General features: G+C 45.4%; 2 protein-coding genes across 2 annotated transcripts in view; one reads left to right on the top strand and one right to left on the bottom strand.

Moving 5' to 3' along the window:
- LOC309408785 (uncharacterized protein C3orf18 homolog) overlaps positions 1 to 4221 on the bottom strand; it is a gene marked incomplete at both ends in the record, with an annotated part of 5975 nt that extends 1754 nt beyond the window's left edge. Inside the window, 3 exons of the mRNA XM_082004732.1 lie at positions 805 to 934; positions 2576 to 2601; positions 3988 to 4221. Of these exons, the coding sequence (XP_081860858.1) occupies positions 805 to 934; positions 2576 to 2601; positions 3988 to 4221 (390 nt within the window). The remainder of the gene's footprint in view (positions 1 to 804; positions 935 to 2575; positions 2602 to 3987) is intronic.
- A 6564-nt stretch (positions 4222 to 10785) lies between these two features.
- Positions 10786 to 37282, top strand: HEMK1 (HemK methyltransferase 1, mitochondrial release factors N(5)-glutamine; the record flags this gene model as incomplete). The annotated part of the gene is made up of 9 exons (XM_082004729.1): positions 10786 to 11046; positions 11518 to 11609; positions 13319 to 13412; positions 27887 to 28039; positions 30132 to 30196; positions 32711 to 32760; positions 34155 to 34260; positions 35274 to 35369; positions 37165 to 37282. 9 exons carry the CDS (start codon positions 10786 to 10788, stop codon positions 37280 to 37282), a joined length of 1035 nt encoding a protein of 344 aa, XP_081860855.1.
- Between the last annotated feature and the right edge of the window lie 33812 nt (positions 37283 to 71094).

Consider the following 71094-nt stretch of genomic DNA (forward strand, 5'->3'; position numbering starts at 1 on the left):
GATAAACTGTAGCAAACTCACCCTTCATTACTGAAGTTGTCCTTTTCTGTCTCGTAGTTGAGTAGAGCCAGCATTTTGCCTCCCCAGGCTCTTTGCCCTAGTTGCCTGACTCTTCATCCTAGGCATTCCAAAATGCTCAAGCCCCCTATCTCTAGGGCTGGCAGAGATGGGGGAAGTCCTCCTGAGGTCTTACAGGGTTTCCTTACCCTACAACCTGTCCTGGTTTTGGCTGGGATAGAGTTAATTTTTTTCCTAGTAGCTGGTACAGTGCTGTGTTTGGATTTAGTATGAGAATAATGCTGATAACACACTGAGGTTTTAGTTGTTGCTAAGTAGTGCTTACACTAGTCAAGGATTTCAGCTTCTCATGCCCTGCCAGCAAGAAGCTGGGAGGGAGGAGGCACAGCCAGGACAGCTGACCCAAACTGGCCAACAGGATATTCCATACCATATTGATGTCATGCTCAATACATAAGCTGGGGGGTGTTGGCCGGGTGCGCTGTGGCTCGGGAACTGGCTGGGCATGTGGGTGGTGAGCAATTGCATCATTGCTTTTGTATATTCTTTTGTCGTTGTTATTAACATTTTCTCTTCCCTTGCTGTCCTGTTAAACTGTCTTTATCTTAACCCACAAGTTTTACCTTTCTTCCCCGATTCTCCTCCCCATCCCCCTGAGGACAAGGAGTGAGCCAACAGCTGCCAGCCGGGGTTAAGCCACGACAAACACTACAAAAGCTCTTTGTAACAAAAGCAGTGCAGGTACTAGTGGTTGTAGTCACAGACTTGCTGGCTCCTGCTGCCTACCTTGCTCTGCAATGCCTGGGAAGATGCTGCATCTCGCCCATGTTCCAGCAGCTCCTGCTCCAGTTCATCCTGTTCCTCGGTGGGATCAAAGTTGTACATGGGCATGAGCTGGTGCCGTAGCTTCTCCAACCTGCCCGTGGGAGGGGAGGGAAAGGGTTGGTTGAGAGGGACAGATGCTCAGGCTGCCCTCCCCACTCCACTGCTGAGGCTTTCTGCAGGCTGTTTCTCCTGTTGCACAGGGATTCAGCTCTTGTTGCTGCTTGCTGGGTCATGTCCCATCCTGCAAGGATGAGGATAAGAACCTACTACCCACAGCTGGCAGGAGTGGAAGATACCCAGAGTGCAGTTACAGGGATTAATTGCCATCACTAATCTATGTTGGCAGGCATTATGCACAGAGGAATCAGGGATTTAAGTTCCTGCAGACCTTAAAAGATTACGCTTTATGTGGTGGACAAAAGAGACAGGGGAACATAGTGGCTGGGCATTTCGCGACTTCTCCCCCCATCCCTCTGCCCACAACGGCCAGTCCTGCCATGTCACACTATGTCTGCTAGCAGAAGTCCACTCCTAAGTCACTTAGGCTCCAGCAGCCTAAAAGTAGTACTTTAACTCTGGGGTTGAAGTACATGAAAATAAATAGAAAATAATAAATAGATTCTTGTAGGAGGCAGCTGCCTGTGGATAGACTGTTCTTCGTCTTGTAGTCTCACTTGCTCCAAGTGACAAAGCTATAAAGTATTACCCCAAGAGGTCTCCCTAAATAGTGGGCAGCTCAGAGCCAGAGGATGGATGGGTGGGTGAGCATGCTCCTGTGAAAACAGCCCTGCCTTAGGCTAGAGCTGAGTTTTGGGGGGTGGGAAGGGAAACACACAAGCAGTTACTGGCAGCGTCACCACAAATAGCTATTTTGGCAAGTGTTTAGGATGACACATTCCCCCCCTGCCTCTATATGGGTTTGCCAACACAACCATTATCTCCAGCAGCACTATGTTCACAGGCTAAGCACTAGCTGCTCCTGTAGCAGTACCTAGATCTGGGCTTCAGGGGCTGGCTTGGAAATTTTACAGCAGGCAGCAGCACTTCTTGGACCCAGAAAGTCCATGGCCAGGCCAGGCCTGCCACAAGGGCTCAGGCAGGGAGGAGGTACAACATCTAATGGATCTTCACCAGTGTCTCTGCTGTCAGAGACAGAAGAATCAAGACGTGTGTCTCCCTGCATGCTGCTCTTCTGTTTTCAGCCAGAAGCTTAACAAAGAAATTAGGACACTAAGTCTTGGGCTAGAAAGCTGCGTTATGCTGCTGCCAGTTGCTGTGACTGCAGCTAAAGAGAACTTCAGCCTTGCAAGGCCAGTGTCATTGGCGTGGACTGTGGAAAACATAGGGATCTGGGAATGGCTGAAATGTGAGATCCGCACCTCTCATGACAGAGTTCCCAGCTTCTTTATACACTCATAACCCCTTTCTCTGTTTTAGTGCATCTAATAGATGAAGCATGAAGAGTTTGTGGGTTCCCTAGCCTTCTCCTGCTTAACCATGCTTTCCTTTCCAAAGCTGCAGTGGAGTCTTCGAAGCTCTGGTGTTAGAAGGTGGGCCAGCAGCAGGAATGCAGTGTCCCTTCCCCTGCCTCATTCACATGCAGCCGACTCCCTGCAGGCTTGTTCTCAGGCAGCCATCCCTTACACCCTTCCCCATCTCCCTGTCTCCTTCCTAGCTCTCTCTGGATTTTGAAGCACCGAGTTCCCTTCAGCCAACAAGAGATACTACTCACCTCTTCCTCTTCCTGATGTATAGAACCTGAAGGAGAAAGGAAACCATCATTACAACAGTCCCAATAGGATGGGGAACAGCTGAGAAGAGAAATTTTGGGCACAGGGCACACAGACAGAGGTAGAGTAGGTCTGGTGTCACTGCGCACCAAAGCAAGGGGAAGGGAGAAGTGACAACCGAAAACGAAATTTCATATGCATCAGTGTAAGCTCGGTAGCACATCACATCTGATACCAAGTACTCGAGTGGCCTGTTACTAGGTGTGTTAGTAGTAGGAGGAGTATTAGGTGTATTATTATTAGGTGTAGCTCAGCACAGTTCTGGTGGCTGCAGGACATATGTTGCACTTTAGGAGTGGATGAAGAACCTTCCCTTTATGGTTTTCATCTGTAGATTTCCTACAGCGTAGAAGTGCTGTTACCCCCTCCCCAGTATAAAGGGAAGAAGCAGAGAGGGCATGCTCAGTGACTTGCCTCGTGTCAGCCAGTAAGCGTGGCTGCGCTGGGAAGAAAGTGAGGCTTTTGGCCTCCAGAGTCTTGTGTTCTGAGAACTATGAACGCTGGATGGTGCTCTTGGGAACTTATGACCATTTCCAGGATAATGTTTCCACGTTCTTTTAGGGGCTTTTGGAAAAACTCCTCGTTGGGCCTGCAATGAAATTTTGCAGTAGTCCCTTTCTGTAGGCTCCTCTGATGGTTGTATTAGCAAAGCTCTTCCTCATACGAGGAATGGGAGCTTGCTCCTACCTTCTGTTCTCTGTTGGCAGGTAAACAATCTGGTTATATATCAAAAGAACTGCAGCACTTGCATTGCCCGTGTCAGGCCCAGAACTATAGTTTCTGAAAGCATCACCTACAGCATTAATGGCAAGGTTCATTATGCAGCAAATCCTCAAGGACTTTGCTGATACCTAGCAAGCAGAACCTTGGAAATGCAGTCCAGAAAGACTCTAGCTAAAATGGATTCGGGCTGCTTTAATTCAAAAAGGCATGTCCATGAGTTAGGTTAACATAGTTTCAACAGTCTGGATGAACTTTCTTGTGGGCGCCCCTGTGTTGACAAGGTTTAAACTGATGCAGCTCTTCTACTTAATAAATCAGAATAGAATCTGCTTTGTGTTTTTTTAACTGAGCTTCCTATTGCTATTAAAAGTAAATACTGATACTACATGTGGCTTCCTCTAGGCCTGCTGAGCATCCCGCTTGGACTAGACCTCAGGGAGACTGCAGAAATATTGGAGCACTGGATAAAGGCCTTAAAAAGAAAGTGATCTCGGGAACTATCAGTTCCTAGCGGTTCTGGGTGAGCCTTCAGTACAATGCAAATAAATTATTCAACCCAAATCAGTCCTAGAGCACCTCTGCCACCCTCCACCCTCAACAGACAGAGAAATATTTAGCAGGGCTATCTTACCATAGCTACAGCCAACCCAATCACAGTAATGATCCCAAAGGACAGCAGCATTGTGCTCATGCCGGGTCCAGTGCTGGCCACATCTGGGATTTTCGTGCTGTTGAAACTGGTAGTCTCAGGGCTTATGGTAGCTGTTTCTGGTACAGTCACATCCAGAGTTGCCCCTGGGTCTGGCTTGGCCACGGTGGTGCTGCTGTGATACAAGTTGTGCACAGAGGGTGAGCTGTAACTCATCCTGCCAGCTCTTGGTAGCTCCTTTTACCAAGCTGTTGTCCTCACCCATCAGCTACAGAAGGTGAGAGCTGCGCTTCATATTGAGAACCCTCACGTGAGACCTATCCTGTAGCATCATCGCTGATGGTTTTTCTTCATAGGAACCACGCCAGTTTCTGCCTAGGAAAGAATGAGAACAAATGAATAGTGCAGAGCTCTTGGAGACAGGCACAACCTTTTCCAAAGCTTCCCAATTCACTAGCACAATTTTTTGAGAGTAGCCCACAGATGCCCACTGTGTACTGAGCCCCCAAAGTCATGCCTGATTCACCTGAAGTCAGCGGTATGCTCTCCCCTTGCTGCTTCAGCTCTGCCTCCTTGCAGGCACTTGGTAGATCTATGTGGGGACAACCTCAGAATCCCTGTCTTTGGTCTGCTCCAGGCTGAGCCAGGTGGCCTCTATCTGCCCTGGGAGATACAGCATTTTAATTTGTGGAAAGATACATGGATCCCCTTAACTTTATCAGTGGAAACACATCCAATAAAACGGCACTCAGCTGTGAGGCATCCATATCTCAGGATGCTTTTTACTGAATCCAAAGTAGAACTTTCCTGTTGTGATAGTCACTGGTGACTGGTCACTGTAGTATCCATCACCCCCCTGTCCCCCATCCCATGCACTCTGGAAAGGCAGCTTCCTTAAAACAGTGGGTTGCACCAGTCCCCAGTCTGTTACTAAGTATTTCTCAAGTGAGTATTTCTCAAGTCCCCCATGAAAACACCCACTCAAGCTTAGTCATGCACTTCTAATTATCAACATTAATTTTAAAATGAGTCCAATTTTGGATTGGAGTTGTGAAATTTGATAGATCTATTCATGCTGAAAACATGAAAGGCTTTAATTGCTTCATGCTTCTATTGTGCAAATGATCAAGAGTTGCAAAACACTATGGGATGATCCTATGAGAAGTATTTGCACAACTTATGTTATATACAGTAGTTTTATATAGTTCAGCAATTGCTTCCATGAAAATGCAGCTACTTTTGGACCAGAGCAGTGCCGACCCTGAGAACTACTGTAGCAGTCCTCTGATGATTTCTCTGCAGTTCAGCAGACGTTACATCTCTGGACTGGAATGTGGCCGGGACATAGGGGTTAACGAGCTCTGAATAGAAAAAGATGTGCCTGCAAAGAGAAATGAGCCATTGTTCTGCTCCACTCTGTTCTATTCTAGGCAAGGTTATTACACAGTTCCCATTACTGTGACGCCTTACTGCTGTCTGTAACTGCATTAAGCAGCGTGATTAACATCTGTCACTAACAACTGAAGCAGAGAAATCACACCAGCCAAACAGCACCAGGCTGCTCTGTGGTCAGTCAGCACCCTGACTAGCCAGCTCGACTTGCACAGCACCCATCCTGCATCTCCCTGAACAGGTAAAGCTCTCGCCACACACGCAGGATGTGTCTCACAGCTCCACGTGAACAACTCTGTGAAGCAGCAGTTGCTGGGGGATTTTGAAGTGCCTGGGAGACTATCGGAGCTGTCAAACTCCTATGTGTTTCTAGAGAAATGTGAAGATAGCACTTCTGGTCTGGTCGCACCTAACATCACGCTGAGACATGAGTTCACTGCAGCTGGAAGGGAGTGTCCTTCACTGACCCACAAAATCATGCACACCTAGTTTAAACCATGTGGCACGTGGATTTCCCCAGCCATTACTGACCACAGTGGAGCTCAGGGGTAGAGGATGCTCGGGCACAAAGATGGCAAATGTGAAATCTGAGTGCCACAACAGCAGCAGCAGCAGCTACGGCCCCAGCAGAGCAAAGGGAGGGAATGTTGAGCAGGTATTGGGCAGACCAAGCAGCTGCTCAGGGAGAATCATCGATTTGTGCTATTCAGGGAAACTCTCTATGATGACAATTCACATTTTAAAAAAAGCTACCACCAAGGAAACAAAAAGTGGAAAAAGAACCTAAGTGAAAGGCGTGAAGCAGGCCCAAGCGCTTTGCAAAGTATGGCTCTAGATCTCAAACAGCTCCTCAGTTTTGGAAACGAGATGGGTTAGGCCTTCATCTCAGTGCGGTGTCAGTTTTGGAAAACCACTGGAATTTGGATGTTGAAGCTAATACCAAGCCTTTGCATAAAACCCCTTTTGCATGGGCCAGACACTGTACTGGTGTGTGCATTGCTCCTCTGAAAAAAGTTAAGCTAGGTTAAAATTAGCTAGCTGAACATCTGGTCAAGTGGGGATGGGGGCTTTTGGTCATGCTCTCAGGGTCCTGTCCGTGCTGAAGGATTCCCAAGCCCTGAGACCTAGCTCTAAAAGCAGTCCTGTATGAAAGGTTCCTGATGGGGCTTAGATGACCAGTTCCAGGGCCAGATGAGGGTATTTCTGTTCCCAAGCCCCTTCTGGTCCAGGTCGCAGAGGGACAGATGGGGAGGCTGAGTGCAAGTATGGCTTAGGGCCCACAGCTTTACAGAGGCAAGAGCTGGGCGTGGATGACATTTGCCACCACCTTCCTTTCCCAGTTGTCATCCTGGTGCTGCAGGCTGGGCACACTCCCAAGTCTCTGACAGCTGCTCTAGGGCCAGGGACAGCTACTACCTATCGCTGGCAGGTTTCAGCAGTCTGTGCACAAATAGAACAGAACAGAAGAGGAACCATGTCCTCAGCTGCTGCGAGCTGGCATTCTTCCCTTGCCTGCACCAACAGAGCTCCTCACACAGCCAGGACCACTCTGTGCTGGGCTCTGCTGAGTCTGGGAATAAGGAGAAGCCGTTTGTTTCTCTCCTAAGCCAGCACTTCCAAACTGGACTCTGGTAGGCGCTGTGGCGGCCAACACCTCTAAGGTGCAGAACATCATGTCAGGCACTAGCTCGAGGCTGCTGGGTTTTCAGTCTTAGTTTTAATCTCTCCGTGCTGCAGTCACGGGTATGACAGGAATAGAGGTTTGTGTCACAGGGGTGAAGATGGGTCACGGGGTCTCTGGATGAAGGCAGCAAATAATAACTAGTATTTTATTCTGCATTGCTTTGCCAGGATGAAGTGCCTCTAGTAATTCAACAGTGCAAGCGGCACTGGGTTGCTGTTGGCTACGGGCTGTGGCTTCCCACTGCATGAACTTGTGGCTTCCTCTCCCCCTGAGCCAGGGCTGACCAGGCTGCAGGGCAGCCCCCAGGGCGGCGGGGAGGCCCCGGCCGCCTGTGCCCCCAGTCCCGGCGCACCTCAGCTGTCCCGCTCCCGCTACCAGAGGGAGGCCACGGTCCCGCCCCAGGCTGGCGCAGCCGCGGGGACCCTCCCCAGCAAGCTCACCCCTCCTCCAAGGCCGCGGCTCCGAAACGCTGCCCAGGCGCGACGGGTCCGCCCCGGGGCTCGCAGCCGGGTCCCCGCCGCAGTGCTGCCTGCGCGCCGCGCTCCGCCTCGCTCGGCCGAGGCTGGGCGGCCCTCGCCGGGGCGGCCGGGACAGAGACGGAGTCGGGCACAGCGCGGAGCGCCGCCGCCCACACCTCCCCGCCGCCGAGAGGCCCCGACAGCCCCGGCGGGACGGGACAGGACGAAACGGAACGGGGCGGTCGGACGCTCCCGCGGTCCGGCCCGGCCCGGCTCCGCCGCGCCCCTCCTCAGAGGCAGCCGCGTTTCGGCGCCGCGCCACCCCCCCCGCGCCGGGGCGGCCGCTGCCCGCCGGGGCCGGCACTTACTGAGCGCTCCCCGCTGAGGCGTCCGCCGCCCCCCGAGCGCCGTTGGCGGTGGGGCCGCCGCGGGGCCGTGCCCTCGGCCGCGGGGCCGCGCTGCCCGCGCGCGGGGCGGGGGGAGCGGGCCGCTCAGCTCCGCGCGCGCGCCGCCACACGGCCGGCGGCCCCGCCTCGCCGTTCCGTACCCCAGGTGATTGGCCGGCGCCCGCAGGCTTCGGCTTGCGGTTGGCCAGCGCGCCTGTCACTCATGCGCGGGGCCGTGAGCAGGCGGTGTGGCGGCACGCGGCGGGAGCGTCTCGGCTGTGGCGCCGTTCTCCCCTCCCCGGGCTTGCTCCAAGCCCCCTACTGTGGGCTGCGGCGCGGGAGGTGGCTGCCCACGGCTCCGGCCTCGGCAGGAGCCGGCTGCGCCTCCAGCCCCGCCGGTGGCGGCCGCTTTGAGGTGAGGCGTTGCTGTCTGGCCGCGCTCGCTCGCTCGCCCGCCCGCCCGCCTCTGAGGGGGCCCCGGGCCCGCCGCCGCCCAGGTAAAGGGACGCCCGGCAGCGGCGCGGTGGCGGCCGGCCGGGCGGGCTGCCTGGCGTTGGTCAGGGGCGTTGCGTGTTCAGGGAAGGCCGGGCGGCTGGAAGGAAAGCCGGGCTCCGATCCCGGCGGTGTTCTGTGGGGGCTCGTTTACCGCCGGAGAGCCGCCCGGTCACTGAAGTGAGGCGTGGGTGGGCAGCTCTCTGGCTGGCAGATGGGGAGTTGCCCCCCCCGCCCCCTTCCCCGGTACGGTCAACGGGGCTGTGCGGGGGCCGGTTCGGCTGACCACTAGCCCAGCAGCAGAAAGGTATCGACTTGTACGGCGCAAGCCCCAGGTCCTGCTCGAGCCTGTCAGTGAGGCAAGTATGTAGGGCAGGGGCCAAGAGTGGGACAGGCCGTGCCTTTCAAAGGCCACCAGTGTAGGTGTTGGACTACAGTGAGTGAGAAGCTGGGGGTTGAATGGACCAAACTACAGAACTGCAGGAAGAAAAATAAATCTGTTCCCTACCTGTGTGCAAACAGGTATTTGCACCAAGTAGTAGTATGCAGGGACCTCACATCAGTAGCTGGTCTCCTTTATTAATAATGACAGTACTGGCAGCATTGTTCCAGCCATGGCCAGTTATAGTCTTATCTTCCTCCCTAACAGCACTAATGGTTATAGTTTATTCCTTTAGTGTTCATCTTGTGGCAGTATCCCCAAAACAGGGCCTTGGGGTGGGGAGCTGCTGAGGTAAAGACTAGCTGTCAGGCTGCTTATGCATAACATAAAGGCAAGATTTCACAGGAACTTCTTTTCTCTCTGCTGGCTATAATGAAGATGATAAGAAAGGGACCCTTGGGCTCCTAGAGCACCTACCCCTTTGCCAGGAGGTAGCAAGTAAGCCAATCTGGAGGTCTTTGCTGCAGGGTATGCCCTCTGTGGCTTCCCTGGGCTCTGTTTGGTTTGATTTTTGCAAAGGAGGGCAGTGGAGGCCTGACTTTTCACACAGTTTCACTGTGCAGCAAGAGCCAGGCAGGCCCCAAGCTGCAGGTGCCCCATGCAGCAGGGCCCAGAGCTGCTGCAGGTGATCAGTGCCAGCATCTTCCCAGGTGGGAGCTGACCCAGCCTCCCCAGATCTCCCTGCAGTAGCACTCCTGCAGAGCAGTGAGCCACCCACCCTGGGGGCTGTCACCTGGTTGGGAGAGGTGTTTAGTTGTTTGTGTGGTGGTTTTCTGGAGGAACTGGAGTAGGGGAGGTTGTGGCCTCTCTGAGACAGTGATGAAAAGCAGCCATCAATAGAGGAATGGGAATGGGCACTCGGGGAAACCCACAGTGGCTCCAGGGACCGTGAGTCAGAAGGGAGGCGTCCCTTATTCCTGATGGATCGCAGCAGGAAAGTGGGGTTGTTGTTCTATTTGTCTCCATTAAAGCACAATTCCAAGTGTGATATGTAGCAGCTGTTTTGTAAAGTTTCATCTCCTTTGTCTCCTGCAATCATCTTGTTTGTTTTTCTTCCCTCTCTGTCTGGCTCTGCCTGTTCTTTTCTTCATGAGACTGACTTCCCTTTGGCAAGGTTTGCCTTTTCTGGCCTTTGCATCTTTCAAGTGTTTCTATTCCCTCTGGTTGTATCTTGGGAGCTTTTCTCCTTCCCCTGCTCCTAGCAGCCTAGCCCTGGCTCTGCACCCCCTTGTCTGCTCTCTGGGGATGGTAGCAGTGTGGAAGACCCTTGACCCATGGAGTCTTCTGTGAGCATGCCGGCTAACCTAGGACTCGTAGTTTATGAACAGAGAGAGGAATAAAAGAATCTAGGAGAGGCTGAAGGTCTTCCTGCAAGGAACCAGGGTTACCTCCCATTGGGTGGAGAGCCAGTGTGACTGTGGCTTTCTGGGACCAAGGACAGGCAGGAGTGCTGTGCCTGTGTATAGGCATGCTTGCTTCTGCCCTGCCGTGGGCGTGGACTGGCTGCCTAGTAGCCTGTGAAGATGGGCAGCTCTGCGAAGAAGTGGATTGCAGTGGCAGAGCTGGTTAGGTGTCACCTGAGTCTTTTCTTGGGATAATCCTTTGTTACTCTCAGGGTGTGAGTAACGGGTTTTGTACCTGTGGGCTGAGATTAGGGCAAGCCACCTGCATTCTGTCAGAGGGGAACCTGTGATTTGCTAGCCCGAGGGATTCAGGCTGTGCTCTTGCTTCCTTTTCTAGACAAGAAGAGCTGCAAACCAGTGCCGTTCTCATGCTGCCCTGAGAAGAATCCACTGACTGTGGTTAGTCAGTGCTTTGCCACAGTGGCTTGTGGTAGCACCAAGTGTACTGTGAGTTTCAGCACTGACCGGATCAGCTGATGGCAACAAGGAACACATGTGGAAGCCAGGAACTGACTTCACAACAATGAGATGCCTCACCCACCCACTGCTCAAGAGGTTGCTGGGTCTCTCGCCTCAGTGTGTGCCAGGGAGATTGAGTCAAACTAAAGGTCCTGTCCTCAGTCCCAAGCGGTCATCTCTGAGGCAGAGCTGCAGTGCAAGACCTGGGCTCGTGACTGCGACAGATGTGGTCAACTACTGGCAGAAGGTGTTTGAGACAAATGGGATCCCTGAAGCACGAGAATCCAGTGAATATATTGTGTCATTTGTCCTGGGAGCAAAAACAGTTAAGTAATAGGAAAGGAACAAGGTCTGTGTGTGCCTTTCACTTTGTCATTTTGGTTGAATCCCTTACCTATCTTTTTATCTCACTTGTGGGAATTAGAACAACTTTCCCTACCTTAGATGGCAGAGTGGGTAAGGCATAGTTTATTATTGCCAGTAGAGCACTTGGGGTCCCTTAAAGGCCTCCTTTTGCAGGGCCTGAAATGTAGCCCATGACACATACACTTACACTGTACCCTGACTTGGTTGGTGGAATGAGTCTTAATTCTGCCTGTTCTTGAGCCCCGAAAAGCAGCAGAACATTTGTACAGGTTTGTTTTTAAACCTGCAGATAGGTTCTGCAGGTGGTTTGCGGTTTCCAGCTGTCCCAGGCATCTGTGTTTGTCAGCATGCTGGGTCTCCCTGGAGGATGCCCTTGGGAGGGTGCAGGGGACACCCAAGTGCGCAGGTTTTAAAGTGACTTTGTCTTCAGTTTCAGAGCTTGAGCTCCAAAAGCCTCCACACTCCACTTACAGCAGTGCAGCAAGAGCAAATCCAGCAGCTGAGCAACAAGCGACTAGAAAGGTAGGAGCATCCTCTTACAGTTGTTCCTTTGTAGGGTTTTCCTTCAGTCCTAATGCAGCCAGAAGAATGGTAGCAGAGAGGAGGCAGAAGACCATTAGCAGCTGACATGTCAAGTAACAGTGCTGTGTCTCATAGTGACTCAAGTGATGGGCATTTGCTGTCAGGTAGCGAATCACCTGCCTGTCCTGTCTGAGAGCAAAGAGAGTTCAAAGGATGTTGCGGAGGAGCAGGAAACTGACAATAATGATTCTGAGTTGGGTACATTTTCATTAAGTCCTTCTGTGCTTACAAAATTTAGCCTTGGCCCCTTCTGTCTGATTCAGCACTCACTTCAGCTGCCAGTCCTATACTGGTCTGCAGTGTTGCTGTGCTTTCCTTTCTAGGCTTTGCCTGCAAGGGGATTTCCATGATGGTTTGAGGTATCCATGGCTGCTGTAGCTTTGGTCTCCATTTGGCCTCCATTTGCTTGCTCTGTGTGTGGGGTTCTCATCGCAAAAATTACATGGGTTTGGTGTGAAAGAGCTACTTGGATTCAGGCTGGGCCTAGGGAGTAGTGTGTGGGGAGAGGAAATATTCAGGAACTTGGATCATTTAAAAGGGTGGGAGATGCCTGGGAGCATGTTTGGAGGTAGCATCCTCCTGCTTGTTTACATGAGTGTGGTTATGATGTGGATCCTCGTTTGCCGTGCGGATTAATCCTGCCATGATTTATGCAGAATGGGATGTGAGTGTTTCCCAGGGAGTCCCCAGCGGTTACTGCTTGTAGGATCTGAGTGTCTCCCCTGACATTGTCCTGCTGCTTTTGAGTCTTGTGTTAGGAACAGAAATGCAAAATCTCAGAGCTAACTTGCATATTGCTCTGTCTTAAATACTGTTAAGGTTACAACGAGTATGTGCTGTTCTACATGAAGAAATGAGGTATGGTGCCTCAGAGCAGCTGAAAACATGTCCTCAAAATTCACAGAATCATGAAAGTTGGCAGGGACCTCTGGAAATCCAGTCTGTTAGCCACTTCTCACAATTTTCTGTCATCTACAGACATGTCAAGGGTGCTCTCTGTCCCTTTTTCCAGATCATTAACGAAGACGTTATGTGAGATTGACCCCTGGGGTGCTCCACTAATGATTGGCCTTCAGCTGGGCTTTGTGCTGCTGAGCACAGCCCTCTGAGCCTGCCAGTTCAGCCAATTTTCAGTCCACCTCATTTATCTAGTCCATACTTAATTAGCTTGTATATGAAGATGTTATGGGAGACATTATTAAAACCTTTAGGAAAGTCTAGATAAACAGTATTGATTACTCTCTTCTCTCTACCAAGCTAGTCATTGTGTCATGGGTGGCTATCAAGTTGGTCAGGAATGATTTCCTCTTTGTACATTCATGCTGACTACTCCCAGTCACCTTCCTGTAACTTAGTATGGTTGCAAACAACCTCCAGGACTATTTGTTCTGTTGCTTGCCCCAGTAGTGAGGTGAGGCTGACTGGCCTGTAGTTCTGTTGGTCCTGTGCTTGATAACAAACTCTGTTGTGGGAATGGAGCTCCCACAGCTCCCTTAGAGTGCACGTTTGATTGAGAGCCTTAGGAGTGTCTAGATGCCCACCCTCAGAAGGGCTATGTGGTTAGTAATGAGGTAAGCATGGTATTGAGGGTTTTTCTGTGTTACAGAGTGTAGTCATGAAGTGTTCACTCTTGCTTTTGCCTACCACAGAATGCCGGTGCAGTATGTGCTTGGTGAGTGGGACTTTCAGGACCTGACTCTGAAGATGAGACCCCCAGTATTTATTCCTCGGCCTGAAACAGAGGTATGAATGTGGGGAACGTGGTGGGGGGCTTGAATCTGTGCACTGCGTTGCTATGAATGCGCCCTGTATATCCTGAGGTTGCAGTGATGAGGAGGTCGGATCACTCCTTTTAGAACAGAGGGGGATTCTAAGCTTGTGATCTGGAGCTGATGCTGGTGAACTTTGCCTCCTGTCTCAGAGCAAGAGATGTTGCAAGCCAGCGTATCACTTAATTACACAGAGATTCATCTCCGCTGATGGAAGGACTTGGCTTTCTTTCCTTATTTCTGCTATAGTAATGACTCCTAGAAGTTCAAAACCTATACTGCTCTATCCTGGTGGCTTAGTAGTTTGATACAAGGACGATAATCTCAAAGTTGTCCAAAAGTTGTTAGCAAAATCATGCAGTAGTAGAAAGCTGCTACTGGAAAATGGTAATGGATTCCGGAGACCTTGTTTGTTGGTGTGCAGACTAAAACAGTGCGGGCTGGTAGGCAATGGCATCTACCACCTGATGGCTCCACAGTGGTTTCTGGACAAACTGGAAGCTGAAGTGTTTCCTGAACGGTAACAAAACAAACACTGGAAACTGAAGGATAAGTTCTGACCTGGGCTGAAATTATATACGAATGGCAGTCACAAGAATGTAAAGAACAGCCATACATGATCAAGTTAAAACTCCATTTTCCTCAGTGTCCCTGCTAGGGAAAAGCCTAAGAACTATGTGGTGACACTTTCGCTGATAGCTTAGCTTTCAGCTTATGGAACCATCCAAGAAAGTGCCCTGGTTTCAGCCAGGATAGAGTTAATTTTCTTCTTAGAAGCTGGTGTGAGGCTATGTTTTGGATTTGGGATGAGAAAATGTTGATAACGTGCTCATGTTTTGTGTTGTTGCTAAGTAGTCAAGGACAGTCCAGTTTCTAGTGCTGGCCTGCTGGCAAGAAGGCTGGGGGGGCGGGGGAAGCTGGGAGGGGACACAGCCAGGACAGCTGACCCAGGCTGGCCAAAGGGATATTCCGTGCCCTATGACCTCATGCTTGGTATATGAAGCTGTGGTGAAGAAGAAAGAAGGGGTGGAGGGATGTTTGGAGTTATGGTGTCTATCTTCCCAAGAAACCATTACATGTGATGGAGCCCGGCTTCCCTGGAGATGGCTGAACACCTGCCTGCCCATGGGGAGTAGTGAATGAATTCCTTGTTTTGCTCTGCTTGCGTGTGCAGCTTTTGCTTTACCTATTAAACTGTCTTTATCCCAAACCATGAGTTTCCTCACTTTTACTCTTCTGATTCTCTTCCCCGTCCCACCGTGGGGGAGTGAGTGAGCGGCTGTGTGGGACTTAGTTGCCGGCTGGGGCTAAACCACAACAAAAGGAAGTCTTTCTGTTTACTGGTCCTCAGGACCTTTCTGTTTAGTAGTGAGTTGGTTTTTTTTGTTTGGGGTTGGTTCTTTTTGTTTGTTTTGTTTGTTTGTTTTGTTTTTTGTTTTCTTAGAATTTGTTTTCTTTTGGAGCCTGTGTCAACTTTTGGAGGTGAAATGGTCTCCATGGCTTGTCCACTTAGGAATCCCAGAAGCTTAAAAATGTTTCAGTCTAATAGTAATTTCTTCAAACATTTGCCTGCTGCTTGGTGACTGTTGTAATGTGCTGGCGGCCCTCTGCTCAGGTATCAGGGGCCCATGCTGTAAAAGGAATGAAAAGGATCATTCAGACAGAATGTCTTCTACTGATAGCGTCAGAAGAGATGTCAAGGACTCAGTGGGCTTTGGAGACAGGAAGACCATCTTTGCTTTTTCTGGGGAAGAGATAGCATTGGGAATGTATGAAGAAAGAGAAGAAATCTCTTAACTCCCCATTAATTCATGGATGCAACGTGAGCATTAAAACCAGGGAGAACTTGCATGTTCTGCAAGTCAAAACATCTGCTGGCAAGGCTTCCTCTGGTACCGTGCTCTAATTCTCTCCATGCAGTGCCAGGCTTCAAACAAAGGCCTATTGTGTGGAGTGGAAACCAGGGCGGCTAATGCCTGAGAACATTGTTAATTGCGCCCACATGCGTGATTTTGGTAAAAGCATCTCCGCTGGCCCAAACTGAAATGCAGTGCTGTGTAACATGCTGTGTAACATGCTGTGTTTGAAAGTGCTTAACAGACCGTTGTGCAAAAATGTAGCATAAACAGCTTAACTCAAACCTGATCTCTCTGGGAAAACTTCATTTGATGTGTCACAGTTCTTACTTATGAAGGCACATTTTTGGCATATTTATGATGATAGCTCAGGAATTGGAGCTCTGTTAGCAACGGAAATTTTTCTTGTGATCTGGTGGTGGGGAAGTTGCTTGGACAGGAAGAGCATGGGGACAAGATCCAGCTTTTTAGCAGCACCTGGCAGGACGTTGCTTTAGGCATGTGCTAGCTACTTCCAGGAACTGTGCTTTTTGTGTAACCTGTTGCACAAAGTGAGCTGGTGTCCAGATCCCTTGCTTCAGCTAGGATGTAAAGGTTGGTCATCTCTGACTCAGAGCTTTATGCAGTGTGTTTGAGCTGGGGTTTGCCTATGTTTTGTTTCATCAGAGTAATTTTTCCAGACTTCACTGGATTTAAAAACTGTAATGAAAATATCTCCTCTCAAAAATATTGAAGTTAGTGGCATCTGTTGCTCTCTTTCTGCTTAGGATTTGTCTGCAGCATTCTTAAAACCAATAGTGCTGAAACTTTTCACCAGATAATACCTGTAAATAATCCTTGTTCTTTGGGAAGCAGTTCATTATCAGCATTGATATCCCAGGTTCAAGCTGGTTATCTGTGACAGCACACATAAGCCACATGGCATGTCTTGTCCTTGCCTGAGTAAATGTGACTCCCTAAATTGACTTGTAGTACAAATACACAAGCAGCTGCAAAATTAGCTTCCTGGTTATATTTATGTAGCTTCTGTAAATGCTCCTGCTTGCTGATTCAAAGACTGAAAGGAAGAGGAGCCATCTTTATTGCACATTTTATTCTATGGTTACAACAGAAGGGTTATGACTCTTACTCCCAGATGCTTTGGTAATGGCGTGAAGGCAAACACAGTATGACATAAACCACCAGCATTGTTTCAGTCCTGGGGACAGAGAGACACATGCAAAGAGGGAAGCTCAGTTGACTGCTTAATTTTGCCCTGTGTGAAATTTGCTCCATTGTAGTCCATTTAGTTCTCTCTGGTAGCTGAGCCCTCTCCCGTTTGCTCCCTCTGGGAATATTTTGTCAGCACATGTGGCTTCGTTCTTCTGTTCCATGGGAATCGGGGTGGGGAGAGGACAAGCAGCCAAAATTAGTAAACTAGCAGGTCCTGCTTAAGCTCTGAGAACGCGATAACAAAGGTGATTGCATTCACTCATAGCTTCTTGGTGTGCAGGACTGAGCACAGACATACAGTGTTAGAGGGGAGTTTTGTTAAGCCGCCCTCAGTCTTGCCTTCCTCCAGTTACCTGGCCCTCTGTAAGCAAAGCTTTAGACCCGCTGCTACAAGCACTGAGTGGGTTTGCAAGGGCTTGCGGAAACCGGTGTCCCTGCGTGCTTTCCTTGTGCGACCATCAGAGCCAGGCTTCTGCACTGGCGAGATGTTTGGGCCAAAGTTTAGGGGTGTGCTCAGTCTCGTGACTTATCTTTGTAATGTGATTATTATTGTAATGTCAAGGAATCCCTGTCTCAACATTGCTCAGGCACTGTATTCATGGAGAATAAAGTCCTTTTCCCAAAGCAAGGCCTTCGGCAGTGTTACCATCACAGCAGCCTTGTGGATCAGAGAAAAAATAGGACAAAGAGAAGAAGTCAGCCAACCATGGGTAAATAATTCTTTTTTTTGTACAGGCAAATACAGGCTAAATGAAGCCTCACCATAACTTTGTTAAGGAAAGGTTTAGTTTGGTCCAGGGCTTTTCCGAAGGAGGTAGTTTGGGGTGTGCAGCTCACCAGGCTTTTACCCCTAGAGGGCACTCCAGGCTTAGGCTCGTGGAGTTCCTGCTGGCTCTATTTCCTATTAATTATCATAGGATTTCTGGTGTTTTCTGATCCCCTTCTCTCTCAGATGCTGCGTTTTAAAGGAAGTGAAGGCTTATTTGTTCAACGGAAACAAAAATGGTCATCATTTATCTCTTGCAGCCACTGTGTGGGTAGAGTCAGGTTCTTGGGCATTGAGTTTTCGTTATTGCTGGAGGAAGGCTGCTGGGAGGAGAGCTCCAGTTCTGCTTGGGAGGACTGTCGCAGTTACACCGTCCCCTCTGACCCTCAGGCCACCCAAGAGTCCCCTGGTGACACCTCCTTGACCTGTTGTGATCTCAGCACGAGCTCAGACCCTACATTGTCTGAGCTTGTCTGTTGTCCTGTAAGGGCTAGGCAGAAGCACACTGTAGGGCAAGGATGTCTGTTTAGCCTGGGAGACATCTTAGAGAAAGAAATTACAAGCCTTTGCCATGCAGAACATTTTTTAATAGTCAAGCAAAAAAGATTGTGGCTGCAATCTCCTGTGAGAACAAGAAAAAAGACTTAGTGGGTCAGACTATATTGGTCTGCCTAGTTCAATATGCTGTGTCTGATTGGGGCTTGTAGCAGATGCGGGGGGCAAAATTACAAGGGAATAGATAGGTATGGAAGGATCCCCCCTTCTTTTGGCAGTCAGCAGTTAAGGGCTGTTCTTAGCCATAGCTGGATTTGGGGCCATCCTGCTTCATAATCACTAATGGATCTGTCCTTCGTTAATTTGTTTAACCCCCTTTTGAGTCTGTCTGTGTCTAGCCTCCATGACATCATCTGACAACAAATCTTTGTAACTTTGTATTGTAAGTGGGAAAAGTATTTTCTTTGCTTCCAGTGCTGCCTGCTCATTTAACAGGAAAGCCCTTACCTTTTTACTGTGTAACACATAAACCATTCATGCTCTCTATAGCGTCTGTAATTTTTAGTCATGTTGCTGTCTAATCAATTCTTTTTCCACTTATGATTTTTAAGGGTTTAACTTGTTTCCCAAGATAGATCGTTTCTTTCCCAGGATGACATGCTCAGTACACCGAAACCATTGCTGTTCACTTGCATCTGTCTGCTGAATGGCAGTCATTGTGCTGGGGTGTTCTCCGAAAGCACTTTTGGCAAAGATTTACTCGGAGAAACCTTTCACAAAGTTTAACTTTACTTCTAGCTAAACATAATCATTAACCTTTCAAGAAGGTCAAGCACACAGAGGAGGGAGGATATTTGCGTACTGACATGTGTATGCACGTATACAGATTGTAAGGTGGAGCCTTTTTCCAGTGCTTTATGTCCAAGCAGTGCACACATTTTCCATTTTAATGTGTGCTAAAAGGAAACTTTTGATGCAGAATGGCTTTTCATTTCCCTAATTTCATTGCCAGAGATGGTTATTTTTTGGGAAGGTCAAAAGGTCCCATGTCTAGTGAGTACAGCCATTGATCATGAGTCAGGAGATTGCCTTTTTTTTTTTTTCATTGTTTTGCCTCCAACCTGTTGTTTCTTCAAAGGAAGGCTGCTTCTCCTTTCTGCATCACTGGCTTCTCAATCTGGGAAATGAAAAGGATAATGGTGCCCTATCTTGTATGTAGCTTAAGATCCTTTCTTGAAATATATAAAGGTTCCTAAGAGGTATATTGAATATAAATGCAGTAGGGCATTATTTAATAGATAAAAAATTAACTGAGATCTGTCAAAATGTAGCTGTAAACAAATGTTCTAAAGTTGGAGCATTGCTGTTGTGGCCTCACGTAGATTGCATTTTGCCCATATGATAGGCAATATTTTATCAGTATGTTGGAGGAAAGCAGTATTTCCTGAAAGTGGGCTGTGGCACAGAGGCTGGGGAATGGAATTAGAGGGAGTCTGTTGCTGCTGCAGAGCAATTGGAATTGTCTTTTGAGCTAGGCACAAGTGCTTAATAGGATCATATATGCAGAAGCAAATATTAGGAAATTAGGACATTATTAGAATATTAGGAAAAAATTCTTCACTGAAAGGGTTGCCAAGCATTGGAACAGGCTGCCCAGGGAAGCGGTTGAGTCACCATCCCTGGAGGTATTTAAAAGACATGCAGATGTGGTGCTTAGGGACATGGTTTAGTGGGGGACTTGGCAGTACTAGGTTGGACTTGATGACCTTAAGGGCCTTTTCCAACCTAGATGATTCCGTGATTCTAAGTAATGTAGTCTGTGCCTTGTGACTGAGGGGCTTCTGCTGCCAGAAGAGCTTGAAGAAAGATTTGGGGCTCTTAACGGATGTTGGCTGACCATGAGCACCCATTTCCAGTGGGCTGCCCAGCAGGCTAGCCTGATCCTTGCGTGTGTTAACAGGGGATTGCCAAGTACAAGTAGCAGGATTAAATAATCTGTGTACTGCAGTAGTGGAATAGTTGCAAAAATATTTTGTCCAGTTATGTTACTGACTGGCTGAGAAAGAAATGGAAAACTAGGTTTGGAGAGGAACCAGTAGGTGGATGAACAGCTGGAAAAATCAGCCTTGTGAAAAACTGCTTAGCTCATCAAAAACAAGCTTAGGGGTTAATTACCTGGCACAGGGAACAGAAATTTGATAACAGAAGTCTCTTTGGTTTCACAGACAAGTGTATAACAAGCACTATAAATGCAGGCCAGAAGAAGAGGTGCAGATCTTTAAGAGAGAGTGTAATTAATTACTGAAACAGCTTAGCAAGGGTCTATTGCTGGCCACTTTAGAATCAGGACAGGATGTTTTCTCAGGACACAATTCTTCTTGTTCAAAAGGAAATAGAGGAAGAAACAGGATTGCTCCTGGCTGACTGTCCAAGATGAACTACAGCAGTAGTTTCTCCTTGTTTCCTATGCAATTAAAAAAGGCTGTGCTAGTGCAGAGGATTACTTCAAAGTTGCTGAATTCCAGGACAGGCTCAAAAATATAAACTTAAAGTTAAAATCTGTGCTGAAGAACATGACTGTTCTTTGAAGTCATGCACAAACCTGTTCCCTGGGTTAACTTATATAGACTTTCCTAATACGTTCTTACAGATCTTTCTGTTGTAAATGTCTTTATTTTTTTGGCCCTAGAAGAACTCTATGAAGTCTTCAGCTTTTTAATCTCCCTTTTCTGACTGAAAGTGTTCTCTATTCCTGTGAGTTTCAGTTGAGTATCTTAGCTCATCAGCAATTAGAGCAAGATTTAGGACTAGAACTGCACAAAAACAAACTATAGAATGTCTGTAACAAGAGGGATGGGACTTGAGGGGATTCCCACATGAACAGGGAAGAAAATCTATTTGCCCCCCACCCCCAGCTTCTCTCAGGCATCCGAGTAACTGGAAGTTCAGAGCTAGGGATTAGTGAGCTGGACCAGCGCATCTGTCTAGATGCTGTATCTGGCAGTGGTCAATACCAGTATCTGCAGAGAAAGAAAATGTCTTGATTCTGGAGACATGTGCCTAGACAGAGGTTTGTGCGGGCAACCCAAGGTACAGCCATTTTATAGGGACCTCAATCCACTCTTCTTGCCCGTCTTGGGCATGGCTAAGTTCAGATGTGATAGCTGTGGTAATTTCTCTTGGGCACTAGAACATATGGGTTGCAAAAATTGCTGCCTTTTGGTAAAGTAATTTCTGGCTGCTTTCACAGCCTCTCCTCCAACAGATGAAAGACCACTTGGCATGTGCCTTGACACATCAGGAGCTTCTGCTGTGTGACAGAGAAGCCAAACCCATTCCTCAGTATTAGGCATGCCTTTACCTGTTTGTCTGTCATTGCTTCTGCTGAAAGCCACCTTTTCTTTCAGGATCAGTGGCTCCTTCTAGAGTTATTCTAGTGTTCTACTTTCTATACATGTATAGGGGGAATTTCATGGGCTTTGTGCAACATTTTCTCTTTCCTACTGCAGTGCCAGGCAGAAGAGTCCAGGACAAAAACCCATAGCCTGCCTGCCCACTAAACACTGGGCTGGCTTGGTGGCTTACTTTTTGAAGGAGGGTACGTGGCAGTGATCTTTATGGCTATTGCCATGGAGTTAGGTTTCCAGCTTGGTTTCCTGGTGTTTTGTCATGTGCTGATTGGCAGCCAAGTGGACAAACAGGAGGGGAGGGGTGATTTGGTTAATATCAGATCAGCCTTTATGGAAAGTCCTGGATTCTGAGAACAGAAGTTTCTGGAAAGCACACAAATAAGTACAACATTCCCAGGAAGTGTGCGAGAGCAGAGAGAAGGCTACCCAGGTTTTCATGTGTCTTTTGCTTTCCTTGTCCTTTTTGCTAATGTGGGAGGTTAGAGCCTCTTGCCACCCTGGCTTGTACCCCTGGAACCTTGTCTCCCCTGCTTTCCCCAGGGCATGCAGGGCACGAGAAAAGGGTGCTTCTAGGGAATGCAGTGTGAATTTGTGACCTCCCACCCTTGCCTTTCCCTGTCCTCCCCTCCTCTCGTTTTTCTTAGCCTTGTACTTTTACTTGCAGAGACATCAGATGGGTCATTCACTGTTGTTGGACTGTGGCATGTGCTTGCCTCAGCTCTGGACTTCCACACAGCTCTGTAGCCGCCATTGAGCAGCGAGAACCTCTCGACTGTCTTGGTGCTGAAAGCTGCCTGACCTTGTGCTGTCTGCTGGTTGGAGCTGTGCAGCTGTGGAGCTTGTGGTTTGGGTGCTGGCAGACGCTGTCCTCGTGCTTTCTTTGTGCAGCTGCGGTTCCAAGAAATACAGTGAACTAGAGACCTGGCCGTGGGGAGGGGGAAGTAATACCAAGAACCTGTCAGAACATGACTCTGTGCCGGGGCGGGGGTGTTGGGGAACAGGAGCTGTGGGTGGAAGGGTGAGGCAGAGGCTCATGGGAAGCTGGAGATGTTCACAAATTTTGGCATTTATTTCACTCAACGGAGAAGATGGGGGGGAAAAACCAAATAAATGACAGCATTAACTTAGGGCGACTCTGGCAGTGAAGCAAGACTTCCTGGAATTGCAAGGTGAGAGCAGGCTGTGAGTGACTTGGCTAAGAGACAAAAGCTTGAGAACATCTGAGTGCTGGAAAAGTAGCATGGGAAGCAAATATTTGTGTCCCCTGTATATGGAATCACAGGTAATAGGTCTAGTCCTTGCAAGCTCTTCCTTTACTAGTCGGGACCAAATGTCCTTCTCCCTCCCAAGGATGTCCTGCATTTTTCCCTGTAGATTTTTAAATTCACTTCTGTCGAAGACATATAGGGCCTACCTATAGAGGATACCTTCTCCACACTCCATTTTGTGCTAAGCAACAGAAAGTAGGTCCCTGAAAACACATCACTTGATGCCTGCATCACATCCAGCCCAGTGCAATGTAAAAACCCTTCCAGATACTTTGCTTTCCACCTAGCTTACCACCCTCATGAATGCACATGTTTCAGAGGTCGCTGGTGCTCTTGACATCCTCTTGAATATTTATTTGCACAAAATCCTGTAAAATGGGGAGAAGGGGAGTTTCATTGATTATTGCTGTGCAAGGGGAGTTTGCAACACGCAGGGAGATTGGGATTTGGTCACACTAGTAATTCTGCAGAGCTGTGAGCTGGCCCTGTTCCTCTAAGCCTAGCTTATTGCTCTGACCGTCGTGCTGTCTGCCTGTAACAGATGACAAAAAGGCCCTGGAGCACACTGGCATTGCTGGTGTGCCCCGGAAAGGCGCATGGCAATCCTGCAAGCTGTGGTGGAAAGGACAGCTGTGGGGCGGTTTTAGCCATACATAAGATTTGCTCCAAGGGACAGCAGTGGCTACTGAGCTCACCTTTCCATGTGACTTCTAGCTCTTCTTGGCTGCTTGAACATCTCTGTACCCCTATCTATTGACTGAAATGTGCGATCTGCCCCCGCACGCAGCAGCTCCGAGTCATGGGGGCTGCCCATGCCGTGTCCAGGAGCCTCCTTCCCCTCCACTTTGATGTCATTGCTAGCAAAAGTGAAGAGAGGATTTTAGTTTCTCTCTGGTTTTGTCCGTTTGCCGTTCGTTCCCTCTACTCCTTCCAAAACTGGATTTTGCTGGGGAAAGGAGCTTCTTGCACAGACTAAGGGAGAAAAGATCTTCAAAATGTTCCATTTCCCCACTCTGACACAAATATCATGCTTACACCCATGTATGCGTACACTGGGTTCCACAATAAAAGTAGTTCTGCCAGTACCTGTAGCACTGGTTAGCAGGATTTTTAGTGCAGGCTGTGTTGTTACTGACAATAATGACGCATACTGTAAGCAATAATTTGAATTTTAATAGCTCCACAGTTGAGCATTCATCCTATCCAATGGTTAGCATGCTGTGGGCAAATACGGAATTGGGTCACATTTCCAAGATACTTTTTTAATTTACAATTTTACTTGTTCCTTAATACAGCATGTTGGGTTTTTTTTTTAATATTTACAGTTTTTTATCTACAGCAGTGAAAACGAAAAGATAATTCAAGAGCAGCCAAGCACTGTTTGTTTAGATGATGTGGGAATCTGGTTCTGATCTTTGTGACTTCTGCTTTTCTGCAGGAGGTCAGTTGCCCTCACATGACTGTAGATCTGCCTGTTCCTAACTGGACTTTGGGCAACCCATTTCCACAATCTAACAAAAATGACTGGAGGGATGGAACACCTCTCCTGTGAGGACAGGCTGAGAGAGCTGGGGTTTTGCTCCAGTTCAGCCTGGAGAAGAGAAGGCTCCAGTGAGACCTTATTGCAGCTGCCAGTACTTAAGAGGGAGCCTATAAAAAAGATGGGGACAGACTTCTTAGCAGGGCCTGTTGCGACAGGACAAAAGGCAATGGTTTTAAACTAAAAGAGGGGAGACTTAGACTAGATATAAGGAAGAAATGTTTCATGATGAGGGTGGTGAAACACTGGCACAGGTTGCCCAGAGAGGTGGTAGATCCCTCATCCCTGGAAACTTTCCAGGTCAGGCTGGACGGGGCTCTGAGCGACCTGATCAAGTTGAAGATATCCCTGCTCGTGGCAGGGTTTTTCTGATTCTTTTGCAGATGTTGGGGAGACGTGGTTTTCACGTGAAAGCTGTAAGTGAAGTAAAGGACCATGGTATCACAGCCACTTAATGCAGAATTACAAAAAGTCTTATTCCAGTGCACTGTTTTGTCTTTAATTCTTGCCGTTAGTACATACATAATTGCCAATGTAATTCAACATCAAATAAACTGTGCTAGTAATTTTTTTCCTGGTTTGCCAGTTAGAATATACCTTCTGTTTTGCTTGCCAATTGAATTTATTTCATAAAATAATTTATTTTCATAATTATTGAATTTTTTTATTGTAGTGAGATACTGATGTCTGGAAAAGGATGTAGTTTCTTTAGGTTGATGTTATTTTTAATATCTTTTAATTTTGAACTACTATGATAAACGTGTATTATGAGAGAACTAGCTTTTGCCTTAGTAAGAAGTATATGAAATAACCAAGACAATAAGGCAAGGGAGTCAGGAAGTAGGATATAAAGCCTAAGTGATACCAACATCCCTTTCTTAATATACATGTGGTAAAAAATGAAATCAGTCATATTTAAATAGGAGTTTTGGCAAGTGCTATAAAAATACTCACTGTGGAATGTGTAAAGTAGAAGCTCCATTAAAAACTGCAAGCTTGAAATTACTAATGATAAACCTTAAGGAAGTTAATAAATGGTGACCATAGTTCTACTGTATGGAAGTTACATTTGGACATTTGTAATTAGTAACTGGTGCTACTCTGTGATCAGCCCTGGAGACAGATGGTTCTTCTGAGTTGCTGTAGAGATTTCCTGGAAATATTTGTAAGTGACCAGAAATGGCTGATATTTAAAAGAGTGATTTAGTGGCTGAGCAGAATTTTTTGGGTGGCTTTTCTTCTGTGGTCTTGGAATCATCAGCACCTGCTTCCCCAAACCAGCTGCGGTTCATTCTCTGACTGTCTCCATTGCAGAAGTGTTTTCAAACTGATTCATCTGGAGCTGTTAGCTGAAAGGCAAAAGTAGGTAGATAAGGCATTCATTTTTCCCATTGTTATCTGAGCGCTGGTAGTCCTCTAATGGTTTCCCACAACCCTGTTGGGAGCCTATAAGAATGTTTTTGTTCATAATTGTCTAGGAAAGGAGTCCCAGAGCAGCAACAAGCAATATGATTTTGGAGGCTGTTAGCAAAACGTCTTTGAGTGCAGTGCCAGTAACGCCATGGTAACCAGGGTAGGGCACTGCAGTGTGGCTCCTCATACCTGGTTGAGGCTAGCTTAGGTATCGGTCACCAAACTTTGCAGTGAAGACGTGCCCCTGAGAGAGGCCTCTCAGAATAGTGCCCTCCAGCCTGTGGGCTGCTCCTCGTTCCCTCTTGGGCTTTTTGAGTATAAGCACAACAGAGCTCATCGCTGAGGAGCCCCGAAAGCCAAAGGGCACAGTCTGGAGAAGCATGAAGGCTGTTGTCATTGAGTATCTGGTGAGCAAAAGCGTGTGCATCTCTGACTCTTTCCAACTCAACAACTGGAGGAGATTTGAGAGAAAACAATGAAAACAGTTGAAGGTACTTGTTGCTGAAAAGCCCCTGAAGTCCCCAAAAGGCTGTGGCTGTGAAAAGGAGCCTACAGAAAGCTGAGGAGCCAGTGGCTCCCAAAAGACTGTTGTGGGCAGACCTGGGCTACTGGAAAAGCAGCAAAGCCTAACACAGCTGAGTTGAAAATGGCAAAGGCTCAGAAGAGCTGACCTGAAGAAGTAGTAATGTTACTAGAGGAAATAGGGAGTGTTTACGTGTTCAAATAAACCAAATCTTTCCTTTTTGCTTATATTTTCAGGCTCTTTCAGCAGGAGGAATCAATAGGCAAAGGGTTCTATTAAAATGGCATGGTTCGAAGCTGCCTGGCTTTGCAAGGTCCGGACAACGTTAAAATATGCCTGTTTCTCCATCCTGGACTGTGAAGCAGTGCAAGCTTTGCTTCTGTTCTCTAAGCACTGGGTGTGTGCTTGCATGCAGGGGCACAGTACTTTAATATGTTTAAAAGCAGTATGTCTTGTGGGCAACCTCAGAAAATACTGTCCGACAAAACAGCCCATGTCTCAGGTGCTCTGCTGCTGGGGATGTTTCGCTGAAGCTCCTCTACCCTAACGATTCGTTTTTTGTACCTGTTGGCATCTTCCCTCCCTACTTACTGCAACACAAATTGACCTAGCATGAAGGATGACCGACAGCAACAAATACCTTCATAAAAACTTCAGCTTTGCACAAGGCATCTATTGCACTGCACCCCAGTTAGGGTGGTATATCCAAAGAAGGGCTTATGCCCTTATGTACAAGCCTGCCCAGTTTAGCCTCCTGAAAAAGACTATTGCTTTACTGAAGAGAAGCTGACCTGCCTGCCAGGATGTGTTGCTTTTCAATATTCCTGCTTATGGCAAGAACATGCAAGATTCCCTGTAAAAATGGAAGGCCGGTAATTTTCCTGGTAATGTCTTTAATTTTTACCTGTTAGCAAAATCAAACCCATTATTCTCTGTAAATTTTGTTGAGCTTTCTGGATTTAGTGGGGAGCTCCAAGAGCAGAGCTCTCAAGTGAAATAACCTAGCCATCGTGGGAGCACCTTGGGCAGTATGGCCTTTTTCTACACTGTTGTGCCATGAAAGCACAGGGATTGCAGGGAACTGTGAGCACCTGCTGAAGCTGCTGATGCCCTTAAGGTGTTTACAAGGTTTCTGTCTTATAGTTTTCTCCAGTGAATAGCAAGGGAAGTTCATGCTGCAGTCTGAGGGAGGCACATGTGTGCTTTCTCTTGTAGCGAGTCATTCATTTTCACAAACCTTAGGATTGTGTATCTTTGAGACCTCTCCTGCTGTGCTGGATTTCATATGAAATTGTGAAGGGATTTAAAAAAGAGGAGATTGATGGGAGGGAGGAGGCGGCGATGGCAGAAACGTGTACAGATCCAGGAGCATGGATGGAAATATTTTCCATGCGAGTTTAATACGAACAAAATGTCGTAGGAGTCCACAACATGGAATCCATGCAGGGAGCTGCTCATTTAGATCACTTAGTAATTCATTGCCTCTGCTTTTTCATCTGCAAGTCGGATTATTGGATTAGATGCTGTTAGGAGCTGTACCTCTGCCTCCAGGTTACACACCATACTGAGACAGTGTAGGAATCTTAAATTTTGAAGCTTACAAATTCTGAAAGCTGGAATTTTGGAGTAAATAAAATGGTGTTGCAGAAGATAATATGCTGCAGTTGTTTGGTTATTGTTTTTCCCAACAGTGCTAGAAGATTTCAGAGGATCTGTGGGAAATTGTATGCTGAGGATTTGGTTACTAATCAAAGCACCGTGTGATGGAGATGGATCTGAAGTGACTTCTGGCATGTCAGAAGTCCATTGCTGCCATCTGTGTTTTAAAAATCAGCAAGAAAAATATACTTCCTTTGGCTACAGAGTCAGGAAATTTCAAGTCCAGTCCTCGGACCATAAAGGTGTGAGTCAAAACAGCTCCCTGACAAATTTTTTGTTTCTTTGGGTTTTTTTTGTTTCTATTAGGATCTCGTCTCGTTAGTTGTGGAGGAAGAATCTCGGAAATGTGAGAAGAATTCAGGCCTGTGCATCCCAGTTCCTGTCCCTCATCCTTTGATCCTAGAGGTTGGCTGTGGCTCTGGAGCAATTGCTCTGAGTCTGTTGTGCAAACTGCCACAGGTGAGCTTTTTTTCAGTGCTCATGGTACAATAGATGCCCATGTTACAGGGCAATTCCACTCCACTAGTCTTCCTTGAGACTTCACAGACAAAATTCTTTGCTTTAGCGGGACTTAGCAGCTAAGGTCTCTGTCAGTCAGGCTCTATAAGTTCATGCTAGGTAGAAGAGGGATATGTAGGAATTGCTCTCCCCAGTTGTCTGCAGGAGTAGCAGAGACATAGTCAGAATGAAAGAAGCAAATGTGCTCATTCTTCAGCTGTCACAGCTCACTGTTAATAACCTTAACCTGAAGCACTGGTGAGTGTTGGTTTAAGCTAATATCCTGGGCTGTGTACAAGAGGGACTGAGGCATGGGCACACACTCTATCAGTTCAATTTAAGGGGCAGTCATCTCTAAAAATCACCTTGCTGTGAATCAAAAGATCCTGTCTCTAGGAGACTGAAGACTAAATGAATACAGGGAAGGGATTACCACAGAAGTGTCAGTGCTTGGTATCAAGATGACACAATATGTCACACTGCAACAACTGCCCAAACACTTTTTTGAAGTCTTTTGTTCCCTAATAACAACTCACACCTTTTGAACAGAGTGAAAAGAGCAGGAAGGGGACTAAGATCTGGGTGACCAAAGCCCTTCTTGCCCCTGATTATTGTGGCGTGTAACATGCTGCTGAGATAGTGTTGGTAAACAGAGAGAAATGAATCCAAGGTCTCATAGCATGTGATTAAGGGGAAAATATTCCCCTTTCCTCAGAATTGCAGACCAGCCAGTTCCTTCTCATGAATGAGAATTGCTGTGGCCAGCCCCTCCTCTTGTAGAAGTATAAGTCTTTGTGTGTAAGAATTAGAAGTTGATTAACATTAGAAGTTGATGCCTGTGTTCTTCCTCCCAGTGAACTAATAAGGTTAATACTTGAGCTTCAGGACTTCAAAGTGTAATTGCTCTGGTTTCCTGAGCTGTACTTCATGCTCTTTTCCTTGCCTTTTAAGTTAAAGAGCTGTGTCAGTGTGTCCCTGTAACTGATAACAGTCCTCACCAAGCTGCCTAACACAAACTGCTGTGCCCAGAGGAGTAAAGAGTTATTTCTAACTGATTAGAGTTAGTGGTAGACACACTGACAGCTAGGTGGAGTTTACACTCTGTGTGATGTCTTTAGTGTTTGAGGCAGAATTTGGCACTATGATACCGAGAAAACAGCAGGGTTTCACTTATGGATTCAGTTGTGTCCTTCACCTTAAGGGTCAGCTTCATGTGTGTGGGTGCTAGTCTCAGGTGTGAAATTAATCCTGCTACGAATGATGGCCAATCACACCATCATTTCCAAATACAAAGTAGTTTCTTTAAGCATGCTTTCTCTATGTAAATACTTACCAACATTTGTGTTTAAAAAAACTTAAGCAAAGCAAAAACAAATCAGGCCTTTGCTTGCACTTTTCCCGAGGTGGAATGGAAGGTCAAACAAATCTCGTAACTGTGTAGACGTATCTCTTAACGTTACGCTGGAGGACTCTCAAATACTTGACACATCGTCAAGTATATGCAGTCAGTACACACAGTGAATGGGGTTTAAGGGCTGCCTAGTGGAGTAACTAGGCAAAAGGTGTCTGCATAACAGATGGAAAACACCAGAACATCTGTCTAAAGCGATGGTGGTAATGCTGGGAGGGATTCTGTCCACACTAGAGAGGAGAAGCCTAGGACATGATCTTCCTTTAACCTGTGTCTACCTGAGACCAGCCAGAGTGTTAAATCTCATACTACTAGGAGCCATGAATGTATCAGGTGATGTGAGCCAGTGTGACTTCATTGTTGTCAGCTGAGTTGGTCTGGTCAGAAGCCTGTATATTTTGGTAGGCTACTGGCAGTGTTGCAGAGTGCCTTCTGTCATGTTAACGGCCTTACTAGAAGTGACTCATGATCCCATCAGTACCCTGAGATGCGTTCTTTATAAGCTATTCCTTTCAAGAGTTGAGAGTGAATAGTCAATTGTCAATTTTTATCTTGCGTGTCCTTTTTGACAGAGCGTATCTGCTCAGCAACCTTGATCCTCTAATACTTGTTTGGTGTTTTGTTTTGCTTTTTCTGTCCTAGAGCCAGGTGATAGCCGTGGATAAAGAGAAGGCTGCTGTGGATCTCACCAGGGAGAATGCACATAGGTACAAGCCCGCATATTACCCATTTTTTTGTAAATTGTGGTTTGAGAAAAAATTGTGGGTTTTGTGTAGCATTGGGGCCACAGAGACAGGATACTTCCGTTTCTGGCTGCACTGAGCTGCATCTCTTCACTTCTTGCAACTTACTCCCAAGCTCTTATGTGAGTCTGAAGTAATGTGTAGGAACAAGCCCCTCTCAAACTTGTCACTTCACTATTACTCTTTATCTCCTGGTCCAGTTATAGGGAATGAGGAGCAGAGATTTCCTTCTGATGTGTCAGTGTCAAACCAAGTTCTGTTGCAATTTTTCATAGATACAATAAAAGCTGGCCAGATCTTTGCCTCTTTGGTAGATTATTGCTCTGGCATCTGGGAAAAATTGTCTTGCTTATTAACATTTTTTTTGGCTCAGGAGTGGATGAGGGAGTGTAAACTCTGTGCCAGAGAACCTCATATTTCTCCATGGATATTTTCATTGCGTCCTTGTGATCTTGTTTGTGGCACGATGCCCTGTAGCTCTTGGGACAGAAGCCCGTAGGATAAGCTGTGTTACTGCTTGACTGAAACCAGCTTGGTTCCTGCCTTCTTTTCAGAGCTCCTTTATCACAGCTATGTTCTCTAGATGCTTAGGCGAGTCGTGCTCTCGCTAAATCAATCCCAGTGCCAGATGGCCCATCTGGGCACACTGCAGACAGATGTAGGGATCCCTCCCTTTCCTTGATACCTGTGTATGCTGACAGGGCAGTACCACAGGCCCTCAGCAAAGGCAAATAGGACTTGGGTATAAGGCCTTTGCTGCAGCATGCTCTATGAACCCTGTTGGGCAGCCCTGAGGTGTTACTCTGCAGAGCTGGGAGGAAGAATCTGCCACTGTGGTAGGAAGAGAGAACATGCTGGGAAGAGCTGGGCACTTTTGTTTCTCTAGACATTGTCTGCACTTAGGGCAGGAGTTAGGGGACAGTGTAGACTCTCTGCCAGAACGTGCTGTTGCTGCTCCCAGAATGGGACCTCCTGTGGGAGGCTTGAAGTCTTTTTCCAACAGCAGATCTTGACCAGCCTTGTTTTTCAGACTTTGCAAAGTGCTTCCTCTGACATTGCTCAAATGTCTTCAGCAAAGCCAGAAGCAAAACTGGTGAGAAAAGAGGTATTTTGATGGGTGGATTATGTAGCTGAGGAATTAGAGGTTCTGTTCCTTCCTTGCTGTCTCATGCTCTCTGTTTCTGTGACCCCTTCTGTGGTGTCAGGCTACCACCAAGCACCAAGGCTACTTTCAGACTGGCTTCTCTTTCCTGTCCTAGGAACATCTGGGAGCTTTGCTCAGGATTCCTCGGATTCAAGGGGATCACTGTGTCAACTATTTTTCCCCTGGCAGGGAGCATATTCTGTAGCAAGCTAGGGATGGATCATGCCAGGTTGTGACAGACTGGAGCACCATAAGCACTGTGCAGTGGCAATCTGGCAGTCTCAGGACTGTTCTACCTTGGATTAGTGTAGTGAATCACAGAGATCAGACTCTTGGCCAAGATTTCTCCCTAGGAAATACTGAGGCCTTTATAGACCTGTTTCTTTTTCTTAAAAATAGCAAGCCAGCATTCTTCCTTGCTCACTTGTCACAGGTAAAGGAAAGGTGTTTGTGTCTTCTGGTGCCTTCAGGCGTTCTGCTGGTGTGAGCAGCTGGTCTGGCTGCAGGTGGAAGGCACTGACTATAACGTGTGTTTCCCAATTAATGTGCACAGAGATGTCAGGGACAAGAGAGATCATGAGTTAGAAACTAGTATTTGAGAGATCCTAGTGTGTATTTTAAATACATTTTACTGTACAGTCTGTGTGTGAGATGTCCCTAAAAGGGGTCCCTTTTCCTAGCTCTGTGTCTGGCACAGGGGTTCTGCTGCACTGCATGTGCTGGCCTCCCTATAGTGTTCAGTAACATCTCATCACTTTAATGTTGGCATGTAAGAGGAGATCCATAGATGCCTACAAAATACTCTCAGATGCCAGAACTCTGTTAAGATCTAGATTATCAAGGAGGCTGGAGAAAGAATGTAGCAGACGAGCATATTGTCTCCACTTACAACAGCAGGTTTACATATTTGAAGCAGGTGATTTTGTTGTGTGTTTTTTATTGTTGTGTTTTTTGTTTTTGTTTGGTTTGGTTTCTTCGGGGATGGTGAGCTTACCTGTGGGAGGCCTTGGAGATATATTTAATATGTAGCAGGGTGGGGGAACACTGCTGTATGTACAGCAAAGGGTGATACATATAGGTTTTGAGTACACAGGAGCTGCACCCTGGAATTACCATAGGTGCACAGTGTGCTCTTGCTTCGGGCAAAGAGCAGGTCCTAAGCTTCCCTTGTGGCTTGAGAGGAATCCAGCTGCAGTCAGTGGGGTAAGATGTACGTGTATCAGATAAGAGATGTGCTACTTAATGATTTGTTTATAGAATGTGCTGTTCATGAATCCACACAAACATGCCTCCTAATCTTTCTTCTTTCTGTTCTTCCATCTGGAACTTGACAGGCTGCAACTCCAGGAGAGGATCCACATCCTCCACCATGATGTTTCATACAGTAACTCTTTTCACTGTTACAATCCCCTTTGTTTTTCTCCCTTTTTACTTTGATGGGGGGAGGAAGGTGTGAGAGAGAGCCAGGGGACCCCTTTGGGCTGCAAGCGTCAGGAAGGTGTTGAAGTTAACAGAGAAAAAGGTCAGTAAGAAGTGAGACAGTGAAGGTTTTCCCTTCAGAGATTTCCAGGCCAGATGATCAGCTGAGAGAAGTCCCTGGCTACGTCAGAAAGTGAATTGTTCCTCGTTTTAGGTGTCTAAAGGTTGTGTCTGATCTGGTAGTCCAGGTGCTCTCTAGTGTTACTGGGGAGAGACAAATATATACAGGGTGTAATTCATTCCATGCTCACATGGATGCTTTAGATAAACATGCATGTGCCTGTCTCTCCATTGATGTTAGAGGGAGCACAGATATTTAGCTTAGATTAAATGCCCAGCCTTATCCACCTGAAATTATGTGAGCTGAACCGGGGGGGGATACCTGTTGTCTTCCTTGGACCTGGCTGAAACCAATTAAAACTGCCATTTGTTGCGGCTTATCCAGTTAGGTAGATATGCGCTCAGCCGTTTCTTAGCCAGGAGCTCCAACACTGTAGATTCATTAGTGGACCTTTCTGACACTATTGTTTTTGATACTCTACTACCTCTTAGGGGTGTGTCTGCACAGTCTCTATCTGGAAATCTGAGTTTGTGCTGCCCATCCTCCAAACAGCAGTAAGCCAGCCAGCTCCAATCCAAAAGCCACCTAGCTGCGTTGGCATTGCACCTGCGTGGGTAAGCCCTGTGCCAAGAGGCTGGCTTGTGGACAGGGCCACACTCACATGGTTACATGATGTCTGATTCAGGGCTGGGATGTGTCAGTCTAGACGGTATCCAGACAGTAGCACAAGCGTAGCGAGATGAACCTTGTCTGCAGAAGAGCAAACCATTAGATGGTTGATACTGCTGAGAGGGCCTGGCTCTTTTGTTCATTAGAGGTCCTTCTGCAGCTCTGGTAAGAGGAAGGATATGCATCCTGACAGCTAGTCTAAGCTCCCACTTAAGTCTTTGTGGGCTCTCTCAAGTTCCAGTTGTTGCTTTAGATCCAGATGGGCACAGAGCTGCAGACCATCAAGGTCCTGTGCTTTATAACGTGTTCCACTAAGAGGGGCTGTTGATATGAAAAAATGAGACTTTGCTTGTGCTTAGCTTTGTATCACTCTTGCATTCAAGGTGAGAGACTGAGCAGGCCAGGCTATCCCAAAAAGAAATAGGGTAAAATTTTGTTAGAGAAAAGCAGAGCCAAACACACATGGGCATGTGCCTGGAGACATAGTTTCCTGGATGGGACTGTGACACTGAGCATACAGGGAAGATTGCTATGGTTGAGAGCTGGTAGTGGTTCTTTTTCTTTTCTAGGTTCTGCCAAGCAGCTGCTACTCTGGGGCCCCATAGACTTCATAGTCAGTAACCCCCCATATGTCTTCCATGAAGACATGGCTTCCTTGGATGCAGAAATCCTCTGGTAATCAGACAAATAGATTATTCTTCTGTTCCTTGAAGCAAGGTTTTCTGTCTGCTTCCTTCTAATACACACAGTTGCACACAAAACATGCAAATATGGTATGCATGTACATAGTGTAGGTGTATTTATATTGTATATAAATATGTTTATATGGTATATAATACAGTGTTACTTTGATACTGCTCACAGGTTTGAAACAGTATTGAAGTATTTTAAACATTTATAAAAATGGAAAAAGCACAAACTTTGAAATTAACAAGTTTCCAATCCAAAACTCTTTCAGAACGTTTTTCATGTTAGACCTTTTTTTAAATTTTTTAAATAATTGGTGTGTGTTTATGAAAGAAAGTACAAGTAACCTGAGCAGCTTTTTGTGATGGAAATAAAAACTTGGGTGGAAATGCTGCAACCCATTCTCATCCCCATACTTGTCTCAAGCAAACAAACCCACAAAAACATGAATAAGCTCTTTTGGGATGTGGAACTACTTTGTGTGTACTGGTTCTTCCTCAGAATTGATTGTCTGTCCTGCACCCACCTCTGTACAAGATGCGCACCAAAGCAGATTCTGAAAGCTGTGCTTTCTACATCCTAATTCAGCCTGCTAGGTTAGAAGAGAGTCCAACCTGGTTTTTGGCGTGGTTGAAATGAAGCAAGTGATCCCTTGCCATAGAACCCAGTCTCTCCCTGTCCAGCTAGCACAGAGAGAACAGGTCCATGTGTTGGAACTGTGTGACCCTGGCTGCAGTTGGCTTGTAATTTTCTGGAAGAGTTCAGGGGATGTTTTCTGCTTGTGCTCAACGTGGGGTTTCTCAGCCTAGTGGTAGCTGCTTTCTTACTCCCTGTATTTTACATAAAAGCTATGAGTGCTGTCACCTGCTATAGTTCTGGAGTTCAGGTGTGTTAGGTTTCTCCACACACCTTTCACCATGGAGTGTGGGGCAATGCATCTTCAAGGGTGTGACTCATGCCACATGAATTGCTGTTAATGTCTTCTTATTCCCACACTTCAGCTATGAGGACCTTGATGCACTAGATGGGGGAGATGATGGGATGAGAGTCATCAAAACAATTCTGGCTTTGGCTCCTTCTCTTCTGAAGGATTCTGGGTAAGTACTGTTCTCTGTTTGAATTTCATGTCTTTTATCCATTCAATTCTATAACTTCTGTTTTCTTTTCGTACAGGAAGGTACAGAGGGAAAATAGTTGCAAAAATGTTCTGTTCCCCACCTCTGCCCCATCTAATAATAGCAGTTTAAAAAATGTCATGTGTGTAAGCAAAATTAGCTTGAAATTGGTTAATAAAGGGATACGAACCTTCCTTGACCAGTGGTGTATTTCATAGTCGTTCGTGAAGTGAGAATCTTTAAAGGTCAAAGCAGCAATAAAAAGAATGTGGGAGAGTGAAAGAAAAAAAAAAAGAGCAGCTTTCTAAGCAGAATAACTGATTGAAGGAGAATCAATATAGAACTCTGTGAGAATGGATGTAGATCTCAATTTCCCTCCCACCTTTTAATTAGGGGAAACTTGTTTATTGTGCCAGGATATAATGCTGGATATCCCAGGAGAAAGAAGATCAGCCATGGATAGTTTCTTAAGTGTTAAATTTCTCCATGGTTAATACTCAAGACTGATTGTTCCTGTTCTCTGTCATGTGAGATCCATTTTGTGCTTAAAGATCAACATGCTGATACTCAAAAGTCTGTTGTGCCAGGACATTCACATATCCTGTTGAAAATTCCGGGCATTTTATGAGCATAAGAGAGGTCATAGAAAATCTGCTTTTTTGAGGAACAGGAATATTGAGAGGCATACAGCATGCAGAAGAATTCATTCCTCGCGGTTTGCATGACCACAAGAGCAGAAGATGCTCCTCAGACCTTCCCAGCAGCAGAGTTTGGTCCTGTGGGGTTGTTTGTTAGGATTATTTTTTTTTCCTTCCCTTTTTGCTTGTTTTATAAGGTGGACCTCCATTGAGGAGTAGAAGCTTTTTAAGGTCAGGAATGAGATCCACACCCAGCTTGTAGTTAGTTTGATGAATTTATAGGGAGTATTCAGCATGGGACTTTTTAGGAATTCTCAGGAGAGCATATGGTTGGGACTTGTCCTCTGGTCTTTGCCTGTTAAACTTGAATCTTGCTGTGCTGTCACACACCGTAACCAGTTCCATTGCCTCCATGTGCCTGTAAGCTAGGGTAGTTCTGCCTTGTTGCGGGAGCGGAGTGTCAGAAATGGGCCGGTGTCACAAAACCTGGGTGCAGCAGAGATGGAAATAGCCCTGCAGTGTCCAGGCCTAGTCCTGGTGCACTAACAGAGGTCGTCTGATTAGTTCCTTTATCCCTGCTGCACTCTCCTTTTCACAGTCCTCTGTGTAAGTCTGAATGGTGGTGGTGTTTTCACAACTGATTTATGGAGACATTTACTGTGGGAAAATGTGTGTACTAACTTGTACTTTATGACTCTAGCTAGTGGGACTTAATGTCACCCTGCTTATACAAAGAGGAACTTCATGCTGCTGGTCCAGCACTCAATGTTCATGCACTTGCAGCATAAAACTTCATTCTGGCCTTAAATCTTTGGGGGCTTCAGAAAGACAGAGCTGGCAGTATCTCTGCATGGAGTTCAGAAGGGATCCTTACATCTCAATACAAGGGTTTAACTGCTCACACAGAGGAGTACTATGAGAATTCCCCCCAAGATCAGCACTTTCTCCTCCTGAAGGAGGCTGTTGGGGTCTGCATCTTAAATGGACAGCTATGATCTCTTTTAGGATTATTGGATTGCGTGTGTCTGCTGACCTTCTAATTTCCTGCACTGTAGGATTCATCCAGAAAGACAGACCTTAATTTTGCAATCTAAATGTGTGCATCTCCCCACTTTCTACTCCCAAATGTGTCGTTTCAGGAGTGTGTTTCTGGAAGTTGATCCCAGGCACCCAAATATGGTGGAGAACTGGCTACAGGCACACGCCAACTTACTACTCGTCCTCCGTGCCATTCACAAGGACTTCTGTGGCAAGTAAGTTTTCTTTACCTTCAGGTATAGGTCTGTGTCCTTTGTAGACTACGTCCCTGCGCTTTGATGTATTGAATGAACCCAGCTGGAGAAATAGCTAAAGCCAATCTTTTACAAAATAGGGGCTCCTTTCAAGTATCTCAACCTTCTCATATCCTGAGATACCCTGGCAAGTGTTTCTGAGTCAGAAATTCTGACTCAGGTAAGTATTTCTGGTGGGGTGACTAGCTCTGGTGAGATTATAGTCACTGGAAAATTGCTGCTTTTCTAGGATGGAGGTAGAGGCCTGTTCTCCCTAGCAAGACTTAAAGCTCTGGTCATTCTTTTTCCCGCAGGCCTAGGCTTCTGCACATCCAAAAACAAAGCGGATGGCATTCGTACCAGAAATAACTCTTCTTGCAGTATGCTTTTTGCTCATGAGCCCTGCTGAACAGCTTGTTGAAAACTGCGTGGCAAAAGGAATTGCCACTTCATTCCCCAGTGCACTGAACTCTCCATGCAGTGGCAGACCCCCTCGTTTCCTGATACAGACTTCATCCAGTGATGCAGAAGTTCAGCAGAACACGTAGAAGTGTTTTACCTTCCTCGGGCAACTGCATGCAACTTTTTAGTTTGCTCTGCTAAAGTGACTCATTTATCTCAGGACCCCATATGGAAGAGTTCACAGCTCCAGATATTTCATTAAAAATACAACTTCGCAACATGTCAGATCACTGATTTCACCTGGGAAGAATTGAAGTTTGGTTTTTTTTTTGGCCTGGAGATAAATTTATGTAGAATGTGACCAGATTGGATGACAGGTCCAAACTCTGGCTTGTATTGGCACATGGATTTTTCAGGTATAATGGGACATGACTAACCTGCACATTTCAAATTCAGTTCTATTCCAGGATCCTGATGCTCTGAAGTAGACTTCCAACAACAAAGTAGCCTTTGTTTCCCAGTCCTGCTGAGTGACATGTTGTCAAAGGATCAGTGCACATGTTACACCATCTGAATCTACAGCACCTGACACTTGGTGGATGCTGCCAAAAATAATCAAAACATTGTAATAAAGATAGTGCTTCAGATCAGTGTCCTTACAAGAACTGCTGTGCAATTACGTTTTCAAATGTGCTAGCAGACCTGAATAAACATCTGGCACCCACACATTGCTTTGGATAGTAATAGAAATGCCTAACTTCCATGTAAGGCATTTAAATGCAAGACTTTACAAAGAAGGCCAGAATCGCTACTCCAGTTTTGCAGATGGAGAAGTTGAAAAACGGGAGGTGAAGTGACTTGTACAGAATTTGACAACAAGCTAAGTTTGGAGTAGGACCCAGTCTCTTGACAGCCGTGGGAATAGCTGAGGTCTGTTTCTTTGAGAAGGATGACTCAGAGTAGGGCTGCCTGAAACAACACCGAGAGAAGTCCCTGAAATGGGCAGTCAACATCATGACATTATAAATAACGGCAGGATTAAATTCAAGCTGCTGCTTGTTGTTGCTGCTGTTTCCGGTGTTGCAAGTTCCCTTCCTGACCATAGCTAGCCAGGGAAGGAAGGAAAGCAAGCAAATGAAAGGATCTGGTCTACCAATCTGAATGGAAGCAGAGTGGAGGTGAGCACTTGGTAGGGGTGGAAGTGTCCAGGCAGTGACCTTTTCAGTCTGTGTGTGCCAGGGAGGTGCTATCAGGCTCTCTGTCCAGGCTGAACTGGGACTGCATAGCCAGAAATATTAGGTAGGAGATGCATAAGCAAACTGCATCTGTTTGCAAGGCTGCAGCAGATTCCGAGGGCCTTACATGAGCACTAATACATCTACTCCCTTTCCCCTCTACCTCTCCCACACTCACACTTCTTTCATTTGCTCTTTAACTCTTGAACATTGGCCCTGCTTTTCCAAAGATACCTGAGCTCACTCTGATGTACCAGCACTCAGGTGTCCTGTTGGATCCTTTCCCCACCCTCTGGGCTTTTACAGCTCTGTTCACAGACTGGCCTTTCACCCTGTCGTACCACTCAACACTGCATTTATCCTCTCCACCACTCTGCACGCCCCAGCAGTTTGCTGTGTCCCGTACACTCTTTAAGCCTTCTCTGGACTGCAGTACCTGCCCTGGTTAAACACAGTGGAGGAAATCTAAGGAAGGAGAGAACTAAAAAAGTCCAGTTAAAGTGCCCTTGATCCTGTGTTTGGAAATAAAGTTCTAGCACAGGTGATTTCTGGCAGTTTTGCATGCTAGAGCTGTGAGTACAAATTGCAGTCAAAAGGTGTTATTTTGTTTTTGTTTTAATAGTATTTTAGGGTCTTTTTTAAGTTCAGTTTCTCAGACTTTGTTTAAAAATTAAAGAAATGAGTTCACAGATTTCATCTGGGTGTTAGCAGTGTTTATGTATGAAACAGAGCAACAAGCACAGCTTAGTTCTGTAGGATACTTTAAAAGCTGGATAGTTCACTGGCTTATGAGTGTTAAATGGCATCATATTGCATTCTTCAAGGGGTAGGCTGACTCCCTGCAGCAGGCTAGAGTTAGATGTCCCTCTGAGAGTGCTGTGGCTGGGCTGCAGAAAGCAGCATGCCTTTTCTTGGAAGCATCAATCAGTCACTTCTCTGGACACTTTCTCTGTTAGGGAGACTCTAGGTTTAATCCAGTAGGACAAGTGTTAAATTCCTATATTTATAGCTAAAGCAATAATAAAAATGCTTGCATTTCTGTGGGTTTGCGCTGCATGGTGGTTATATGTCTCGGAAAATCACATGGTGCTGCTGACCTTCTCGCAAAGACAAGAATGGAGAAAAATTGTTCTTCCTCCCAAGAGGCTGGATTTATTTGTCAGACTCGCATCTGAGGGAATGTGCTGGTGTAGTACAATGTGTTCTTCATTGATTTATGCATATTGGTCCAGGCTCATTTTGGTACAGAAGCACTGCAGAGCTTTTTGGAAATAGTGTTTTTTAAGGAACCACAGGCACTCCCAGCGCCCTCGCTAAAGCAATGGACCGTGTCTGCATTGTCTTTGTTGCCTGTGAGCAGGAGGCTCAGCTGATGCCGGCAATACACTGTGCACGTGAGCTCTCTGCAGCAGCATAGCTGCTCCCTGAAGCCACAGAAGGCTGACGCTTCAGTTGGCATTTTACGTAATCCAGTAGCTGACATACATTTAATTTTTTGGGAACTTACTGGATCTTTGGAACTGTATCAAAATGGTGATTTGTTTCCTGAAGTGATGCTTTCAGAGAGGGGCTTTGTTTTTCTCCAGGACTCTGAAGAGTGTGGTTGTGTGTGTGCTCACATCTGTTGGAGAGTTACCAGGTGCGAAGTATCTGCTAGGATCATACTGGCCTTTCCTGAGGAGGAGTTGGTAAAGCTTGGTCATTGGCAGAGCCCTGCAGATGGTGCTGTGGCCCCAGCTCAGCTGTGTCTGTGCACGGGAACAGTCCTGCCACAGGCTGTGTGGGGAGCAGGGCAAGTCCCCCAGTGAGAGAGCTCGGGACAGCAGAGTAGTCATTGTAGGTGCAGCTGCAAAATGGGGCTTTAACCTCTAGTGCCAGTAAAACAGACCTCTGGTGTGGGGCTTGTGTGGGGAAGCTGAGAGGGGACCTTGCACCTGTGATACAGGACTGGACTTGTACCTCATACTGTTAATGGGAGGCCTGAAGCCTGCATTAATCCATTGTTTTGGACAATGTAGTATGCTGGAGGACAGAGTACTGTTCTTGCTCTGGTGTAATTTCAGTGTAAGCACCCTAAAGTGCAAGTACCACCTGTGTTTTTGGTCTTCCACCCAAGATGTGAGGTGAAAAGGACTTTCTCAGAGACCTTAGAGAGTCTACGAAGTGTGCTTATCCTCACAGCGCTCTCATCTGAGCCTGTGCTCTCGTAGGGGTGAGACTCCTTTCCAGGTGAGGAACTGACAGACACTGAGTGACTCTACTGGGGTGACACGGGAGATCTCTGGGGACCCAGGTGACTGAATGGGTGTGTATTACTGGCCAGCACTCAGTTCCTTGTTGCAGAGACATAGATCAAAATGGGTTGGAAGAGAGTTTGACAGTCATCTAGCCTAATTTCCCAGTCCAAGTAAGAATCAACTTGGCTTACATCATTGCTGACAAATGTTTGCCCAACCTGATCCAAAAGGCCTCCAATGCTGATAAGGACTTTTGCCTGCAATCTGTTCTGGTGCTTTGTTCTTCATGCTAGAAAGTTATCCTTCGTACCTAGTCTTCCGTGCTGCCATTAAAGCTGAGTACTTCTTCTCCTGTACTGAGGTGGAAAACAGCTGACTCTCTCCTTAGAGCACCTTTCATGTGGTAGTCTGTTCCTGCATTTCCTCACAGTCTTCATTTCTGAGGGAAGAGCTCTGACATTGTGTTGTTGCCACTTGCACATCCTCCCTCCCTGCTTGTGAGAGGTAAAGGGGGACCAGGTGTGCTGAAGGGTAGTGTGCTTCAGATGTGTTGCAGGTGATAGCTGTGCCTATGGTGATTGGAATGAAAGAGCTGCTACAGCTCATCTTTTTACAGGGGAAAAGTCATTTCCCAAGCAGTGAAGACAAAGCCAAAACTTCCATTAACATTTTGTTTGTCTGGGCAAGTTTTCAAAAGCTGTATTTAAGCTTTAATAAACTACTATTTCTACTCCAGGTTGCATCCAGAGGGACAAATACCCAGGGACAGAGGCTTCTCTCTCACAGTCAAGAAGGTGATAAGATACCAAGAGAGACTTTATCCAGTTTCCAGCCTATTTCTTCTTCCATAGATGTTTTGATATGCTTTAAGTTAAGTGTCAGAAGTTTCAGATGTTCCTCCCTGTGGAGGGCCATGTCACAGTTCTCTGTTTCTTTTGCCTGGCAGCTGCTTGCAAATCACAGCGTGGTCCATCCAGTGTGTGGCGAATGCAGGAGGCTATTTACGTGCTACCATCCTGCAGCCCTGGGATCATGGCCAAAGCATGCTCTGCATTTAGCTGTTGCAGTTGGGACAGGTAGCAGAAGTTACTGTAGCCTCAAGGGTGTTCTAAATGTGCCCTAGTTGCAGAATCAGACCTGTACCCAGCTTTCTCCTGCCTTGCAGTCACCTCTTCAGTTGTGCCGGATGGGCTTAGGCTGACATGGCCGGAATTCAGAGTCTGCAACTGAACTGTTCCCAAGATTTCCCCGCTGGCCTGGGGTGGTCTTTTGCAAGCGTGCCTGCAAGCAGGAGGTGGTGTCTTGTGGGTACCCTATATGATCTCTCTGCCCCTGGACTCTTTTTGGTCGCACCTGTCACTGCCACAGTGGATCTGGCAGAACGGCCTTCTGAGGGTAGAATAAAAGTACAAGTGGTTTGCTAAATAGCCTGCTCATGTTACTTGGTGTTTTTGATCCCCTCCAGAAAGAGTTATGTTACCCCCTAGATATAAGGAATGGAGCAGACCAAGGAACACACTAGTAGTAAGAGGCATGATCATGCTAACCTATGTGTGCTGTGCTGAACTGAATACTGTGATGGTGTTCCTTCTGGGCTGGATCCTGGCATCAGGCCTTTGGGGAATATGAAAGGTGCAGATGAGCTAGAGTTTTTGCAAAATCAGCTGTTTTTCAAGGATATGCTCTTGAGCAAACTGCTTTAGATTTCTTTCTCTCGTGCTGAGGAAAGAAATCACATGCCTGTGGATTTCACAGCGGGGACAGAGTGGGTAGGGATGACGAAGAAGGAAGAACATTCCTGGAAACATTCCAGGTCAGGCTGGACGGGGCTCTGAGCAACCTGATCTAGTTGAAGATGTGCCTGCTCGTGGCAGGGGTGTTGGACTAGATGGCCTTTAAAGGTCCCTTCCAATCCAAAGATTCTATGATTCTATGATCCTGATTGCGGCAGTTCCTGCCTACAAGCAAGGCCTGAGAAATCCCAGCTGTGCCCAGAAGCAGGTGTGACTTGCACTCTCTTCTCCATCTGCTATTGCTAGGTCAGAGGCAAATAAGCTGTCATTCCACTTTGCTCCCTTTGGGAAGTTTAACGCTGCATTTGCTGGAAACTTGCCAGTGGTTCCATCCTATACTGGGATTCATCAAATTTGGATTCAGATCCCTGCTGTGTGACACACTGTAGGCCTGACCTTGGGCCTATTATTGCCAAAGTACCAAGTGCTAGTTTTTCTGCAGCAAGCGCATCTCTGAGTGTGACGACAGCATGATGCACAGACAAGCCAGCCTGCTGCAGAATGCTGAGAAAGTGCATCCTGTTCACAAAAACAAGTGGTGCTTTTACAGTGCATGAGCAGCAAGTATGTTGCTATTGCAGACAGGTAGAGAGAAGTCCTGCTACATGTTGCGGCCTCCATGGTTTGTCTCCTTTTTGTGGTTGATGTCAGAACTGTAGCTTTGTTTAAGTGGCAACTTCCAGCTCTAAAGATCTGCTTCATCTTCTTCCTTCACCAGCAAACCTGAATGGTCATTCTTCTGTGTCTTGTGTGCTTATCCCGGCATTTTGGGCAGAGTGGGCATCAACATGTCATTTCAGTTGCAGCTACCCCACCAGTGTTATGATGATAACCATGGCTATGTGAGCAAGGTTACCTCAGGATAGAGGGACTTAGAACAACTGCATGTGAACAAGCTGCTGCCTGGGGAGGAAAGGGCCTCGTCCCCATTAAATATTTGCTCTGGGTTCAGCTTGCTTCAGAGGGCTGCGTAAGTAGTCTCAGGCTTCATCCTGTCTTTTGTGATAGCTGGGGTGTTCTAAGATCATCCTGTCCATGGCAGGAAACATCAGGAGACATTGCAGGGATTCTCAGCTCCCAGGTTGGAATTTGCAGCATGGCAAAGAAGAGTTTGCCATCTAAATATCCAGGACCAACAGGTATGACGAGAAACTGAGGCACAGCAAAGGCAGTTCTTGCAACCTAGCTCCAGCTGTACTTGTTTCTCCCTTTACTGGTTCTTTAAATAGTGTAGCCATCCTAGCTGTCACTTGGGAGGATGATAGTGCCTCGAGAGTAGGAAGTAGTTATTGTTATTCCTTCCTTTTTGTGTGAAGAAAAGATGGGAGACTGACCAGAGAAGTGTTCAGTTTGTAGAGCCTCAGTCTTGAGATATGGCATGAGGGTAATTTCCACAGTTTGTGTTACTGGCACAGCCATTACTAAATGCTACAGGACGTGGATGTACACAAACGACAGATGTGATGGAGGAGGAAGGGAGTGGTGAAGTTAATCTAGTGAAGACAAGATTCTTGAGAAAGGGTGTGTTAAAATGAAGCTGAGGTTTTAGGAGGGTTGGCCTGTGCTGATACATTCCTGCTTTGCCACTCTGAAATGGTAAGTGGAAGTGTGGGGTTGTCTCCATAAGGTACAAGTTGTATGTAGGAGGCAAACTCTGAGCATCTCTGCTTAATGTCTGTACTTCAGGCAGTGGAGCCCTTTCTCCAGTATGAATGGCTTTCTGGTGGACCACAGGTGATGGGCAAGCACAGTGGACCAAACACAGGACTCTGAGAGGCCTTGTTGATCGAGGGCAGAGTGCTGCTCAGAGTGTCACAGTGATGCCACTTGCCCGAGTTTCTATGAACAGTGCACAGTTATGTATGAGTGTATGGGAGGCAGAACTCTGCTTCGAGTGGGATGTCTTCAGCACTTATTACACGGGAGATTTTGATTTCCACTTCATGCTAGCTGCTGTCCATAGTTTTAGCTCCCCACCTGCTGCTTCTTCCTTCCTTGATGGTTAGCTTGTCTCCTGTGTTTTGTATATACCTTGTATATAAAAAGTATATACATTGTATGCAAAGTATACACATTGTATACAAAAGTGTATATACATGTATACACACGCTATAGGTGCGCACAGTGGGGCATGCCCATCAGCTTGGTAGAACACTGCCTGCTGCAGTGTTGTGCTTACCTGGCAGCCTGAGCTGCTGCAAGAGCCGCAGTGCCCAGCAGCGCTGGTAGAAGAGTGGCTTCTGCCATTGAAATCCTCACTGTTTATCTGAAATATTCATCCAAGATCGTCTAGAATGTGAACACAGTTGTTAGGGTTGTTGAAAAAGGCTTGAATTATTACAAAATTCCTGGCCTGGCATTTGGCTTATGATTAATTGCTTAGGTTTGTGTAGTCCTTTGATGGTCCAGCTGTAAATCCAGAGTAAGCTGTTACAACTCGGTTGACCTCAGTGGAGTCATTCCAGTTGGGTTGAAGTTAGCTCGCCTGGTTATATGTGGTGTTTGTATTCTCTGAAACAAGCATCCAGTCATTGATTTAAGCCTTTCCGGGGACTGGAGGCTGGTAAGCTGATAAATCTTTTCTTCTTTCCCATATTGCTCTGTCACTTATCTGGGACTGACATTCTCACCATCCCTTTTGACTTTGACCTTGCTGCTTCTCTGGGAGTCCTTCTCTGAGCCTTTGCAGTTCATGGTGTGTTTGAGTTGTCTTAGTGCTTAGAAGCTTTTCTCACAGATTGCTCCACCTTTCTCTAAGCTTTCAGTACTCTATTCCCCTGCCAGTATCTTGCTGTGTAACTCTTCACCTGCCAATATTGTTAGCTTGCATGGATAAATTTCTTCATGCTAGATAATGTGGAGTAAGCTTGTGACAGAAAAACCCTAATTTAAGAGGCAGCTTAGTTTTGCATTACCCTTCGCGTGATTTTGCTGCTGATAGTGTTTGCTGGGGTGGGAGTCATGGTCCTGGTATGTGCTCTCTTTGCTTGAAAAGAGCAGATTAAGATCATACTTTGCTCAAGAAGGGCTTCTTCGTTTAATGTGTATGGGCAGCAGGCACTCAGGCTGAACGTAGATTTTGTACTTTAACTTCCATGTCAGTGAGTTTTTTGTCTCATTTGTGTCAGCAGACAGTAGCCCTTTGTTCAGTGTCACAACTTTTTCTACCTCAGCAACACATGCGCACACACACACGTGATGCAGATCCTGAATTGTGCAATAAACTCCACGGTAAGTTCCATAAGCCCAGCAAATATATCATCTGTTCTGCTTCAGGGCTTGATTCTGTGCCCTATTGACCAGCAATAAAGCCAAGAGTATGGAGATAGTTAGTTACTCATTTATTTTGTCTTTTCCATCCATCATTGCCTATGTGGAAAAGGGGCATAAATACTTCGAGAGTGAAAATTTTGTCTTTGGAGGGGTGGCCTTTGTAACTTGCGCAAGCTGGATAATTTAATGAAATTAGTCAATTATTAAATAAATTAAGTATTTAGTTTAGTAATTAAGTAATTTTGTTACTAAGTAGGGCCAGGATTAAGGCCAGGGGAGGTCATGAGCATGAAAGGTCATGAGTCATGAACACGAAAATTAAAAGATGAATGCATCCAGTTGAATGCCCTGTAGCCTGCTGTTGCTGTCCTGATCATAAAATAACTGCTTGAAATCCTGTCTATGCAGGAGTTGGTGCTTGCTAGTACCCTCCTCTGCTCACGCAGAGCCTGGAAAAGCAAGAAGGGAGGCATCATCCCGCTGCTGATGGCATGCCTTTTCCAGAGCACCCCCCTAGAAGGTGTGGGCACTTGCCACTAGAGCCTTGAGCATCCATTTATGGATAGTGGTGTACCTTCCACACAGGAGCGTGACACTTCTCTCAAGGTCTGACCTGCTGCTTTTCTGCAGACAGTGGAGGGAAGAGCGCAGGCAACCCCCTTTTACCTTCCTCTTCCAATCTGGCAGTGCCTTATTCCTCCAAAGCTCTGCTCAGCGTTGGAGCGCTCTCACACCCAGCTGTGCCTGACCTCCTGTAACCTTGCTGTTTGTGCCATGGATCCCTGCAGAAATCCCTCCGTCCTGATCCTCTTGGACTTTGTCCCTAGCAAAAAGTCCTGCTCAGGCTTCTCAGAATTAACGCACATTAACCTAACTCTGAATTGCCCTTTCCTGGGAAGTTCTGACACTAAAGCTTGTTTGGTGTGTTTTCCCCGGCCCCACCCCCCAGGAATCAGAATTAAATAATTTATTTTTAAAATTTCCTATGAGGACACTGTGTCCCAGATTTTGAGTTTTAGAAATGTTTTGCTCTGCGATTGCTGAATTTTTTTTTTTAGTTACATCCATTTTAAGTTGTTGTACTGCTTATGCTTACTGCTGATTTGCTAAGTAAAGACTAGTAGTAGGTCACAGTATGTATATTATATAAGAAAACACAGTAGTTAGTTACCTCTTTTTCTTAATAAGAACAGCTGCTGCTTAATATGACTGAAACATCTTACCTTATTCTCTAGAACAGAAGGTCCCTTGTTTGCAGTGTACCGAAAGTCTGGCACTGCCATTACAACACCCAGGAACACTTTTATCTAACATTTCATTCTGTAGTAAGTAGCAATTCACCTTGATCTAAAAAGTAATAAAATATCTCACTATTACTGTCATGTTAGGGCAAAGTAACAATGCATGTGGGATAAAAATGTCTAACATAAAATACGTACAATTTGGAAGTTCTGAAATAGAGCTTCTGAACTGCCAGAAACAAAGCTGTTCCAAGTAGCTTTGGCAGGAACTTTTATCAGAATCAATGCTCTTTCAAAAACAAATTAGAAAAAAACCCAAAACTGTTCTTAGAAGAAGTTCTTCCCAAGAGGATGTTTTGATGGTGCTTTTCTACTAGCTGTCTTTCTGTCCTAGCAAAGGCACTCTTTGTTATACTCCTTAGCATTGTGAGTGGAGAAGACTTAGAAGTTTCTCACTAGGACTTAAACCCAAGTCTCCATGGTTAAAGAATTTAACTCCAAGGTTAAATTCCTTCGCTGCACAAGCTGCACCTCTCTGGCTCCCATGCTGCTTTTGTGCTGCTTGTAACTCATCACGTCAGGTGTGAAATAATTCTCCTTATCCTGAGGCAGCAGCATGCTTTCAGACAGCTGCTGTCTTTCCTGCCCCTCACACGGGGAAAAGCCAGCGTGCTCTCACTGTTGAACTTCTTCTCTGGAAGCCTCCCTCCACGTGGAAGAAATGGCAAATGTTGTGCCTGTTTCTCTTTTCCAAGGTGCTGCCCAAACAAGCAACACAAATGAGTTCCAAAAAAACCCCAGGATGGCCTGAGCAGAGAAGGTAGCGTGCATGACGGAGAGGCTGCAGAATTAATAGAGCCAAAGTTTTCTTTCCTGCCATGCTTTGCATTGAGGTTTGATGACTGGAGGGGGGCCTTTGCTGCTCATGCAGAGGAAGGTGTTTCTGTGGTTACCATTCAACACTAATCGCTGCAGACACTGGTGGGAGGCTACAGTTTGGGGAACCAAATTCCACTGTGGCTCACTGCACAGGTGAAAAGTTTATCAGTCTTCAATTAAATCCATGCAGCTATTACACCATATAGTTAAAAGAAAACAAAGGGGTACTATAGAAACAGCTTGCTTGTTTGTTTTAAGCAAACGTGTTCAATTTGGCAATAGCATCCACGGTGGAGGAGCACTGGACTGCAGTGGCAGTGGGGTTTATGAGTAGGATATTTTCATTGGAGTTGGTACACAATCCAGGTATCAGTAGTTTTAAGACGTAAAGCATCCCAGCAGAGAAGCATGCTGCCCAAACTGGTCTGCCCTTAGCAAAACATAGCTGCAATGTTCACCCCACTACACTGATTTAAAGACTTTCTTAATAGTGTCAGTGAAAGAAACTCTTACCTAGCAGGGAGGGCTAAGCTCTCCAGAAGTCAGAAAATAAAGATGCTGACATCTTTGTTTCAAATGCAGCGATAAGATGAGTGACAGTTCTGAGTTTCTGTAGAACAAGTAGATTTCATGAACTCGTTTATGCTGTGCGACCTTAAGGCCATTATTACTGCAAGGATCTGGGAGCAGTGCATGAGTGAAGGCAGGGTATGAGGGCAATTTCTGGAACCATGCCACTGAAGTAGCACTGGACAAGTTCCCATGGGTGTGCTTCTCTGAATTTTATTTCCACAAGACAACAAATGTCCCTGCTTGCCCCAGTTCACAGAATTAGATTGAGAATTGGAAAGCGGAAGAATTCTTTACTCTCTAAGCCAAGATCTGGGTTTAGCTACATCCAGATTGATTCTTTATGCAGGTATGAAAATGCCTTTGCTTGTTCTTAAATGATATTTTGTATGACATTTTTGCCCTGTCTGGGTTTGTACTGAAAGTGGATCTTTGAAAGGCTAGGCAAAAGGCTGTAATCTGGGAGACGTCGTAGCTATGTGTAGGACACTAGAAGGTACAGGGAAACCCCAATGTAATGAAGTCAGCAGAAGTTTTACCCATGAGCCAGGAACTGGTGTTTCATTAGCAGGGAAGCCTGACGAGAACTGGCCCGTGTTAAGAAAAGGATGTTCCTGTTGTTCATGGCAGCGGGGAAAGTTCAGTGGATGTATCTGGCCATTCTGAAGAGGTTGTTTGGCTGCATTCTGGAGCTTGTGGAGTCTTGGTAAAGGACTGTGTACTTCTGAACAGGACAGAGGGCTTAGATTTGAGGGTGTAAGGATCTGTCCCTCTGTCACCACTGACTGAGCCACAGAAGATCCAGGGTTGAAAGCCAGAGAATCGTTGGTAGGCTCTCCTGAACACTGCTAAGGGAAGGAGGCCCGGGAGGCATAGGATCAGGGGAGTCTTCTGTGGGAGTTTGCTTGTTTTAAAGTCGGGGAGCAGGGCAGTGCGACTGGTACCTGCAGTGTGTGTGGGAGAGCCCTGTGGAAGCGCAGAGTGCGGGACTGAGTGCTGGCACCAGCTTCGGGCCGTGTGTGTCCTGAGCCAGTGTGGGAATGATGTGCACGAGGTGCTGGCAGGTGGGAGTAGGGGAGGGAATGGGCTGAGTGCTGAGGAGGCTGCTGGAGGCAGCAGAGGAGCTTTGACAGGGGTAGGAACATATGGTGGAGAAGTGTCAGGGCTGATGCGGTTGTAGGATAGTTTCAAGGAGACAGTCCTGCTACAAATAGGGAGGTTTAAAACCAAGGTGCAAGAGTGTGCCAAGAACACTGTGTACAGTTCTGTCAGAAAAACGTACTTGCGCAGGAGCAGGTGCAGAACAGGGCTAGGAGGATGGGTAAGGGACAGAAAGCTTAGCAGATGAGAGAAAACTAAAAGAGATGAGTTTGTTTTGCCTAGCAAAACAAAGACTGGGAGAGGAATGTGATGTGTCTCTGTAAACACTTCATTGCAAAGTAAATACTAGAGGGGAAGAAAAGGTCTTTATTATAAACATCAATGCTGGCACAAGGACAAATTGGTACATATTTGCTACTAATAAACTTAGCTTGGAAATTAGGTTTTCAACTGCTAGAGGACTGAGATTCTGGAGCAATCTCTCAAAGGGAGAAATGGACACCAAAGGAGTTTTGTAAAGAAGCCTGAGGAGCCTGCAGTAGAAAAGTAAATTAAATCTCTGACACAGTCTCATTTTCTTTTATGCATGTTGATGCTATAGTCCCAATAGTCGAGGCAGGAGGGCAAGCTGCAGTGGAAGGTAGAAGCAGCCATCAGCAGCCATAACTGAGAATTGATAGCCAAGCTACATGTCAGCTGCAGGAGATAGGGAGTTTCAGGATAGCTGAGCTGTGCAGATATCCAGCTGTGGCTGTCTCTAGTGTTTAAAAACACAGACTTCACCAAATTGACTAAGTTTAGAGCCTTTTCACGGCATCTTTTAGAACCATAACTTGCACAGTAGGGCTTTGTGGTAAGTATTCCCTCTCCATTTCCCAGTTGCTGCCATTTTTGGCTCCGTTCCGGCACAGATCTACATTGTGGCTGTAGTAGGGTAGCTTTGTCTCTGTGCCCCTAATTCCTCGTTCATAAAAGATTAGGATATGTTTTAGGTCGTATTTTGAGAATGCCTGCAATTTTGCTGGAGACTTCCCAAGAGAGCTTTTTGGCATGAAATTGTAGAAGGAAGGTTAGCAAAGTTTAGCAGAGCTGCCTTTGTCAGAGGAGGTGCTAGGATCCTTTTGCAAACCAGCTTGTTGGTTTGCAATAAGCTTGAAATTGTGTCAGGAAATTTTTGGATTAAAAGGAAGTAATTTCTTGAAAGTGTTTTGAAAATTACAGTGTTATCCCAGGTCAGAACTGAGGAATGCCCACCTATAGGACAAGCTGAACTTTTAAGGCTAGAAAATTAGAGGAAAATGCAAATAGATAAGCAAAAAATCAACTAGCTTAAATACTTCAGTCCTTAATGGTGGTACACAGAAAGGTGTTCCCGGGAATGGCAATTCTTTGAAATTGGGATAAAGAATGCAAGAAGCAAGCAATAAATAGAAGATGCATCTGGACAGAAACATGAGGAATGAAAGAAAGGGTAGTAGAGCAGGCAGAGCAAGTATATTTTTTCATCTCCTAATCAGACATGACCATTCAGGGCAAAGAGAGCATTTACTTCTCATTCCTTCTGGCTGCAGACCTGGAGAGCATCGGTATATGAGATACATGAGAGAAAGCTGGAGGAGCATTATTGCCTAGCTGAAGAAAAAGGAATTGGCTGCTGCTTTGAATTTTGCCACCATGTATTCTAACATATCCTGTCTGGAAGTGAGTGCAATCTTACCCTAACTCTTCCTAGCAGTTTCTTTCAACATTACCCTAAAAAAATAATTTGATGGTCAGAAAAAGTTAATAGTAGACTGGCACAATAAGCTATGACTGTTTCATCAGCTGAAGGTTATAAAATTTAAATTATCTGAATTTGTTAATGGAATAATTCCTACAACATTATCTCACTCTTCTGAATATTTGGGGTGCTAAATATTCCAGACACCATTGTGATAAGTCTGAATTTCCATCTGGTGTCCAGAAGTTACAAGCTGTGGTTGGATTCTGCGAGATCTAGATCTGTAGCCTGCAGGAAAAAGGGATTTTCCTTCACTTTTCTTTTTCTGCACTATCAGAAAAATGAAGTTAGAGACTGACTATTCTGCAGAGACTAAAGTGTTGTCCTCAGTTGTCCAAACAATTCCAGCTCAGATATGACAAGAATATCGCCGTTCCAAGCTGTTCGCCCGAGCAACGTAGAGGCATTTCGAAGAAGTCTACCTACGTGCTGAGTAGCTCACAGTCTTCTCTCTTGGCAAATAGAAGAGGTGAATACAACAAACACTGCTCACTGAGAAGTTGAAAGCCTCAAGAAACTGTAACCAAGATGAATCTATCTCCTTCTGAGATCTTCCACAAATTCTTTTGTACTTTTGGTCAATTTAACATAGAGGATAGGCTGTATAGGGCATAGTCAAAACAAATTTCTGTATTTCTTCCCATTTGTCTTCCTTTCTTCCTCTGCCACTCCATTCTTTCGCTTCTTTCCCTCACAGCTTAAATGAAACCAAATAAGATGGTTGGTAAGTGTTGTACTGCTTTAATTCCTTTTCTTTGTAACTCTATTAGTTAATGTAAGAAACTTTTGCACGTTGAGGAGCTATTTTTTATTATATTAGTTCCAGAAAAACAGTGATAACAGAAACAAAGGGCTAAAATCTCATTTGCCTTCTCTTTTCATTATTGCTTCCTCCAAGCCAGAGCAGTGGATGTAATTGCAGTGGATGTAAAGGACTGAAAGAATTCTGGAAAAATGAGCAGTTGTAAAGTTGTGAGTTTTGCCCTCAGTGCATGATCGGTTTTGAAACTTTCATTTTTGCAAGGTATTTGAGCTTAGAACAGTGGATCCTCAAGAGTTCGTGTATTCCAGTAAAGTTGTATTGAGAATCTCTCTCAGCTATGGACATTTGAGAATGACAGCACCCTCAGAATAATGGAAATGTTTGCTATGTCTTTTTACCTTGTGTCACTGCCACATCTCCTGTCTGCTGCCTGTATAAGTTAGCCACAAGGTCATGTTAGCCTGGTTTACACAACCGGAAAGGCTGCCCTACAGGCTTGAGAGCTTGTAAAAGCAACCCAAGCAGACTTCTCCAATAAGAAAAGGAAGTTGAATGATATTTGCTGGTGAGCAGACATAGCTGGGTTGAAAGAAATTTGAAGGCATTTTTTCTAATCAGGGGGTCCTTTTTCCACACACAAATGCAGTCCTGCTTATCCTGTCAGAATGATATGCACAGCACTTCCCTCAAGCTGAGTTTCAGTCTTGCTATACTTGTGCCAGTGGTGAGGGTCATTGCAGAGATGTTCTTGCACCTGTTCAGCTCTTGTTGCATTAGCTTCAGTCTGACAAAATGTAATGAAGGATGGTGTATGTGAATTCATAAATTCAGATTGAAGAAGCTGGTTGCATTTGGAGTGTCTTGCACAAGATGTATTGAAAAACCTAGCCACAGTTTCCCTGTAATCTGAATGCTCCTATTTCATGATTGTCAAGATTTTTCCATTAAAAGGATGAAATCCCTGCACTGAATAATGAAAGGTCTTTATCCTAGAAGTTACGTTCCCTACTTGTGGCTCACTTAGGACATTAGTGCAACTCTGATATAAAGGACACCCCACGTCCTGCCCTATCCTACCAGCCGTTACTGCCTCCACAATTAGCTTGGCAGCTGGGGTCGTTCTTTGTGCTGGTGCAGCCTGTTTACTCACACTCTGATGGTTTCTTGCTGCCATGAAGGAAAAGGTTAAGAACTGAAACAAGCTCTGCCATCATCCATGAGGCATTAGGAGCTCGGTGCTGCTTCTGCTTTGCGGAATTCCAACACCAGATGGACTGGACCTTCCCTGAAAGACAAGCCAGCTACAGGGGATTTATAAATACCCTTCCATACAGCGGACGGGGAGCGTGGCAGGACACAACTTGGCACATCCCTGTGGCTTGGTTCAGATTCAAGTGATGTGAGGCTGTTCTTGAAATATGTCAGTTATAACCAGTGCCATGGCATCATATTTTGTACTACTTTGTCTAGAAGTATCTGAGGAGGCCAATCTTGGTCATTCTGGATGTGGAGGGCCTCCCATGTTTAGTTCAATCGCTGCTTGCAGCCTCATTGTGAGGGTGCAGCAGATCAAAAGAAGGAGCAGATGGCATTAGAAGATGGATTAATAAAATGAGTCAGAAGGCTGCAAGCAGTGGGGATTACCCCCATCCTTCCCTGGCTAGGCATGGGCTTCTAGTGTCTTTGTAATACAGAGCTCAATGCCTAGATGAGAATTGTGGCCCAGCTACTGAAGTGGATGTATTTTGTCATGTCCACTTCTCTATCTAGGATTATGGATAATGACACTTCCTTTTAAGATCTGAATGCAAGGGATTTTGCATTCTGTGCTGTCTGCTGCCCAAAGGTTAGATTTAAACGTAGCTGAACAGTGAAGGAGGAAGAAGGGATGTTTGTGTGATGCTGAAGTCTGTGTTCAAGGCAGTAGTGCCAGACTGGAGAGGAAGTCCACTTAACGAAGTTAACTAACATGATGTAATGCTCTAAGAAAAACCTATACAAATCAGGAACTACGCTAGCCTCAGTGCCGCACCTTTCGGTCTGACTCTTCTGTGCTGCTGTTGACCAGGAGGAGCAATGCTAAACGGTCCCTGCAGGTGATGAGGCATTTGCCTTTCATTGCACTGGGTCAGGGTAAGGGTGTATAGAGACAGGACATCATCTAGTAAAAGTTAAGCGTAGCTGCAAATATCATGGCATATCACAGTGGTATTTGTGTGATGTGCTTCTCTTCTAACCTCTTACTATGAAGGTGTAGTGCTTCTCATTTTAATCACTTTTCTGAAGTGATTACATCTTCACCATGCTTGAGCCATTCGCATTGGCACCTGTTGGAAGTATCTGAAATGCAACCATGCAGACTGACCTGTTACACACCCTTGGTCTACAACACACCTGTAATTTTCCACCTTAAATCCTAATACTGCTGGGGAGGGTCGATGGTAGCGTGACTCATGCCAAGTGACTCATGTCTGTTGCCTGCCCAGCTCTGATAAAATCTCTGCAGAGAGGGTTTGGAGGATCACTTGCTCTGATCATACCAGCTCATGTGGATGCTTGTCTCCCAACTCCTGTCTCTATTGTCAGACATCTTATTTGAAGATTTGAAGTTGACAGCTCACATCAAGCTCATGGGCTTTTCAGTAACCTTAGCAGAAGGATATCCAAGAACTATATTTATTGTGTAACATATTGTCATAGGTTGAGGAGCATCAAATAGTTTGGGGAATGTTTTTTTCATCCTCTTTGAAGTGACAACAAAAACAATGACCAAATTATTTGAAAATATTCTGGTGCCTGTTGGGTTCTGCCACTGCTCTGTGCTGAGCTTGGTCCATGTTGGGGATGGATGACCTCTGTGAAGTAATTAAGTGGTTGCATTGGTAACTGGGGGACACCTGTGACAAATGGCTTTTTTTACCTGGCCAGTGAGGGCTGCTAATTGCTTGCTTTTCAAGCAGGTGTTACTCGGAACCAGGTAGGTGCTAGGTGTAAATCAGGAGTATGTCTCCTGCAGAGAGTACGTGGAGCAGCTTGGTCTGGTTTGCAGTAGTGCTTCTTTCCACCTCTCTGGCAGAGTAAAAGACTCTCAAAGGAGGCATGAATTAATTTTCCACCTGTTTGACCTCCTTTCCTCACTGACAGAGTAGTGGAGAGGTACTGTGGCATGAGGACAAAGAAAACTGATCAGTTCTGGTCAGCATGATGGCAGTGATGAGGCTGCAACAGTGTGCTGACAAAATGGTGCTGTATTAACTTTGTGTTGATTTATTCCAAATGCTAGCACTGTTTGTTCCCATGCAAGCAAGGAAGGAAGAAGTGGAAAATTGTGCTTAATACTAATTTTCAGTGTTGCAGTTAATTGTAGAGTTCTCTGAAAAGTGAATATATTCCCTTTCCGAGTGTTCCCACCTCTGTTAAACTAAGCATAGGTGAAAGCATTGGCTTCCCAAGATAACTATATTGGCACAAGGTCATTTTTGTTTTGTCTCACTCTTCCATGTGTGTGTGCCTGAAAGATGAGGCTTAAATGTAGTTCTCGCTTCTTTCTTCAGAAAGGAGAGTCAGACCAACCCTGATAGCCTTTGAAAACTGAAATGTTTCGTTTTCAATATATGTAAAAAAGAAAAGGTTTTATGTAGATCTGCACAAGAAATGGAAAAATAACCATAGTCCATAAAAATGCTGGACAAGGGAATTATTTTATTTGAGGCAAAGTTCTGATTTTTTTTTTTACTCCAGTTCATTCCATATTTTTGCTAATTTGTGATTTGAAAAGCACATTATGGATTACACTTAACTGTAGGATGGTTATTGCAGCTTAGGTCACTCAGAGCTCTGCTTATCTGTATGTAATAATCTGTACCTCAGCCTGGTTCAGACTTGCAGCAGGCATTTATGTTTATTTGATAGTTGAGATCAACTCTTTATTCTTTGTGATCTAATAAGAGATATGGAAGAGACAGGATAGGGTGTAAAATAATAATATGCTCAGTACAGCTTTTATATAACAAAAATTGCACAAGGCACGCAGTGATCCAGTTTACAGTGCAGCATGAAAATGGGCAACGGTGAAAGCCTTGAAAAAGGAAACATATCTGTAGGAGAAAGTAAACACTAATAGGACTGTATGGCAAAGTTACCAATTTCACTTCTATAGCAGTGGAATGACAATATAAATAGCCATTTCTTTTCTTTGAACAGTGTTGCTGGGTTTTAATAGATGAGCATGTTTCGTTCAGAAGGGTCATCCCAGGTTTCAAATAATATCTCAGACATCTGTGATAAAATGAGGACCTCTGAACTGCTTATTTCCTGTCTTAGGTCAGATTAAATACTGTGGCCCCATAAACGTGAGCAGGCTCATTCTTGTGCTCTGTAAGGGAGCAGTGCTGGGACTTAGAATCATTCACAAAAATTTATATAGCCCTCATATGGATTGATGGTGATTGAATTTTGTTACTTGAAAGATGCACTGAGGTGGAAAACCAGGAAGACTTTACATCCCATTTCCCGAGAAAGTGCCTCTCTGTGCTACAGGCTGCTACATATTCGGTGGTGTTCCTGCCTGAAGCACACTAGTGAAACTCTTCCCCAGCGAGCGATCCAACTGTGGCCTGAGCCCCTCCTGTCTTTTTGCTTCCGTATGTACCAGCACTTGCTCTTCATGTTATTTTCTCACCAGAGGCATCTCTAGATAAACTGTGGCTCTGTTTGAGCGTTAGTCATGTTTGCAGGGTGTGGATTGAACAGGGAAACAAGGAAAGGCAAAGCACCTGCGCGGTCCTGCACAGCGAGGCTTATAGGACTCATAAAAATGGGGAAACCTTCTATCTTTTTTGAGGTTGATCAGCCTCCTCAACAGTAGACAGCAGAGACCCTTTGCTGACTCGGGAAGCTGCATCATGCACAAAGGCCCTTATGGCGGACATGAACATTCCAGGTCAGGCTGGATGGGGTTCTGAGCAACCTGATCTTGTTGAAGATGTTCCTGCTCACTGCAGGGGGGTTGGACTAGATGACCTTTAAAGGTCCCTTCCAACCCAAACTATTCTATGATTCTATGAAATGCACAGCGTTTAGCGACGCCGCAGCGCAGAAGGCACTAACTGTACCTGCCAGTGAACCGTACGGCTTCTCTCAGTGTGCCAGCGAGTGGGAACCACAGCTCTGAGCGGGAGGAGTCCGTTCTTCACACTGCTTGGGAAGTTGCCAAGTACAGTTTATCCTCTTAGGATTTCATCAGGCACAGCAGGGACAGAATGAAGGGAAGGGAAACTTGGGGGTATGGTTCCAGAAGCACTGCAACTCTTTCTTCACAGCACATCAGCAGGTTCTCACCTTTGGGGTGGCGGCAGTTCCTGGTTCCCATTGAGTTCCTGCAAAGTCAGGAGCTGCTGCCTTACCCAGGAACAAGCATTTCATTCTTTCCACTTTGAGGAAGAAGCAAGAAAAGTGTGTGCTGGATTTCCAAATGGGGCAGTAGCCATTGTCCATATCATATAGCAAATTGCCATGTAAGTGGCCCCTCCCAGTCCAGGGAGATTTATGAGTTCTAGAAAATGCAGAAGCAGGCAGCGAACAAGGAGCTGCTGAAAATGGGCTCAGCTGCCATGAAGAAAGGAGCAGGAAGAGGGTTAAAAAGATTTTTTGACTAACAGACCAGGTGGATCAAGCCCTTTGCCTCCTATCCTTGAAGGGACAGCAGAATAAACTTGGTAGAGTCATAGAATATGAGCTTACAACCTAAGAAATGCGAGCAATCTGGGCACTGACAAATAAGTGTAAGTCAAATTCAGGTGGAATGTATCTTTCTGTCATCACTGACCCTCGAAGAAGCTTGTGTTCTAAGAATTTTAGTTAGATGTCTGCATTTAGCTGAATCAATATAGGCAGCAAGGGCCTATATTAGTCTTGTGATGATTAGTTTAAAAAAAAAAAAAAAAAGTCTGATGTGTTGTTTAGTGAATTAGTTTTTCCTGGAAGAAGATATTCCCAAAGAGTGAGATTACCTATTTTTTGCTTTCTTTAAACCAGTTTCAATGGCGTGAATGGAGCCAAGTCGTGCACCAGTCTGGGCAGAATCCTCTATCAGCTGTGAATTTCACTCATGGTAAGTCACTTGCCTGCTTTAAGATCCTTACATGATCAGCGTCGTGCTTTGTGCCCTGTGGTAACAGTGTAAAACCTGCAGTGCCGGGGAGAGACAATGACACTCTTTTATGCCTTTTCTATTCTGATGGGCCCAGCGGGCCGAAGATACCTTGGGCTACTAACCAAAGGAAAAACAGCGCTTGGAGTGAGCTCTGGCAGGTGGAAATTGCTGAGAGTGTCTCTAATGTAATGTATGGTGGATACGCAGCTCCTGCCCTACATGCTGCTTTCTGAGTTGGGGCTTGCTGGAAGGGGACTCCTAGGAGTGTCTTAAAAATAAGGGAATATCATGCAAGGGACAAGAGAGGGAGGATGCCCAAGGCTCTTCCGTCCCCTTATGCTGTGTGCCAGAGCAGTTGTCTTTGGCTGTTGTCTCTTGCTTTGTTCTGTGTCTGTGTTTTTTATAATGGGTTTAGTGAACAGGCTTCCTTCAGGTCTTTTTCCTCTCTGTATGACAATGAAGTAAAGAGGTGTGGAGCAAACACAGACCTTCCTTCCAAAGCACTGTTTCTGTGCACAGGAGGATTCAAGGTAGCAGCAAAGCATCACGAAACCCACAAGATACTGATGTTATATTATAATATCAGATGAATAGCAGTTGTTGATTGTGTTTGGTTGGCTGAGGAGCCAGGAGTTAGCAACAAGTGGTAAAAGCTAATCTGACCGAATGCTAATTGTTTTGGTTTGTTTTTTTTTTTTTTTTTTTTTTTAAATTTAGAGCACTTACATGTGACTGTCTGGGATTTTTTGGCTGGGAAAAAAAATAATCAGCTTACGTTTAATAAATCTTCTCCCTCTCCCAGTTCTCAAAAATCTCTTTAACAAATTCTGTGCGTATGTGTATAAGTAAAAAATGAAAGCGTAATGTTCATTTGAGGATGGAGTTTATATGTTTAAGCTGTACTACCCTTGGGTATCTGGTAAACGGTGATGTAAATATCTCATGAACAAAAGTTCACACGAAGAACTTTTAGAAGTAGCTGCAGCTCTCAAGGCTGCAGAACACTCCGTGTGAACAGGATGGATCGATGTGTGACAAGCTGAAGAAATGGGCCTTTTGGCTTTAGCCTGACTTCTCAGGATTGGTTAGCGAATGCTGCTTAACAAATCTTCCCTCTCTTGCAAGTCAGTTAGCATTTCAAGTTAAAACTTATTTCAGTTAGCATTGAGTAATTCTGAATTAAAAAAAGGCCTGTAGCTGTCATTGCTGAAAGCTAAAAGTATAGCTAGAGCCAAAGTAAATAGTCATATACCCTAAAGGCTGCGGCTAGATAAGATTCCACAAAACCCACCTTTTCTCATAAACTGCTTTTTCTTCCCTGAATTCTCCTTCCTGAAAGCTTGGGTAAGTAGGAGACTATGCAGCACATCTTGAAGCTCATCAGACCCAGTTACTCAGAAGAGAACAAGACAGGCTCCAGAAAGAATGACAAAAGCTCTTTGGTTTCCTCAGAGAGGTTTCCCATTATGGCAAGCATTCTCATACCACCTCCTCCTCCTCCGAGTTCCCTCTGCACGGAAGGGAGTGTAACAAAGCTTTGAAAATAATTGCCTTTCTCCTGGATGAAGGGTCAGGGTGCTGATGTAGAAAAACTTATCCACAAAGACTGCTTTTTACTCTGGGCAACAGCACAGAATCCCCTGATCACAGTTAGTAGTGTTTCATTCTTGGAGACCTCTGTGCTCTGTAACTAAGTCGTGGCAGGTGAGGGGAAAGGGAAGATGCCTTGTGATATTGTGGTGAATCTGACCAGTGGTGACAACAGCCCTTTCGTGTCTTACAGACTGGTAGCACGGCAAGTAAGGACAAATCACGGGTAATGTGTCAGCCAGCTAACTTGACCTAAGTGGTCGTTCCTTGCTAAACCCACACTGTCATCAGAGTCTCAGAAATGAAGGGCTTTGGGTTTTTTTTAAGGCTTTGGGACAGGCTTGTCTTGTCTCAGGTAAGAGAGGTTAAGTGAGACCCAAATGACATAAGCATTCCTCATGGTGTTTTTGTTGCGTAGGTGGACATTTCCAATAGATGGGAACAGCCCTGAGTACTATTGTTTCTGTTCATAGGTAGCTAGAAGATCATACAGCTGTCTTCATAGACACTGGTATTGCCACAGTTACCCAGCTCCAAGCCGCTCGGCTGCAAAGCATTGAATATGGGACCATGCACTGAAATCACTCTGACACTGAAGGCAGCACAAAATAAGAGCTGCTTGTTAAGCAGCACATCATGGAGAGAACATGTGGCAACAGTTTCGCAGAACTCATATTGCCTTAAGTGATATCAAAGAGGAATTCAGCCTGTGGTTGTAACCTGTGCCAGGGGTTCCCAGATTTGTGTTGCTCTAATGCACAGGCAGCAGCAATAGCAACCATAGGTGTTAGCAACAGCCATCATTATCAGTACTGGAGTCAAGGGGAGATCATAAGACGGTGGCCGCTGGAAATGTGCCATTTCATGTGTGTAGGAAGGTGTGCCTCCAGTTTCCTGTTTGCATCCTCCTGTCATATACTTTTCTAATCTTAACCTACTGTCTTCCTTCTCAGAGGGACCCATCCTCCCTGTCCTGAGTCAAGACCCGCACTGCACCCTTTCATTTACCAAACCCCATCTCCGTCAGCTTTACCTGTGCTCATGGAGATGTCTGCCCTGTGACCTGCTTAGTTCCTCCTTCAGTGATTCTAGTACCACAGCTTAGGAACCACTGGCATACGTGTTCATAAACATATTGAGATGATCTCTTTACCTCTTCACTTTGGCAGAGTTTCCCTGCAACAGGTGGATCCAGCTGAAACATGTTCCTCTGTGGGTTTTACACAGAGCCCTTGAGATAAGATTAACTTAGGAGGTCAGTCCATTGCTGAGAGACACTAACCACTGAGTGCCAGAAATGTATCCCTTGTAAACTGCATTGTGTTAATAATGACTTAAATGAATTGCTGAAGTGTCGAAACAGTGCAGGTTTGGGTTAAATACAATTTGTAAGTGGAAAAGACAGTGGTGAGTGAACAAACCTTCAAAATAAATCAAGCCACGTTGCCCTTTCCTGATTTTCTAGGGCTGTTTTGTTCTGTAACAGCTTTATTAGGTCTATACAGGTGAGCTGACTCCAGCACAGAATTGAAATAAAAACAGTGGATAGGCACTAATGCTCTAATGCAAAGGTCGTAACAGCTTTTTGAGTCTGTCTGCGTTCAAGCAATTTAAAGATTGCAGTGAGGGCAACTTAAATATTTTCATAAAAGACAGACAAGCAATTATATTTAGTAAAGCATTAAAGAATTACAGAAAATAAGTCAGGAGAGTCCATCTCTGTTGTCACAGGGCAAGACCAGGTCTTTCCAGATAATCCCTATCAGATTGCTGACCTCTTTACAGCCTCTGCTGCATAGATGAAAAATCTCAAGAACAGTGTTTGAGCGAAGATCAGTACATTGCAAAGCAGGCTCCTCAAAAGAACACCTGCAGCTTCACAGTACCACAGGGTGAATATCTCGGGTATTTTGAGGTGAAGTAAACCTTATTTACTCTTCGTAAAGCTACTTGTCAGGTATTATGCTTGGTAGATCCTTGCTTCCCAAGGTAGAGTAGAGCAATATTTTTCCCCATTTTCTTTTTTGTCCTTTTAAGGTTACCTTTGATAATGTAGGCAACCAAGCCAGAGAAAAATGATGTTCTGATAACTTGTGGCGCTAAATGACATCTCAAAAGAACTGGAAGATTTGAACTGAAGTGCTGATAGGAAGCTACGGATAATGACTGCAGGGCATACATACTGTAGGATGTACTTTGCCTGTGAGTGAATGTGTACTGCATCCACCGAACATACCTGGGTGAACTGTGTGAAGAGGGGACTGGATGCTTTATCTTCTGCTGTACATAATACTGTACTTAGTGCAGAGAATTGAATTCCCAAAGGAAAGTCTTATCTCTTGGCATCCATGGTTTTGATAGTTTAGAGTCTGACTACAGTGTTGCCAAATGTGGGTTTATTTCTCCACTTAGTTCTTTAGTTAAAAAATATTGAAAACCAGACATATCAGGACGGTAGCAGATTTAGTCAGAGTTTAGAACAGTTCTGCATTTGTATTGTATGGGATGGAGCTGAACAGGTTTTAAAAGAAATGTGATTGTGTAGTATGTTAATCTGAGATAATTCTTTAGTGGCTTTGTGCTGTTTCTGTAACTCAAATGTATCTAGCATTGAAAAGATAAACTTTCAATTTTATTTGATGCTATATTATTGCATGGATTGCCTGTGAGTGTCGTGTACCGTTTGGAAACCACTTAAGGAAGCTTAGAGGGTCATCAGGGAGCCCTTGGCTGTTCTCCCTGCTGGTAGGCTGGTCTCCACATCCAAGAATAAACACCAGTTTGGCTTTCAAGAATTGTGGTTAAACAATTGTCCTGATTTGTAGCAATACTTTCACTTTACACATGGGAAAAGCCTATTTGCAAATGCAGCAGCTTATTCCAGTATTTGTTCTATTTATATAAATATAAATATACAAATATTTATGTGTATATATATTTTGCATCCTAACTAGTTGCAGACCCAGTGTGTCAGAACTCATATGGACAAAGACCTGAGCAACCTGGTCTAACTTGGAGGTTATCCCTGCTTTGAGCTAACTTGATGGACTAAATGAAACCCAGAGATCCCTTCCAACCTCAGTTATATTATGACAGACGTATTGAATGGCTCTGATGCTTGATGTAGCACTCGCTTCTTAGTGGCTGGTCGTGTAGTGAGAAGGCTGAGAGCCTTTGTTTAGCCACTGGCAACTGTCTTTACCTTTAAGTCTGAGCCTGCTCCATGGTAGTTTACAGCAAATGGGTGTATTCTGTGATCTTTGCTATATTCTTCAGGATCTTTTCTTGGGAATTCTTGTGCAAAAAAAAATGAATATGGGAGAGAGAAGGCTGGGGAAAACAGAAGAGTCAAACTCCCAGCACAGGACAAGCCTTCAAAAGAACCTCTTCCTTAATCCTACATAATGGATTTTTGTTTGTTTGTTTGTTTTTTACTTCCCTTTGAAGTCTTGGGCACTGTCAGATGTGGGTAAGGATTTGGCTGGATCATAGCATTGTTCCTGTTTGGCAATATTGGGGGACAATTTTTAAGCTACCCTGATTTTTGTGGTTAGTTCTGAACACACCAAGTACCTGGACTTCTTTAAGATCAAACCACTAATTTGTCCGGTGACATTCCAGACACAGGGTTTTTTTCTGCCTCTTTCCACCCTTTCCCAAGACCAGAAAATGCCATTCTTCAAAGAAGAACTTTGAAGAATCATTTCATGCTCTGACCTAGGAGTATTAGCAAGAGGTATAGGCCAGTATTTGTTTGGGTTGGGGCCAGAAGTGTTCCCACAGTGAGATTTAGTGCAAACCCCAGTTTCCTGGGCAGAAGGCTTGATGGGCCTGACTTCAGCCTGCTGGAGGTGTCTTGCGCAGCTGGGGCTGGCCACTCGAGGGGGTTTGTCTTTGGCTTTGCACAGGATGGTTCAGTGAAGTTGCCCAGAGGGAGCAGTTTGACCAAATGCTTAGAAAGCAACAATTTCTTCGTGGGTGGCATGAGGTATCTGTGGTCCTAGAAGTTAAAAGCTTTCAGTAACTGCAGTTGTTCATCTGACCCTTTTCCATTCTTATTTTTCCCCTCTGTGTTCCACTTAGGAGGGTTCTGCCCTAAAAGAGAGACCCGATATTTCTGCTCCTTTCACTGATGATCTCTTCCCTTGCCTTTCCTTTTGTCCGCGCTGGAGTCCCCCAGGAGCAGTAGGGTCTCAATCCCTGCTGCCAGCCTGCATCATCATGATCAGCACTGCGCAGAACTCCAGCTCTTACTGTGTCCCTCTCTGATATTTTCCAGCCATGATATTTACTTCCCTTTCTTTCACACCCGTTGTGGGAACACTTTTTAAAGGTCTAACTCTAAGCCCAGCACCCAGTCGAAGCAGCAGCTCTGCATGCCAAGGAGAGCAGAAATGTTCTCACCTGGTGGTGGGGGTGGAGGTGCATGTTAGTCCCTGCTGCCACAGTGACTCGGTGGCTGTGGTGCAACTGGGGTCCAGGAATCTGCATCCAGAGAAGATAAGTGCATGATGGTTATATGAATCAGCAGGTGCAGCCTCTCAGAGTGGAAGGATTTATGTGCTGGGTGGCCTTCCAGAAACCACTGAATAGTGTTTTAACAGACCCAGCACATCTGGGAGCAAAGGATTTCAGAGCTGGATTGGAAGTTGGTAGTATCTGCTTGACTATGACCTTGTTAAAGATAAACTAAATAAAAAGACTTTCCCAACTAGTAATGTAACATGTAATTTACCCAAAGTTAAAAGACTTTTTGAGTTAAACTTGAGGGTGTTTTATAGGAAGAGGTATTAGAATTAGGTATTATTTAAGAACGGTGCATTATATGGCAAAGAACTGTGATTCTGCCCTCAGGAAAGAAGCATCTTCATAAAAACTGATCATTGTTCAGTGGTAAAGACAGCATTAGGAACAAAAACGTAAAAGCAGTGTGGAAGGGGAGGGAGAATGGGGCACAGTTAATACAAATTAGAAATGAAGTGCAGAAAACTGGAAATTAAAAGGAAAATGTAAAATTATCCTTGGCTGCTATCTTCAAGGACGATAAAGTATTTAAACATTCTGCTTGAAACAGAAAATGAATTATGTAAGGCCTCTTTGAAATGGAAATGGTGCAATTGTTAATGATGATGAAAATAAGTAGAAGCATTTAGAAGGATTTCTGATCTGTGTTTGGATGACAACAGAATAATATGCTAGAATCACAGGAGGATAATGAATTAATTTCTAAATTGTGAGGCCTCAAGAAAAAAATGTTATAAAACACTGACTAGTAATAAGAATTTTAGAAAGTACATGTTCAGATAACTTGCAGGCAAGAGTCCCAGCGGAGGTGCTAAGAAGATAGGTGGTTTGCAGATGCCAATTTTAATACTGGGCAAATCCAGGACATTGGTTTTTGGCTGGAGCTTCAATATGCCAAAAGGGAAAATGGGTTAATCAAACAAAATCATCATATGGGGAGTTTAGAGTGAAGGACTTCTTCTCCAGCTCCTTCTTTCTCCGTGGTCTTAAGGACAAGCCCTGAGGGAAATGATCCCTTTGTGTACCTGCTGGATTTAAGGCCTCTGGTGACTCTTACAGGACAGAATGACACTTCAACTTCTTCAGGAATAACTTGTTCAGAGCCACTGAATCAAAATTTAAAAAAGGCTCTGGGTTCAAAAAGGCCGCAAAGTGCTGTTGGTTTGAGAGGGAATTGAGCTGGCTGAGGTTCAAAGCCATCATCCCCCAAAGCAGCATCAATTTTGGATTAACTGGCAGTGGGAGGTGGTAGCATGCTGGTTATTCTTGGATATTCTGTCCACCGGTGCATTAAGCTCCTGCTTATTTATGAATTAATTTCCTTTGGAAGTGTTCTGAATGAGGATGCAGATGGTGACACGTTAATTCCTCTTTGGATGGATGGGCTAGGAAGTAAGCATGGAGCCTGTACAGCTTCCAGCCTCCCTGCTAAAGAAAAGGTGTGCTCACTGTTGAGCTTTTGTGCTTGCCATGACACTGTCCAGCTGCAGGGCTCAGATGCTCTGTGGACAGCATTCCTGTGAGCCGAGGGAATTTTCCCACCTTTTTATCCACTCTAAAAAAGGAGGATTTAGAAGATTAACTATAGGAAGATCTTTCTATGTGCTGGCCGTGTCTCCACTGGGGCACTAACAGGGGCTTGCCCGCTGTGGGCTCAAGGCCTGGATGAGATGTGAAAGCCCAGACTGCTCCTTGTGTAACAAACTGGAGCAGAAAAGTGTGAGATATTGCCCAAGGAAGCTCTTCAAAGATATGGAAAGACATGCCTGAGTGCCTCTTACTAGCTAGTGCCTCTGAGCTCCTTGCTGCAAAAGCATGCAGCAGTAAGGAAAAGCCTGTTCAAGGGAACAGCATGCTTTTGGGGAGAAAAAGAAGGCAAGGCCAAGGGTGAAGCATTAAATTAGTTCACATGCTGATTCTGCTTTGAATTGTATGATAAAAGATATTTATTGTCTATACGTCTGCACAGTCCCCCACCTCCCCATCAGCTTTGTCTCACAGCTTCCCATTTACCCCCATTACAGCTTTGCTGTCCTCAGCTTGAAGGGGTTCACCACAACAGCAGAGGTGGCAATTCCACTTCTACTTCCTTCACGTTGCCTTGACAGGAAGGTAACTTGGCTTTTCTTAAAACACTGGAGTGTGTTTCCCTGAATTGCATTTGACATGTATTTTTCAAATGTACTTGTGTCTCCAGTGAGTGTTTCGTAATTTAAGAGTAAAAGATTTATTATTGTTTTTCTTCTAGGAAATGATAGTATCTGTGAATATCAGAGAGGCTTTTGTGTTGTGAGGTTAACTTGGAGGTTGGGGCAGCCAGTTTCTGCACTTTCACACTTTGCAGTTTGCACATGACGTTGTTCGTCGTCATTCACTACAAATAAGATTCTCGACCTAATCTTTTGTTCCTACTGTCAAGCTGGTATCTTTAATGATGATGTGAAATCAATATTAATTATTAGATTAATGGAAAGAATGGAACTAAGAAATGGAATTGCAAATTAAATTATTAACATTCATGGAAGCTTAATTATGCTATAATATTTTGTAGACCTGCATTGAAAAAGATCTGCACCATACGGGGCCCCTGTTGAACGGGGCTCACCTGATGCAGTTGAAGGTGTTCCTGCTCACTGCAAGGGGATTGGACTAGATGACCTTTAAAGGTCCCTTCCAACCCAAACCATTCTATGATTCTATAGAGGAAACACTTCCCCTGATGCAGCTTTACATAATCAATTCTTAGTGTCTGGAGCTTGGAATGAGTGATTTTTAGATTCAGCTTTAGAGCCCAGCGTTGCTTTTCTGCTGCAGGGTGAGGGCAGGGAGGGGAGCGAGCTGGGCCCTTCCTTCTCAGCTGTCTTGCTTCGGGGTGAGTCAAAGGCATGATGGCTGACTTAAATTTATGCAACTGTCGACTGGTTCCCATATTCTATTTCTCTGCTTACTTTCTCACTTTCCCTGCTCTGCCCTCACCTTCTGCCTCCAGCAATAGCGGCGGTGGGACTGCAGTATGTGAAACCATTGCAGGGGAGCTCTTAATCTTTCTACCTCGTCTGTCCTGCTCCAGTGGAGATCATTACGCAGGAAAAATTTGCCAAGGGAAGTCAGTAGCTTCTGCATGTGGGAAGTAAAGTCAATCCTAAAACGTTGGCAAAAGCTGTTTGGAGGACGTTTCTGGAAGCATGCTCTGTGCATGACAGGCTGTTCCATCTGTTTGCAGAACAGTTGCAGACAGTAGATGGAGAGGTACAACTGACTTCAAGGGTATTGCCAAAGCTAGAAAATACGGCTCAAAAATATGATTAAAAAGATCTTTCTTCCTCTGACTTAGCTCTGCATTCATGTCTTTGCATCTCCTAACTGGCACTGTGAGGCTTGTGATACTGGTATTATAGAAATACATAAAAATGAAGCTCCCTTTCATTCACTGTCAGCTGCAAACTTCGACAGTTTCTGAAGCATTTCAACACTTCTTAAATATATGACTAGGTTTCTGCTTACAGAATATCTTCTTTGCCTATTCTTGTTGTTAGGTTAGAATGAGAAGAGGGGATTTTCTTAATCGTAATATGAAAACTGGTGACAGAGAAAAGATTTTATTTTTTTAAATTTAATTCTCCTATTCAGCCTCCCAATTAAAATTAGAAGCTTAAGAAGGACAGAAAATTGAGTCTTCTAGTTGATCTTGTAAGACCTATTAAGGGTGAATTTGAATAATTGCAGTGCCGCGGGCTCCTGCCTTGTTTCCTCGCTTTGTTGTTGAGTGCTGCTGCAGTGTGATCGCTGCCTGTTCTATGCATTTTGCAGCTTGTACACTGGATTTGTCTCGCTCCTTTCTATACCTGTTGCGGATCACCAAAGCTGCTGACAGAAACAGGTTAGCATTATTGCAGAGGTACCTCAGACCTGTCATTTCCTTCATCTGTTAAGGATAGGGGTCTGAGGACATTCTTATTATACAGTGAATTGCCAGACCGTCAGAGTTGTATCTGCGCAGTAATTCCTTGTACGTGGGCCACACACTCTGAAGTGTTTCGTGCAGCCCCTGGCCTAGGTCACTGTGGAGCCACATTTAATTTAAACAAGGGTACATTCAGCTGGCCAGAACGTGTGTTTGGAGTTTAAAGTCATGGTGGTTTCCTTCTGCCTCCATGGGGCTGATTACCACACATTCCTTTCTTTTAATTTCAGCCCTCTGCAGTTCTAGGAAAAGGCTCTTGATAAAGTACTGAGAAACCGGTCTATTTGTGGGCCTAATTTTGTTGCTTCAGTTACATTACTGTATGCTAAATATAGTAAGCCACCAAGCAAATCCCAGTTCCTGGACTGAACAGGGTGTTCAAGAGCACTGTTCAAATTTAAATGGTGTGGCTTGGGCCTCTTTAATTCTAGCTAATGAACCAATTTCTCACAGAGTGTAAACCAGCACATCTACATTGATTTATAGGCAAGTAGCTGGGTCATCACAGTTTCGCACAGCTGAAAATGAGCCCAGTGCCCAACTCTTTCCTTCCTGCTTGTAATTGAAGGTAGCAGAGATAAATGGTGTGTCATGCTGGTGGAGTTCAGAAGTCCCGGAGGGAAAGCAGAGTGCTTCAATCTCTTAGCTGGTGTCTGAGAGCCTAAAACCATCAAGTGGAAAATGTTCAGTAACCTGTAAACTGGTCTTGTAGTTTGCTGCTGACTCCACAACGCTTTCTGTGCTATTCCCTGGGTGGTTTCCTTTTTTATAGCCCTGAAATCATTGAAAGATAACGATGAAGTCTGCTTGTCTTCTAAACATGTGCGTATGGCCTTGGCATTGCAGGGAACGTCAGAGTCCCATGTAACCATGCAAGTTTGCATTTTTCTTCTGTCCAGAAGGTGAAGGAAAAAAAAAAAAAACCCAAAAAACCCAGAAAACCACAGCATTTTAAGTGCATGGAACATGTGTAATAGGTGAGAGACTGATTGTGTTGGAGACAGAAGTTTTATCTGCTGAAGTTTTATCTGCTGAACAGCTACTGTCTATCTCGGAGAACAGCTTCTCCTGCAGCGCCGCCGTGGCAGCGTGCCGTGGCCCTGTCCTGGGGTGACCAGTTGTTAGGCTGAGCTGCCGTGTGGCCCGTTCATTCCCAGGTCTGTTGGCCAAAGCGCCTGACAAGGGAGCCGGTTTGCCGGGTGCTCAATTGAGGCCTATGAACACAGATGTCAGAGGCTTTCTTTTATTTTTCAGCAGGGCCAGACTTGAGTCTGTATAAAAGTTGGTGCGAATTCTCATCCAGCTGCGCTGGTGGCTGCAGACTTTGCAGCAGGGTTTCTCCCTCTATTCACAGCTCAGTGCTGCTGCCTTGTATTTCAAGGGCAGCTTGTAGGGAACGGTGAAACAAACTCAGTCTGATTCCTGTTTTCCTTTTTTGTGTGCCTCGAGGCTATCCTCACATTCCTCGCAGCTGGCGACTGCTCTATTTCCATGAATCTCATTCAGAGTACTGTACCTACAAGCCAGATACTTGTCATCTCTAAAAGATGTTTGTTTCCACAGAAGAATAGCAATGAGGTTACTGTCTGCTCCCTTCACAGTCAGCCAGGCTGGGAGAAGTCCAAATATCCAATCATCCCTTGGAATTTGTATTGCATGAAGATAAAGCAGCCAAAAATAGTTCCATGAGCTGGATGGTTCTATAGCTTTCTGTGTTTATCTAATAGGAAAATGTTAAGAAATACAGTAGGTCGTGCACTAAACTGAGCAAAATCATGGGGCATGTGGGAGCTCTCAGAGATGAGCTTATAATTTATTTATTTGATTAACTTAACCTCTCTCCCCTTGAGAATTCCCTGCATTTTTCTTGCATTGCTCTTGTGTTTATTTGATAAAAGGAAAAACCAACCCGGCGGTACCATGAGGAATTAGAGATGCTGAAAGAGGCTTCTGGGGAGAGGAGGAGGGAGAGAGGAGAATTTGCACAGCTCTGCCAGAGCCTTATTTTTTCCTGCCTTCCAAGAACAGGGCTGTGTTCCATCCCCTGCCGCCCCCTCAGCTGGTGCTGGGAAGAGCAGCTGAGTTTAGCTCACTGTTCCTGGAAATCACTGAGACACCAAGCATCGAGAAAACAGCATTTTCTGTAGCAGGCTCTGCTTGAATGGAAAAGATGAGCTGATCTTCATCCCTCTTGTTCGCTACTCTGAATTAATCCTCACTGCACCAAGAGAGGCTACAAAGGCCTTTCATGTGATCTTTTAGAAAGGGACAAAGGCTTTTTTCATTCACTGG

Source organism: Phaethon aethereus (assembly GCF_964289735.1).
Source record: "Phaethon aethereus genome assembly, chromosome: 11".
Taxonomy (NCBI): Eukaryota; Metazoa; Chordata; class Aves; order Phaethontiformes; family Phaethontidae; genus Phaethon; species Phaethon aethereus.